The sequence below is a fragment of the Elephas maximus genome, chromosome 1 (assembly GCF_024166365.1).
Source record: "Elephas maximus indicus isolate mEleMax1 chromosome 1, mEleMax1 primary haplotype, whole genome shotgun sequence".
Classification (NCBI taxonomy): Eukaryota; Metazoa; Chordata; class Mammalia; order Proboscidea; family Elephantidae; genus Elephas; species Elephas maximus.
In genome coordinates, this window is record NC_064819.1 from 73403581 (window position 1) to 73472659 (window position 69079).

General features: G+C 41.8%; 7 protein-coding genes and 13 non-coding genes across 20 annotated transcripts in view; 8 read left to right on the forward strand and 12 right to left on the reverse strand.

The window, feature by feature from the left end:
• LOC126076938 (histone H4) overlaps positions 1–154 on the forward strand; it is a 422-nt gene extending 268 nt beyond the window's left edge. The window contains exon 1 of the mRNA XM_049885657.1: positions 1–154. This exon is cut by the window's left edge and continues 268 nt beyond it. Coding sequence (XP_049741614.1) covers positions 1–89 — 89 coding nt within the window. The 3' untranslated portion in view covers positions 90–154.
• A 5383-nt stretch (positions 155–5537) lies between these two features.
• Positions 5538–5901, reverse strand: LOC126076960 (histone H4). Its single transcript, XM_049885709.1, has one exon. It carries the CDS (start codon positions 5887–5889, stop codon positions 5578–5580), a length of 312 nt encoding a protein of 103 aa, XP_049741666.1. The 5' UTR covers positions 5890–5901; the 3' UTR covers positions 5538–5577.
• A 4797-nt stretch (positions 5902–10698) lies between these two features.
• LOC126060665 (uncharacterized) lies at positions 10699–20922 on the reverse strand. Its single transcript, XM_049856921.1, has 3 exons — positions 20500–20922; positions 12562–12784; positions 10699–11278 (listed from the first exon to the last, which is right to left on the reverse strand). The coding sequence occupies exons 1-3, from the start codon at positions 20904–20906 to the stop codon at positions 10763–10765; spliced, it is 1146 nt and encodes a 381-aa protein (XP_049712878.1). The 5' UTR covers positions 20907–20922; the 3' UTR covers positions 10699–10762.
• LOC126076901 (histone H2B type 1-C/E/F/G/I) lies at positions 12409–12877 on the forward strand. Its single transcript, XM_049885598.1, has one exon. It carries the CDS (start codon positions 12448–12450, stop codon positions 12826–12828), a length of 381 nt encoding a protein of 126 aa, XP_049741555.1. The 5' UTR covers positions 12409–12447; the 3' UTR covers positions 12829–12877.
• Positions 20923–21488: 566 nt separating the features above from the next.
• LOC126076834 (histone H2A type 1-D) lies at positions 21489–22515 on the reverse strand. Its single transcript, XM_049885459.1, has one exon. The coding sequence runs from the start codon at positions 22430–22432 to the stop codon at positions 22040–22042; it is 393 nt and encodes a 130-aa protein (XP_049741416.1). The 5' UTR covers positions 22433–22515; the 3' UTR covers positions 21489–22039.
• A 266-nt stretch (positions 22516–22781) lies between these two features.
• On the forward strand, positions 22782–23276 carry LOC126076914 (histone H2B type 1-C/E/F/G/I). The gene has a single exon (XM_049885622.1). The coding sequence runs from the start codon at positions 22838–22840 to the stop codon at positions 23216–23218; it is 381 nt and encodes a 126-aa protein (XP_049741579.1). The 5' UTR covers positions 22782–22837; the 3' UTR covers positions 23219–23276.
• A 3542-nt stretch (positions 23277–26818) lies between these two features.
• Positions 26819–30671, reverse strand: LOC126076930 (histone H4). The gene is made up of 2 exons (XM_049885644.1): positions 30082–30671; positions 26819–27540 (listed from the first exon to the last, which is right to left on the reverse strand). Exon 1 carries the CDS (start codon positions 30620–30622, stop codon positions 30311–30313), a length of 312 nt encoding a protein of 103 aa, XP_049741601.1. The 5' UTR covers positions 30623–30671; the 3' UTR covers positions 26819–27540; positions 30082–30310.
• Positions 30672–31684: 1013 nt separating this feature from the next.
• TRNAM-CAU (transfer RNA methionine (anticodon CAU)) lies at positions 31685–31756 on the forward strand. The gene has a single exon. It is a non-coding gene; the product is annotated as a tRNA-Met (tRNA).
• A 3939-nt stretch (positions 31757–35695) lies between these two features.
• Positions 35696–35768, forward strand: TRNAR-UCG (transfer RNA arginine (anticodon UCG)). Its single transcript has one exon. It is a non-coding gene; the product is annotated as a tRNA-Arg (tRNA).
• A 5106-nt stretch (positions 35769–40874) lies between these two features.
• Positions 40875–40956, reverse strand: TRNAS-GCU (transfer RNA serine (anticodon GCU)). Its single transcript has one exon. It is a non-coding gene; the product is annotated as a tRNA-Ser (tRNA).
• Positions 40957–47478: 6522 nt separating this feature from the next.
• Positions 47479–47550, reverse strand: TRNAQ-UUG (transfer RNA glutamine (anticodon UUG)). Its single transcript has one exon. It is a non-coding gene; the product is annotated as a tRNA-Gln (tRNA).
• A 504-nt stretch (positions 47551–48054) lies between these two features.
• TRNAQ-UUG (transfer RNA glutamine (anticodon UUG)) lies at positions 48055–48126 on the reverse strand. Its single transcript has one exon. It is a non-coding gene; the product is annotated as a tRNA-Gln (tRNA).
• Positions 48127–49243: 1117 nt separating this feature from the next.
• Positions 49244–49325, reverse strand: TRNAS-UGA (transfer RNA serine (anticodon UGA)). The gene has a single exon. It is a non-coding gene; the product is annotated as a tRNA-Ser (tRNA).
• A 464-nt stretch (positions 49326–49789) lies between these two features.
• TRNAM-CAU (transfer RNA methionine (anticodon CAU)) lies at positions 49790–49861 on the reverse strand. Its single transcript has one exon. It is a non-coding gene; the product is annotated as a tRNA-Met (tRNA).
• A 463-nt stretch (positions 49862–50324) lies between these two features.
• TRNAG-GCC (transfer RNA glycine (anticodon GCC)) lies at positions 50325–50395 on the reverse strand. Its single transcript has one exon. It is a non-coding gene; the product is annotated as a tRNA-Gly (tRNA).
• A 5309-nt stretch (positions 50396–55704) lies between these two features.
• On the reverse strand, positions 55705–55776 carry TRNAW-CCA (transfer RNA tryptophan (anticodon CCA)). The gene has a single exon. It is a non-coding gene; the product is annotated as a tRNA-Trp (tRNA).
• A 1568-nt stretch (positions 55777–57344) lies between these two features.
• Positions 57345–57417, forward strand: TRNAR-UCG (transfer RNA arginine (anticodon UCG)). Its single transcript has one exon. It is a non-coding gene; the product is annotated as a tRNA-Arg (tRNA).
• Positions 57418–61187: 3770 nt separating this feature from the next.
• Positions 61188–61269, forward strand: TRNAS-AGA (transfer RNA serine (anticodon AGA)). Its single transcript has one exon. It is a non-coding gene; the product is annotated as a tRNA-Ser (tRNA).
• A 355-nt stretch (positions 61270–61624) lies between these two features.
• TRNAR-ACG (transfer RNA arginine (anticodon ACG)) lies at positions 61625–61697 on the forward strand. Its single transcript has one exon. It is a non-coding gene; the product is annotated as a tRNA-Arg (tRNA).
• Positions 61698–64997: 3300 nt separating this feature from the next.
• Positions 64998–65069, reverse strand: TRNAW-CCA (transfer RNA tryptophan (anticodon CCA)). Its single transcript has one exon. It is a non-coding gene; the product is annotated as a tRNA-Trp (tRNA).
• Between the last annotated feature and the right edge of the window lie 4010 nt (positions 65070–69079).

Genomic DNA, 69079 nt, shown 5'->3' on the forward strand with positions numbered 1-69079 from the left:
AGCACGCCAAGCGCAAGACGGTCACGGCTATGGACGTGGTCTACGCGCTCAAACGCCAGGGGCGCACCCTCTATGGATTCGGGGGCTAATGTCCCAGCCCGGGTTTCACATCTCCAACGCTTACCCAAAGGCCCTTTTCAGGGCCACCCACGATTTCATACAAAGGGCTGTGCGTGGTAGTTAATTCAGAAGGTAATAATTTCTCGCATTTGTATGTTGCATCGTGTTTGTCTTAGTGTTGGCAACTGAAAAAAGCGAGTCCGTTTTTCTTTCGGATTAATCTGGTTTAACGTCAGTAGCTGTTTACTAAGATGGCGGCTATCAGCTAAATCAAAAGGACAAAGCAATCAAATCTTAGGTGACGTAAGCGGACGATAGATTAGTGCTAACGCCAATTGGAGGAAAACTCCTTTAGAAGATAGCTGTTTCCCGAGTTCCTTGTGCTACCGATTTCACTTTCCTAAGGAACGTTTAATTTACTCCCTGCCCACTCCACAATATACTCAGAGGCAGCTACCCGGTGTCCTGTGGATGGTAATACGGAGCTTTAAACCCAGCCTACCTCCTGCAGGAAAGCCATAGCTATAATTTACACTGCATTGTTGGTAGCTGTGAATGGATGGATAATAGCTAGTAAATTTAAAAAGGGTAGAAAAGGCATTTTAAGGTTCTGTCTAAATCCTCCAAGGGCATCTTCCTGACAGGGCTCTGCCTGCATTCTTTCCCACAGTGCCATCATTCCACCCCATTGTAATCAGAGACCTGAATGACGCAAATTTCATGATCCCGTCTACGCAAAAATAAAGTAAAATAAGATAAAACCAAGAATGACTTCACTGATTCTCCTACCACCTGCAGGATGAAATCCCAATTTCTTTGCTTCACCTAACACCTGCCGACCTCCACAATTCATCTCCAAGCCCCTTAACCCAAAAATCATTTTTACAGTTGAATATATTAAACAATTCATCATGCCTTTAACACTCTGTCAACAGTAATCCTTTACATAGGAATGCTGGTGGTGCAGTGGTTAAGTGCTCATCTGCTAACCGAAAGGTCAGCAGTTCAAATCCAGCAGCTCTGCAGGAAACGCGTCAGTCTGCTTCCTTCAGGATTTACAGCCTTGGGAACCCTATGGGGCAGTTCTCCATCCTACAAGGTCACTAGGATAGGAGTTGGAATCAACTGTACTGCAATGGGTTTCATCGTTTACATACTTTGTTCTTTCTTCCACAAGTAACCTTCAACTCCTTCACCTCCCTCAAGGGTTTCCCTCAAGAGAACTTTACTCAAATGTCCGAGGCAAAGTCAGTAAGTAGTTAGTATTTGCTGACCCTACACAAATCAACCCTCCACACATGCACATAGCCCATCTTCAGTTTCCTATATGACTTCAGAGGTAGGGCACACTTAAACAATTGTTTGTGATGTGTAATGCATGTTTTTATGTCAGAGTATAAACTTTCTGAGAGTTAGAACAAATACACATTTTAGTATCCTCAGGACGTACAAAAATTACATAGCCCATATTACTCACTCAATAACAATTTGTGTAATGTCAGAATGAATCAGTGAATTGAACAAGATATCTGGCCTGTTCATATACTTTTATGCAACTGACTCCCCTCTAACTGTGTCTCTGGCCCAGAAGAACTATGGCATGCAAAGAAAGAACCTTACTGTGGAACTTAGAGGGAAAATTGTTTGCAAGGCACTGGCCTATTGGTTTCCTTCATGTATTTTGAGAAATTTCCAGGTTATGAGCTCAGCCTTACCTAGACTTCAGAACTCCATTTCTTAGTCTCCTTTGAAGCTAGAATGCAGATAGGTGGCCTAGGCTTCACCAATCATTCACACCTCTAAGAGACTTCTCTTCAAAGCAGAAAACAGGAGAGCAGAGACTCTGCTTGGAGCTTCCACTTTTGCAATGATAGGGAATGTCAGAAGCTTCTCAACTTCAGTAATGGCAATGGTCTAACTTTCCCAGTCGGTCAAGTTCTGGCTCAACAGTTGCAATTGTGACACAGCAGCACCAGGCCAGTTCTGTAACAAGGTTTTGAATTTTTTTCCCTAAAAATGTCTAAATTTCTCCCACTTAACAATGTAGCATAGCAGTTAAGAGCAAAACTATTAGCTTTGGATAAACAAAAATTTTAAATTCATACTAACAGCCTTGTTGGACACACCTTCAATGTATAAACAAATGGATGGTTATAAACAGACTAAAATTTAATAGAAAGAACACAGCCTTCTCTCAGAAAACCTGACCTGTAGTCCTAAACAGCTAGGGGACCTTAGATGAGTCACTTAGTCTTAATATGTGGTTTCTGTAAAAGTCTATGAATTTTTTAGCTTTTTGAGTCTACCATTCTAGATATAATGTTCATTTTACTTTTAATACATTAGCTTTCTTATTTTCACAATATTACTTGGAATATGGGTTAAAAATGAATTTATTTCCCAAGAGCCTGAACAAAACAAAGAGACTCTGAGGCTGCAAAGTCTACTAACTCATTGTGGGTCTGATAGAGCCACCATGAGGGGCAGACAGCTAGTGAGGGTCTGCCTGGAATAAAATTTTAGCCTCTTTCCTTGCCATATCCTCTGTGTGTCAGTTTCTGAATTGCCTGGAATTTTACCCTACTTACAAGGTAATAAAATTAGCCTGTTACGCTTTCACAGATACTGGCAGAAGACAAGATTGCAAGGAGACAAGGGACTTTAGTAGTCAACCACAAAGCAGCAAGGAACATGTTTGCATTGGTTCCTCTTTCCCCCCATGTCCCACAGAGGTGACATGGAGGAGCCCAGGTAGGTGTTGCACACCTAGTAGGTTTGCATCACAGTTATGGAACAGCAAACTTGGGGGACTTACTGCTTAAACTGACTGTGGTAAGCAAACCTGCTCTTTGGAGGAAGATGTTACCTTATCCCTTAAGGCTGCTCACTGCAAATACAATTCTGATAAATGACCCAGGTAAAGAGCTGTCAGGGCCTTGCATTTTCAACATACACAGTAAGAACATGCCGGAACCCTGAGGGGCCCATAGCAGACTGCCTCTCCCAACACTGTTCAAAGGCCACACATAAGATGATGATTTTCCCCACAGGAGAACTGTGAATACGCCTTACCACTCTGCCTTGGGCAAAGAGGAAGTGGGCAGCCTGGCACCAAACACTTGGAATGCTCTTGAGTATTCAGTACAGGCACTGGAAAGGTAAAGAAGAAAACATAGGCCTAACTTCCAGTAATTGATAACTTGGTCGAGCCAAGTTCAACACAAACAATTGGAAAATAATACAAGAAAGAAGTAGTCAAGTAGGAACACAAACGGTGCAAAATTTCATTGTGAGAGCCATTTACCAGAGAGAGGACTATGAGAATTTGAGTCAGAAAGTCATATGAGAGCTGGGCCTAGAAGGAGTAGCAGATATTTAGCCGAGTTAAAACCAGGGAAGAGTGAGTATAAATAAAGGAGAAAGGTGTAAAAGGGATTAAACTCTTTATTGAACAGTATTCACAGTTCTACTCTGAAACACACGGGGTCTCTATAAATCAGAATTGACTCAGTGGCAGCTATTATTATTATTAAGTTCTGTGAGAGATACTAAGCATGCATCATAAATTAACAAGTAGCTTGTAAGACAAGTTAGACACAAAGAATGGGGGTGAACAGATTTGTGGTGAACATAGAGAGGAGGGGATGGAAAAAACTAGCTTAAAAAAAAACATTTTCCCAGTGACATCAATTCCTAGTCATGGAGACCCTATGTGAGTCAGAGTAGAACTATATCCCGTAGGGTTTTCAATGCCTTTTCTTCAGAAGTAGATCACCACACCTTTTTCCTAGGCACCTCTGGGTGGGTTCAAACTGCCAACCTTTTGGTTAATGGTCAAGCGCTTAACTGTTTGTGCCACCCAGAGAATACAGAAGAACCAAAAAACCAAAACCACACCAAGTGCCGTCGAGTCGATTCAGATTCATAGCTCCCTATAGGACAGAGTAGAGCTGCCCCATAGAGTTTCCAAGAAGCGCCTGGTGGATTCGAACTCCCAAACCTTTGGTTAGCAGCTGTAGCACTTAACCACTATGCCACCAGGGTTTCTGAAGAGCCAAATAGACCCCAAATATTCATGACCTGTATGAAGTAACTAGTATTCATAACTAAAAAACCAATTCTGATTCCAACTCATAGGGACCCTCTTGGACAGAGTTGAACTGCCCCATATGGTTTCCAAGGACTGGCTGGTGGATCGAACTGCTGACCTTTTGGTTAGCAGATCTTGCTCTTAACCACTGTACCACCAGAGCTCCTAGTATTCATAAAAAAAAAAAAAAAAAAAATCATAAGGCATCTAAAATTTATGATGTCTTAAAACAGCCACCCACTTCTCTGCGCATGACATGCAGATAAAACCCATTGGTGAGTTACAACTATTGACCAGGCATACAAGCCTTCGTATCACTTTAATAGACCAAGTGTATGTGCTTGACCAGATAGCCGAACTTTTATTTATTTTTTAAATGCAAGGACTTTTTGAAGAAAGCAAGCCAGGTGTTTCATAGAATGTCTCAAATTCTGGGTTCTGATTCCCCTCTGTCCCCACCCCCCCACCCCCCCAGTGGTGTTTGGTACGCCGTGCTCTCTATAAACAGTAGATTGAGTCATGATTAGATTCCAGTTATACCTGTTAGAAGTGAGGTTCTGTGTTCAAAATCATCACACAGGGAGACTGTCAATTCACTTTTAGGTCTGCTAAAGTACATCACTTAACTAACACGGGAGTAGGTCACTTCATTGTAGATATGCTTTTCCCTTTCCAAATACATAAATGTCTGGGGACACTTTGGCACCTTGTAAATATACTGGTCCCCAACAGCTTTTCTCCTAAAGATTTTAGCATTCATTAACCATCCTTACCTGAATCAATTGTTCCACTTTCCTGAGTTTTGCAGAATGATCTTCTAATTTTTGACCATCACTCGACTTTTTTAAAATGTTTAACACGTGTAAATAGTGGAGAAAAAAATAGTAATCAGAACGTAGTATGCCAAGGCTTATAGTTATTATTCTGTTACCTAATCGAATTGGTTAATGAAAAAGGCTGGGTATAATGCTATAGAGACCCCCACATCACTGTAAAATTCACCTTTGGGGGAATTTTTTTTTTTTTTTGAGCAATTACAGTACTTTACTCTTGATAAAGAAAAAATAGCTGCCTTATAGGAGCATCATATCTAAGATTCATATTGTCTGATGCCAGACTGTCAAGACTTCCTACTTTATCCACACCTGTGGCACTTGAGCCCACTAAATACATACCTGTCAAACATGAGATTAAGTGCTCCATGTGACACCTGTTACGAGGAATAGAGTAAAACACCCAACTATGTTAAGCGAAGCTTATACGGATTTTTCCTCATGCACCCAAGTAACTCCTCACATTGCAGTTATGGATGAGGCGTTGTATTCTCTCAGGGCACGTTAAGTGCAAGCTCCTTAAAAGAAAATGGAGGTGGCCCTGAAAAGGGCCCTTATAGCGTGGCTACAGAAATCTAGCAGGTAGGTGCAAGCTTAACCGCCGAAGCCGTAGAGGGTGCGCCCCTGGCGCTTGAGCGCGTAGACCACATCCATGGCTGTGACTGTCTTGCGCTTGGCGTGCTCGGTGTAGGTGACAGCGTCACGAATCACATTCTCCAGGAAGACCTTAAGCACCCCCCGAGTCTCCTCGTAGATGAGGCCGGAGATGCGCTTAACACCGCCTCGGCGAGCCAGGCGACGGATAGCGGGCTTGGTAATACCCTGGATGTTGTCCCGCAAGACCTTGCGATGGCGCTTGGCGCCGCCTTTCCCCAGGCCTTTACCGCCCTTGCCGCGACCAGACATAGCTATACAGAACCGAGTAAAAGGGTTGAGTAAGCCAATCACCCGCTGCAGCTCATATATGTCGATTGAGCGGACCTTTTTGAAAACTGAAAGGATGGAAAAGGCGGGAAGCTGTATTGAGTCCCCGCCCCTGTGCTTCTGCTAATCACAAACCCGTTGGCATCTAGCCGATTCCGACTCAAAAAAAAAAAAAAAAAATCTAGTCGATTCCGACTCAAACAAGGTATAAAATAAAAATAGAGAGATTTACTGGTATTTAGAAAACAGGAACCTTTAAACAGAAGTGTCAAACAACATATACACAAAGGACATTACCTCGTTTCTGTGTGTGTGTGTGTGTGTGTGTGTATTTAAAGATTCGCTCACTCATTCCATATATATTCTTGCATAGTTTGCTATACCGGATTCAAAAAAGAAGCCCAAATCCCAAGAACCAAAGAAATTAATAGTTATATTGCCAGGCAGCCCAGCGAAGTGGAAGAAGCTAGGCTTTGGGTTTGGAATCCGTGAGCAGCTACTATCAGCCTATGATATTGGGCATGTTTGTTAATTATGTGAATCGCAGTGGCTTTATCCCTAAACTCGATAAATATTTGTTGATAATTGAGTTATTGTAAGCAAAATAGCTGACCTCTAGTTGGCAATTAAATTTCTATTGTTGCTTACTCTATTCTTACCAACAAAATATAGGCAGAGCTAAAGCATATGAAATGATTTGGGGACTTTTCCAAAATAACACCAGTAACGACTGGACCACCAGGCGCTCCTTGGAAACTCTACGGGGCAGTTCAACTCTGTCCTATAGGGTCGCTATGAGTCGGAATCGACTCGACGGCCCTGGGTTTTTGGGTATCGACTGGACAGCAATGGGTTTTTTGGGGGCTTTTTTTTTTTTTTTCTGGTTAAGCGTTATACATTTAATCAATGATGGGTTGCAGGGAAAAGGGATCTAAATTGCCCTGAGCTCATTCTCTGTTCCTTTTCTCATATGGAGGTTGCTGGGGAGGGGGTTGTCTCCTCCTGTGAATGCTGCTTAGAACTCAAGCAAAGCTGTCATAAAATCTAATGCTATGCAAAGGAATCCTGAGCGAGTTCTAAAAATAAAGTAGCCATCACTCTGGATTTTTAAATTTAAAAAGATATTTGCTAAGCTGGTTGCATTAGGAAGACATAGATGACGTCCCTAGAAACCATTGAATGTTAATTTAGGAGATAAAATTGGAGCCATTTATTCCCTGTCCTTGAGTATAAAGAATGTGACCTAGCTGGAGCTGGACTACAAGGACACATCATCTGGGTCCTGAGATATTAAAACAATAGCTAGGACAATCTTGGAAAACATCTTTTAGTGAACTTTTCACATAAATAAATCATAAACAGAGCAAAAAAGACACATATTTTTCCACTCCTTTTTTATTTTTTTTAATTGAAAAAACAAAACCAAACACTTTGTGGTTGAGTAGTTTCCAACTCATAGGGACACTTAGGAGCCAGTAGAACTGCCCCATAGGGTTTCTTAGTAGAGGATAGTAGATTCGAACTGCCCAGCTCTTAACCATTGCACCACCGGGGCTCCTTCTACAAAAAAATTAGAGCAAAGAAAACCCTATGGAGCAGTTCTATTCCGTAACACATGACGTCACCATGAGTCGGAATTGACTCAATGACAAAGAGTTTGGTTTGGAGTTTTTCATATTTTCTTGGAATTCAAAGACAGCAGGTTGTTTTCAGTTTGGGGCTACTACAAATAAAGCTGCTGTTAACTTTCATGTTTAGGGTTTTTGTTTTCTTTCGTTTTCCCTGGCTTTGTTTTGCTATGTCTTTGTACCATCCCACCTTAAAATTATATATATATATATATATATACACACACACACACACAGAAATGCTATTTTGAGGGTCTAGAGTCCAATAACCTTTCAATGGTCATATGAAAACACCTTGTATTATTAGAGCTTGGAAGTTTGCTTCAAGGTTCAATAATCTCATTGCCCTGAGCTGTTCCGTTTTGCTAAAATCCGACTTCCGAATTCTATGGCTGAGGATTTACTCCAGCCTACAATATTTGTTGAATAAGCCGCTGGAGTCCAAGTTCTTTGGTCCTGCCTTTGGACTTGTGTTTTCAGTACATGCAGAGCTGTACACTTGGTTCCTGAAGCACTTCCAGTGTTTCCTAATCACCTTAGGCCAAGGTGAGGCTGGGACCTTCCACTGCTGTCTGCTAAACCCTGCTAAATCTACGGACTGCACTGCTTCAGGTGTGCTTTAGAGATCTACACTTTTTCAAAGAAAGTTGGGAGCTGTTTTCTCATTTGTCCTTGCAGCTGAGGATTTCTAGCAAATTAGGGGATTATTTAGCATCATCAGTGCAACAAGATTTGGGTTTTGCTTTAATGATCTTACCATGCTTCTTACTGTGTAGGATTTTATCTTAGAAAATTAATGGAGAAATACTCGGGTTTATCATGCATAAACTCATTCAGTTTATTGCAAGGTAGTCATGGCAAAGCATGCAAGTAAGACCTCACAACGTTAATTTAGAACTGTAGAATCAGAATTAACGAATACAATGATTAGAGTCTAAATCTTCAGATTTAAGCCTTTTACCTTTAACAACAGGTCTTGGGAGGAAGGCTTGACCATGCTCCAACTCAACTGAGGTCCCTTGTAGCTGGAGTCCGAGGTCGCTGGTGGCGGGCATGGTCTCAGTAGGCTCTAGGTCTTTTGAGAGAGTAGGAGAGGAGAGAAAATTTTCTTTGCCTCTGCTCTCTCTCCTTGAGTGAGCAGAGATTCAGGGTTTATATGTGAAATTCTCACCTTGGCCTCACACAATAAGGGTCTTTCTTCATGGTTAAAGATGAGCCAAGTGACGCATCTCTCCCTCAAGGTTAGAGATTAGGGAGTCTGTTTACACTTATGTCTCAATGCTCTACAAAGATTAACTATGTCTTCTTTATCACAGCATGGCAGGTCAAAGTTCGCTTACATTGTTTACATATTTCACATGCTTCTATGTCTAAGTTCAGAATTTTTCAAAATAACTTTCTCATGACTTAAAGGTTTCTAAGGGCTTATGATTAACATCAGAGAACCTCACAAAAGTTAGACATATTTTTATTTCTAAATTCATATTACGAGTGATACACATATGTATTTTGAAAGCATAATAGTAGCTTATAGCGTATGGGATTTGACAGCATTATAGAACCACACAGAACACTTCTCATGTAGGGTGCAGACATGGTCCGCACAAAGTGTGAGTTTTCAGTTATTTGCTGCAACTAACTCTTAATTCCTGGTATGCTGAACGTACTAGCTGCTGCTGCAGGCCCCACATTTGCCGTAGCACTCTGTCCAATTACACCACTGGAACCACAACTGCTAGTGCCACTGACACTGCTAATGGTACCCTAGAAGTTAACAAACTCTGGGACACCCGTGAAATCCATGACTGGATAACAGCTGCATTTTCTGGACCTTCACCTGAAGATGTATTTTTCAGTGAGGAAGCAAATGTATGACCATCAATCTCCTCTTCAGCAGCACTCAGCGTGGTTCTTGAGTATCAATGTGCATGCCAGAAAGCACTGAGTCCCTTCAAGAGCTTTTCCAGTTGCTCGAGAATACGTCCTTCCTCTCATCGTTTTTTGCATTACTGAATTCCTGGCAAGTTCCAGTCTCATTACATCTGGATTATTAAGCATATGATTAATTTCCGATTTTATGCCAACTGCTGCATTTGTGGTCTGGCTGTAATAAACTGCCTCATTAGATCAGGATTTGACAGCATGCCCTGAGCAGAGATTTTCCATGTTCAGGCCATTATTTCGGGGTTTGGCATAAATTGCCAATGCATCTGACCTCATAGTACAGAAGTTGGATATATTCAAACCCAAGCTGCTTAAACCAATCTACTCAAACCTGGAAGCCCCCCATGGAGACCTAAACCAATAGGGTTACTTGCCATTGAAAGAACCGATACTGGGGTTACTCTTGGGAGCTGATGATGTAGTAACATTATAGCCAATGATACTTGTTTGCTGAGTTGAGTGATCTGCTCTTTTTAATTTTTCCCACCAAACTCCACATTAAGTTGCTCCGTATGTGATTTAAAACGTTTAGATTTCTTCCTTGAACTGCTAGACGGACCTAATCTCACGCAGAATGTAACTAATACTTCTCAGGCATCTTCACTGTGACTCTGAGTATGAGATTTCGATAACAACCAGAACATAAATGAACGTGACACATTGTGAAAAATGTAACCACTATCACTGGAAATGAACAGAAATTGAATATGAAATTGAGTATGAACAGAAACTGGGTACCTCATTTGCTGTGTAAACTTTCACCAAAAACACACTATAGCCAACCAGCATTGGAGACAGGAAAGTAGGGTAGTATGTATGCTTCAGTGGCGACAGTGGCTGGGTAGGCTCCGGAGAAGGGTACGGTAGAGCGATGTCGGCAGCCGCCATAGGCGCCTCAAGCGGCCCATACCCATCCCAAGTTATTTTGAGTAAATGGTTATCTCTGATAACACCTTTTAACATTATAGAGAGCTCTGAACACTGCATTTAGATTCAAGCTGAGCTTAGAGCTGACAAAGCTATCAGGGCAAAAAGCAGGGCCAAAGAAAATCCGTAAAGGCTGGCTCGAGTAACTTGTTTTCCATAGCAACAAATTTCTAGAGAGGTAAATTCAAAGACTGCAACCTAGGCTTCCCATTTCGACTCTTCAAAATCGACTCCACGGTATTAATATTAACGACGTCATGGTCCTTATAACCTGTCACAGCATCTTTCACTGAAAAGATGGTTGGCTCTGAAAAGAGCCTTTGGGTTCAAAGTCTGCACTCACTTGGAAAGACGATTTACGCCCTCTCCCCGCGGATGCGGCGGGCCAGCTGGATGTCCTTGGGCATGATGGTGACGCGCTTGGCATGGATGGCGCACAGGTTAGTGTCCTCAAACAGTCCCACCAGGTAGGCCTCGCACGCCTCCTGCAGCGCCATGACGGCCGAGCTCTGGAAGCGCAGGTCGGTCTTGAAGTCCTGCGCGATCTCGCGCACCAGCCGCTGGAAAGGCAGCTTGCGGATCAGCAGCTCGGTGGACTTCTGGTAGCGCCTGATCTCGCGCAGCGCCACGGTGCCGGGCCGGTAGCGGTGGGGCTTCTTCACGCCGCCGGTGGCCGGGGCGCTCTTGCGGGCAGCCTTGGTGGCCAGCTGCTTGCGGGGCGCCTTGCCGCCGGTGGATTTGCGAGCTGTCTGCTTGGTACGAGCCATGGAGACTGCTGAGTAAACCTCAGGACAATAGAAGTAACAACTGCTCTTGCTCCTATTTATAAACAGAAGGCCTTCCTGATTGGCCCGAATATTCAAACTGCGCGCCTTGAATTAAATAACTTGACAGGCCTTGTGATTGGCTACTAGGTCTCACTTTAAAACATCTTGACCTATTGAACTGTGTTTGATTTTCTCCTTTACTAGATTTGTCTTACATACACTCTAATTGATTTTCTTTTAACCCACTTGCTATTTACTAAAGTTAGAAAAGATGCCTGGGAAGAGACGGAAATTAATTTTCTCCAGCTGCTGAGCCCGGGAATGTAAACCTCTTTGCCATTTCAAAACCCCGCGCTTGAACGTGATTGGTGCAGTTTCGTCCTTTATCCTTGGAAAAACCAAAACCAAACGGTTGTAGTGGAGTCGATTCCGACTCACAGAGATCCTGCAGGAAAGAACAGAACTGTCCCATAGAAATTTCCAAGGATGGAAATCTTTACGGAACTCTACTGCCACATTGTTCTCCCGCAGAGCGCCTGCTGGGTTCGAACCGCTGATCTTTGGTTAGCAGTCGAGCGCTTAACCACTGGCGCTTAACCACTCCGTAACAAGGGCTCCCTTATCCTTAAAAGCTAGCCTTAAAAAAATGTTTGAACAAGTACACGTCCGCCCTCTTTCGTACTTCCGAACATTAAAATGGCACCCCCGTTGTAATATGACGATCCTCTGATTCTTGAAAATGTTTGAATATGTAAGAATGGTGCTGACTCTGATCAGACCAAACTGAGTGCAAGTGACATAACTTTGAAAATATTTGAATATTTTGCTAATTTTTATATTCTCTGTTCTGTATAATTAATTCAAGGATAATTTTAAAAGCACCGGATACTGCACCTTGGCAGGAAATTACAAACGCTACTTTTTTTTTTTTTACTTAGTATCACTTTTGTCCTTGTATAGGTCCGGATGGGGTGAGAGGAGAAAATACTTTTTTCGTAACTAGATACTATTGGCAAGATAATAATTTAATTTTCTGTTTTCAAAAGGAAAATACACTTTTTAAATGCAGAAAAGAACCTACGTTAGGTTTCGCAGACACAGCCAATCAAAAAGTAGACTGGAATTCATCTTATTTGCATAAACCTTACTCACTAATTTCCTCCAATCAGAGATAGGATATGACTAAGCTCTTATTTGCATAGAAGCTCTATAAAAATAAGCCAGCTTAACTGTCAGGCTTCACTCTCCAGTGTCATAGTGAAGAGATCCTTACCATGCCTGAACCAGCTAAGTCCGCTCCTGCCCCGAAGAAGGGCTCCAAGAAGGCGGTGACCAAGGCGCAGAAGAAGGATGGCAAGAAGCGCAAGCGCAGCCGCAAGGAGAGCTACTCTGTCTACGTCTACAAGGTGCTGAAGCAGGTCCACCCGGACACAGGCATTTCGTCCAAGGCCATGGGCATCATGAACTCCTTTGTCAATGACATCTTCGAGCGTATCGCGGGGGAGGCATCGCGCTTGGCGCATTACAACAAGCGCTCCACCATCACATCCAGGGAGATCCAGACGGCCGTGCGTCTGTTGTTGCCCGGGGAGCTGGCCAAGCACGCGGTGTCTGAGGGCACCAAGGCCGTCACCAAGTACACCAGCTCCAAGTAAATGTTTACATGGGCACCTGAAACCCAAAGGCTCTTTTCAGAGCCACACAGATTCAAAAGAGAGCCATGACACCAGATCAGATGTTTTCTTTATACCCACTTCACCTGTTTAATCGCTCAATGAATCTTATAGTTGGAAGCAATTACTTATATGATGTAAACAACAAAGTGGGAAAGAAAGCAGTGGAGTAAGTACCATTTGTATTTAGGCTCCAAAAGCAGTTGAATGTTAACATAAAAGGTATGTCCTTTAATGGGTTACTATCCAGTAGGATTTAACAAATGAACACTATCCTGATAGGATAAAAAATTTTAACAATAGATCGGAAGAATTGGGGAGCTGATTAGAAAGGGAAAAACCAGATCTATATAGTTTTAGATTTTACCTTTTTTAGAAAGATTAAATAGGATTTGTAAGAGAAAGAGGGGATGAAGAAACTACAGACACCCTGTAAAACAATGTGGCTTGTTCTTAGGTAATGTGGTTGGCAGGCAGCCAGCAAAAAATCCAATCTTGGGTACTCTTCCCCTTAAAGAAGCTGAAAGCATCATCAAAAAATACAATTTAGGTTACAGATTTTCAAAAAAAAAAGTCATGTGTATATAACAGGCTGTCTGCAATGTTATAGCCTTTCTATCACTGCCCCCAGCTTAACCATGTCCCATGTGCATTTTCCCTCCTGGGCGTTTCTCTGTTGAATCATTCACCAAAATTCTTTACTGAATGGAAATTTGATTGGATGGTCTAGGACTCTTGAGTTTATTTATTTACTGAGAGCCTCTTAAAATCAGAAAGTGATCAGTACCAGGGAAAGAGGAATGAGCAAGACAGAAAACTATCCATGTCCTCAGGTCTCCCAGTCCGAGAAGGGTATTTAAACAATCATCTCACAAACTAACAGAAGTGGGAAGCCTGAGTTTGGGAGTACAGCATTGTCAAAATCTGAATTGACTGAATCTTGAAGAATTTCAAGTTTTCTGGAGGCAGTTCTGGAGCAGGAGAAACAGCAAGGAAGAAAGAGACATAAGATGGATTTTACGTTGAATTGCTGGTTTCCTTTGGGACAGTCATAGAAAATTTCTCTATGGGTTGGCCAAATGAATTTTAAGAACAGAGAAGAAAGGGGGAAAAAATTTTTTTCGCTGAGTCTATTTCCCAAAATTGGATATATACATATGTATGTATGTGTTAAGAGAAAGAGAGTGAGAGAATGAGTCACAAAAATGTGCAGAGTTCAACTCTGTGTTGGTAGACTGTAGTTTAGAACTGGGGCCACACATTTATACTCTTATGTGGCCATTTCTTATTTTTTATCAAGGATTTTGTGGAACTCCTAGTGCAGTGTTATACTAAAATGGCAATATCTTACTGAAAACTAGGAAGGAATACCATAATTTCAAACCTTGTCCATTATTCCTTTCAAGAATTTTTTTTTTTAAATAAGAGAAGGTTTCTTTAGTGTACATCTGTATGCATTAGTAAACTCCTGAAAGTGACAAACAACCTAAAATAATCATCAGTGATTATTTTAAAATACTAGTCTCTTTCTCTTTCATATAAAAGTATATATCTCAGGCCTGGAACAGAAGTTCCTCTATCCTTAGGGAGCTCAACTCCTTCTGTGTGTATTGTGTGTTTGCTGTACTATTTGAGAATATATTCTGAAATATATTCTGCTCTTGAATTCTGCTAACGAGAACCAAAACAACACCACCACCAAATGGGATAGATGAAACTGATAGGGAATGTTACATAGGAATTTCATAACTACAAAACAAGTGTTAAATAGTTAACCAAAGAGCATGTGATATGTAGGCAAAATTCAAAAGTTATGATAAGTTAGTAATAAGAGACATGTATGACATAGAAAAAACCACACAGAGACTCACAGACATAGAAATAGACAAAAGAATCAAGAAATGCCAAATATCTGTGAGGTACCAAATATTTAGACATCTTAAATGGGCCACCCATTGATGATGCTCATTCTGGTCCTATTTTCTCTGTGCCAGTGACAAGAACATAAAAGGCACAGCTGCTCAGAACTTCATAGGAGAGCTATGCCAGCGGCCCTGTGCTTGTGTTTGTATCTGTCTGAAACAGCAAGCATGTGCTGGATTTAAGTGCCTTCCATCTGCTGAGCCTCTTTACTCATCATGAGCTCTGGTTCTCATAACCACACTATCAGTGAGAAGATTAATCAGACAGAGAGAAACAGAAAGCCAGGACGTATGAACAATGCATAACCAGGGATTCAGGTAATGTGACTGCCCCATTTGCAAACTATTCTAAATGTGTTAACCTACAGCATCTCTTTTGCCTTGCTTCTCGCTATATGTTTTATAAATCAAATAAACCATGAAACTCTGGTATCTGAAATTGTCTGTGAACCTTTCTGTTCCATGACCTCAGGAATGGCCTGCCTGGTAGTGTATGGGGAAGCTACCATTGTCGTGAACATAACTTCCCACCTGACATCCTAGCTCTGTCATTCTTAATATGCCCCTTGCACCCTGTAGTCCAAGATGTCGGCTCTAGCAACAGCTATCATATCCACACTCCATTCTCAAGTAAGGAGAAAAAGGCAAGGGGGGGGTGTGGGGGGAACACCCCCACCATTTATGGAAGCTCTGGGATGGTATAGCCCCACTTTTGCTAATACCCTACTGACCAAAAACAGTCAATGACCATACCTGGCTGCAAAGGAAGTTTAGGGGTTTAATTACTGAATAAGAAAAGAAAACCAGTGGTCTCTACCAAAACTGATGCCTGAAAACAGTATAAATGAAATGAGAGTGAGAGAGTATGTGTAGCTCTTGGAGCCAAACTGGTGAGTTCTTACATCTTCAGAAGAACGCTGGAGCTTCTCAGCACAAAATAAATGGATTAGAAATACTGGCAAGAATCGTTCGCTTGGAAAGATGTAAAAGCAATACAACTCTAATAAGAATCAAAAAAAGTACAGGGGGCTTCAGGATAGTGATTTTAAAAGGTAAGCAAGTGTTCTGGAAAGGGAATTAGAGCAGGGTAGAGGGGTGCTATGTATCTAGATGGTTGAGCCACAAAATATATGACACCTAGGTTCCTGATTCTGCTTAGAAAAGCTGCCTGCTGATCCACAGACTCCAGTTGGGACCTCATACAAGCAGAAAATTAACTTGTATTGTGTTAAGCCACTGAGGTTCTGTGGTTTACCTGTTCCAGTAGTAAGCATTTTTTTTTTTTTAAAAAAAAAAAAAAAAAAGCATTACCTTAACTAAAATACCCTCCACCAAAGCAAGGTCCAGATCCCTAATTTCAGGTCAAGACACTCCAACTATAGAAGAAAGTTAAGATTTCATATCTCATAGAAAACCAAAACAAAAGGTAGTTGAGTTTCTCCAAAGTATAAACCAGACAACAGGAAGCCATACTTGTTTTTACCAACAATGGAACTCTGTCCCCAGCCCACTGATCTTTCAGAGCTGGATGTGAAGATAAGGACAGGACAGTTTTAGCTAATATGTTGTTTATTGGAATATTAGAAAAGCTCACGAAAAAAATAGAGACACTAGGAAATGGATGTTGCTCCCTGAAAATCTCCTAGAGTTATCTGGGCAAATCCTAAAGAATACTAGATTCCTGTTCTTCCCTCAAACACCACTTAGAAAAACGTGAATGTATTTGATAGTTCGCACATCATAATGAAAATCCCTGCATTTGGTCTGCAGTCTCACCCAGTTTGAAGGGTTCTGAAGAGATGTGATCTCTCAAATTCTATGCCAAGATTCAGCCAGGGCTCAAGATCAGCAGTTGGGGAACATGTATCATCTTTGCCATAAACAAAAAAAAAAAATTTAAGTTTTTAATCTAATTTTGTTTTGTTTTAACAATTATGGTTTTGGCGATCAAATTATGACCACTATGGAAGTTTTAAGATAGAGTTCACTTGGCAATCAGATGAGGAGTTTTATTTGTACTGGAGAACTCATCTATAGATATCCTATGTAATGAATTCACAAAAAAGAAATGTACATATTACAATCTAGAAAGCCTTTTTACAAATATCTTGTTTAGATTTTCTTTCTACTGAAAAGTACAACATAATAATGATAATTTACAAACTCAAATCTCATATTTCTCATTTTAAGTAAATCATCACATAATTAATACTCTTTCTTTAAATACTTGTATCCTTGAATCACGATGACCACTCTTCATGGGGTACATAAGCACTCATCTGTCCCTACTTCTTGGTTCCCCATCTTAACTGAGTGTCCTGAGGGACCTGGAGCATTGATTTTGGGAAAAATATCAAGAATGTTTAAAGTAGTACTGAGTTACCTCAAAATTCCAGCTTGAGATAATAGCAGAGGACCTTGGTTTTATGGAGTTGGTTATCAGAACAGTGGCCATGACCTTGGGTGTGTTCCTGACTCAGGGTCTGTGCGATCACTGTCTCTTCTTGGTGGAATAATCTTCCCACAGATACATGAAGACCTTGCTCCATTAGAAGCTTCAGGCCTCTCCTCAGCCTTATCTCAGTTGTGAGGCCTTCCCCAATCACTCTGTTTAAAATTGCAACTATCCACCAATCATCTCTCCCATCCCCTCACAGTCGTTATTTCCCTTAGGCTGTTTTCTGTGTTGATTTTATTTGTTTAACCTACTGGCATACTACATTTGCTTATTTTTTGTTAATTTTCTGTCTCCCGAAACTAGAATGTAAGTAAACTCCACAAAGAAGAGACTTTGCCTATTTTATTTACTGTACCTAGAACAATGCCGGGCACATACTACATACTCGAAAAGTATTGGATGGATGGATGGATGGATGGATGGATGGATGGATGGATGGATGGATGGATGGATGGATGGATGGATGGATGGATGGATGGATGGATGAAATGAATGGATAGCTGGCTGGTTGACTGGATGGATGAATTAGTAAAATAAAAATTCGCACGTCATTCACAATGCCCATTCATTCACTAGCCCCCAAGATAGGGTCCATGACTCAGTTCTCCAAATGAGCACCAGCATAAAGTAGTTCACCTCACTATACTTCAGAGTCTTCATCCTTGTAGGAGGGCTGTTAACGGTTCCCAAACCACAGAGTTATTGCAAGGATTAAACAAAATAATCCATGTAAAGCCCTTAGAGCAGTGCCTACATGGTAGATACTAAATTACAAATATTTGAACTAATGAAATCATGAATCCTTTAACCACCTAGACAGTTCCCAAAGTAAGTATTAACACCTCTTTTTGCCACATGGCACAAGATGGAAAGTGCTACAGGGAACTTACAACTGACAATCAAGAGGGTAGAATTCAGCCAGATTTATTACTGATTGAATCACCCAGTGCAAAAAAGCTGAGTAGTTCACCATTGTTCCCGATACAAGGAACCCTTACCTGGTCCCTGAAGACACTGGGTTTGCAATCCTGAGGCTAAATAATTTGCCTCTGGCCATGAAATGAATAAACTGAAATACAAAAATATGAACCAAGATTAACCCAAAATAAGCTATTACATAAGGTTTTCCCTTTTTTCCCTGTCTATGAAAAGCACCAGGTCAGCTTCTATTTTCAAAGTCTGAAAAGCACAAAACAAAACCAAACCCCTGGGCCCTAATTTTCTTATTGGCGCACAAGTGAAAGTATCTAAAAACAAGGCAGAACTGACTTAAATGAGAGGTGAACACAGAAACGCCTATGTTTAAGTCCTCTCAAGGCTTTCCATCTTGCGCAGAGCAAAAGCCGAATTCTGTAGAGTGGCCTACAAGCCCCTATGTGTTCTGACTTTCTTTTACTCCCTTGCTGTCATCTCCTCCTGTTGTTCCCTGCTCATTCCATATAGCTACCCTGGCAACTCAGCACTCTCGCCCTCATCTCCCCCTATACATCCCCACAAGATGTGGATCTCTTCATTTCTTTCAGGCCTTTGCTGAAATATTATCTTCTTAGTGTGGTCTTCATTGGTCACCTCTAAATTTCAACTCCCTATACCACTCCTTATTCTTGTTTTATTTTTCGCTTTCTCAGGATCTAATACACCTCATGTGTTATTTATCTGCTTTTTTGCCTGTGTATTCTAGAATCAAATGTAAATTCAAAGAAAGTGGTGAATTTTGTCTTTTTTGTTCTACAGTGTATTCCAAGTACATAGAATAGAGCCTGGCACATTGTAAACTCTCAGCAAATACATGTGGAGTATATAAATTTTAAAATTCATTGATAGTAAAGAAGCACTCTTGTTTGTTGGAGGAATAATGATGGTATCATAACTAGGTTTTAAAATGACAGATGTGTATTTAAATTTTGAGAGATGAAATCATGTGATTTGCTTTGAAGTGAAAGGGATATAGATAAAACATATTTGGCCAGTGTTGGTGATTTTAAAGCTGGTTTATCATACTATTATCTCTACTTTCGTATATTTTGAATGTCTCATAATAAAAAAAAGTTTTAAAAAATAAAAGAAATACCTGGGAAAAAAATTATACATTGCATTAAAAAGGGCAAAGGAGAAAGACCACGGCGTCGCCTGGTCACCCTTGTAGCAACCCTGAAAGCCTGATATTGTCAGCCACCGAAAGCAGCTCCATCTCTCAGGACAGACTCCCGTTAGCTCTGCCCTCTGAAATTGCTATAAAAGTCAGGAACCATTCGATTCATTGTACTGAGATAAATGGTTGTCAAGCAAGCCAGAAAGTCCTCTTGGAGATCAGTATAGTCTCTCTGAAGGCAAACTACAAGAAAAGCCTGATTTGATTAGAAAACTCCTTGTAAGTCTGGAATCAAACAAGCATTAGTCATAGGTTTATAATTTATGTAGCTATAGCTGCAGGCTGTGAGGAGTTTTAAAAATTGCTGTTGCCTGGGCCGACCCCTATGCTTTGATTAAAAAACCCACTGCCCTCAAAAGTCGAGTCTGACTCATAGCAACCCTGTAGGACAGAGAACTGCCCCATAGTTTCCAAGGAGCACCTGGTAGATTCAAACTGCTGGCCTCTTCATTAGGAGCTGTAGGACTTAACCATTACGACACCAGGCTTTCTTTTCCTTAAATTGGCCCTAATTTGCCCCCAGGCAAAGATATTTTTATAAAAGCTACCCAAGTGACTGTAACATGTGCAGTCAACATAGAGATCAAACTATCTTAGGGTCTCCCTGTGACGCATACTTGCTTTAGGCAATATTTCATTGTATTACAGAAGGAAACATACAATTTGCAAAAATACTGGTAAAAGTTTACAGGTGAGCTGCTTTTCTTGGTAAGGCCTCAAAAACACAAAGAAATCAAACAGGGCATTTCAAAGTGCAACCATCCCACTTCCCACAAATACGAACAAATTCCTTGAGAACTCTTAAGACCTAACTGGGAACTCTGGTGGCGTAGTGGTTTAAGAGCCAAGGCCGCTAACCAATAAACATCTGTACTTCGAGTCCTCCAGGTGCTCACCGGGAACCCTATGGGATGGTTTACCACGTCCTAGGCTGCTAGGAGTTGGAATTGACCTACCGGCAAGGACTTTGCTTTTCTTGTGGTATGGAGAATTATGTAAACTTACACATTAGTACTAGTTACCACTCCCCTATTGTCTAAACGGTTTACAGGTTCTTTTTAAGATAAAGTGGGTGGCTCTGAGAAGAGCCTTTGAGTTGTGGAGGTACAAATAAATTTCACGCCCTCTCCCCGCGAATACGGCGGGCCAGCTGGATGTCCTTGGGCATGATAGTGACGCGCTTGGCATGGATGGCGCACAGATTGGTGTCCTCAAACAGCCCCACCAGGTAGGCCTCGCACGCCTCCTGCAGCGCCATGACCGCCGAGCTCTGGAAGCGCAGGTCGGTCTTGAAGTCCTGCGCGATCTCGCGCACCAGCCGCTGGAAAGGCAGCTTGCGGATCAGCAGCTCGGTGGACTTCTGGTAGCGCCTGATCTCGCGCAGCGCCACAGTGCCAGGCCGGTAGCGGTGGGGCTTCTTCACGCCGCCGGTGGCCGGGGCGCTCTTGCGGGCAGCCTTGGTGGCCAGCTGCTTGCGGGGCGCCTTGCCGCCGGTGGACTTACGAGCTGTCTGCTTGGTCCGAGCCATACTGAAACGACTGGCAAAAGACAGTTGGCGGAAAAACACCTAGAAGGTGCCTTTATATATACTCAGAATCATTCTGATTGGCCTTGAGATTTTTCAAAAGTCCCGCGCAATAAAACCATTGGCTGAAAAAATGAGAGCGGTGATTGGTCCATAACTAGAGACTCTGATTGGAGGAATTACTCCACAGCAGCCCCTCTCCAGTCCGTTAGCCTACAATTCTAAACTCAATCTTGTAATATTCTAATTCGGCAATTCTCTAACTACAGTGTCCATAATGAATTATGTGGAGATCTTGAAAAGATGTTGATTACGACTAAGTAGGTCCGTAGGAGGTCCTGAGATTCCAAGAACCATGCCTTGAGAAAAGATTTACTTGTATTTTTTCTTCTCTCAGGCGGTTTTTCTGACTAAAACCTCGGGTCGTCTGCCTTGCCACTTCCTATCTCCACTCTGTGAAGCCTTTCATCTGTAAGGCAGAGTTCCTAGATGGAATATCTGAGAAATATGGATAAAGAGCCTGGTACGGGGCTACCAGGCACAAAAGTGAGCTACAACTGTTCGTTGCCTTACCTATGCTGGCTGAAATGGGGTTTTGTTTTAGTTCGGAATCTGAAAAGCCAGCGATTACTTTACCAACAATTAGGTTTTGGCTTTTTTTGGTTTTTTTTAATGACATACTAGTCAACCACGCCCACCACTCCCTTCCGCGGAGTGGACACATTTACCTCAAAAATAGCCTGTCCCTTACTTGATTTCCATCCTCTCTAGAGAAATATTACAAATCGAATCGATAGGTTAGGCCTGATTCAGAACAACTGAAGGTTTCATAAACGGTTTGCTAGTGGTCCCGAGACTTGGTTTCCTTCCAACTATGTCCCCTAAAGCCCTGATTTGCAACATTACAGCACTTTCTCGTCTTTATGACTTTTACCCTGAAATACATACTGCCGTCTTTAGCACAACTTAATAGTCAAAAATACAATTAGCAGTGAGCGAGCTAAGAACTGTATGGTCAGGGTTTTTAAGACCTTTTCCACTAGTCAGTTACAGACTTTTCATGTGAAAACGTGGGTGGCTCTGAAAAGAGCCTTTGGTTAAGACAGAAAGCAATAGCTGAACACACTTTAGGTACTTCATTTGCCCTTGGCCTTGTGGTGGCTCTCGGTCTTCTTGGGCAGCAGCACAGCCTGGATATTAGGCAGGACGCCACCCTGAGCGATGGTGACTTTGCCCAGCAGCTTGTTGAGCTCCTCGTCATTGCGGATGGCCAGCTGCAGGTGGCGCGGGATGATGCGCGTCTTCTTGTTGTCGCGGGCCGCGTTGCCCGCCAGCTCCAGGATCTCGGCCGTCAGGTACTCCAGCACCGCTGCCAGGTACACCGGCGCGCCGGCCCCGACCCGCTCGGAGTAGTTTCCTTTACGGAGCAGGCGGTGCACTCGGCCCACGGGGAACTGGAGACCAGCCCGAGAGGAGCGAGTCTTGGCCTTGGCGCGAGCCTTGCCTCCCTGCTTCCCGCGTCCGGACATGGCAACGAAAAGAGCAAAAGTGCTGAAAGACAGACTTAACTGAAACAGAAGTTGGTGGTCTACGCTCCCAGGAGCTAGGCTATTATAGTCTCCAGTAGTTTAGTAAAATAGCCCGTGCTATTGGCTGAAAAAAATTTTAACCAATCAAGAAGTAGATCTAAACAACCTTATTTACATAATACGTTTCTAGTTCAAAGGTCAAATTTTTCATCTTGAACTGGGAAAGAGCCAATGAGAGTTGGGAATAAAGAAATAGCCTATTACGGGGTAAGACACTGAAACAGCCAATCAGAACCTGTAATCTTACAATCCTTAATTTGCATATAAACCTCACAAATAATAAGCGCGTTAGTTCTTAAGCTTACTTTGCTTTTTGTCTTTTGGTCGTGTAAATTGGACCTTACAATGCCTGAGCCAGCTAAGTCTGCTCCGGCCCCCAAGAAGGGCTCCAAGAAGGCGGTGACCAAGGCGCAGAAGAAGGATGGCAAGAAGCGCAAGCGCAGCCGCAAAGAGAGCTACTCTGTCTACGTCTACAAGGTGCTGAAGCAGGTCCACCCAGACACTGGCATTTCTTCCAAGGCCATGGGCATCATGAACTCCTTCGTCAACGACATCTTCGAGCGCATCGCTGGTGAGGCGTCTCGCTTGGCGCATTACAACAAGCGCTCGACCATCACGTCCAGGGAGATCCAGACGGCTGTGCGCCTGCTGCTGCCCGGGGAGCTGGCCAAGCACGCTGTGTCCGAGGGCACCAAGGCCGTCACCAAGTACACTAGCTCCAAGTAAACTTGCCATCTGCATAATAAGAATGCTAAAACAAAGGCTCTTTTAAGAGCCACCCACGTTTTCATTTAAAAGTCTGTAACTCTGAAGAGTTTCGTAAATAGGACAACGCACGTAATGAGAATTACTAAAATGTCAAGACACAACGGTTCTCCCTCTTTAGTGTGTAAGGATCGCCAAGGAATAAATTTGTACGCTGTTGTACTCTGGTAGCCACCAAGGAAGTTAGGGTTCTGGTTTGATCTCAGAAAATCACTTTTCCCCACCCTTTTCAGATGTTTTGTTTTCCTAGCTTCAGCTTCTTTTTGTCATCCCATCGGTTTTGATAGGGAGTAACGAGTGTTTTATAGTATTTTACAAGGTGTTGAATGGTCCTAAATGGACTGATGATTAGATGAGAATAGTAGGGGAAATGAAACTGCTTCATTTTGTAATTTGCTGTCACCTTGAGAATGGCTACAGCTGCGTCATTTTTCTAGGTTGCATTCCTAAACCACAGCAGATCAAACCATTCTTTGCTACCTCCGTCGTTCAACATTCACTAATGTATCCACAAATCTCTTCACTGAATATACTGTTCCTGGATTATTTCACGTAGCTAAAACACTACCTTCAGGGAAGGTCAGGAACTCTCATCACCCACTGAGTTTTCTACTGGGCTGAACATACTGGGACCTAAGAGACTTATCAGGCAACAAGATAACATGAGCGGGCAGGGAGGAAGTGAAAGTCTCCACTGCTATATAATTTAACAACTGATTGGGGGGGAGGTGGGGGAGATGGGTAGAAATGGGGATCTGTCTCCATCTGTCAGCCTCTTCACTCTTAGGCTCCAAGGATTCTCAGAGTTCTCCCAAAACCTTCTACTCCTTGTTCTACATATCTATCTGCAAAAGCCTGCATAGCAGATAACTGTGAACATTAAATGAGTGATCCAAAATTGCAATAGCGCTCTGTAGATAAAATTCCCTAAGCACCACCTATAATTAAGGTATTTACTTCTTGTTCTCCAAAAGTTAATCGTAAATACTTTTTAAAAACTATGTATTCGTGAAAAAGAAATATATAAGCATAATTTAAGGGAGAAATCCCCTAGGACATGATACAGATCTGATGGCCTATTTGAATATTGAGTTAAGACATTAATGCCTCTGTGAGCATTTCCTCACCTCTAAAAGGGGAATAATAACTAGTAATTACTGCACGGCATTGCTGGGATGTTCAATAAAGGAATGCAGGCAAAGGTCTTAATGCCTACACGAAGTAAGTCCCCAAACCCATTGCAGTCCGGTCACTTCCAACTCATAGAGGCCCTATAAGACTGAGTAGAAATGCCCCACAGGGTTTACAAGGAGCAGATGGTGGGCTCAAACTACTGATCTTTTGGTTAGCAGCTGAGCTCTTAACCACTGAGCCACCAGGGCGCCAAAGGTGTTAGGTTTGACTAAAACCTCTGGCTGAAGCCGGAGGGAGGGAACCCTTGGTCCTGCCCACATTGGTACCCCAAGGTCCTGTAGCCTTGAACAAGGCAGTAGGCTTTAAAGTCCTAGAAACACATAAAAGGGTTGCTTAATAAATTTTTCCTCTCTTTTCTTCCCCATCTCTCCTGCTTCCTTTGCACAACCTCGCTTTAAAGCCTACTGGAAATTAACACCAATGAAGTTTCCTTGTCTTGGTAGTGCGAAAAAGATTTTTTTAATAGTTCAAGGCCCTCTTTATAACAATCTCTTCCCTCCGAACTGTTATCAGAACATCCTAGTACCTGTGGCTGTGAGACTTCCCTGCCTTTGTGTGCCAATTCAAGCCGCATATGCCATATCCTCCGGGGACTCTCCCACGCTTTCACTAGAACTGTTGCTGCTGCTGTAGCGTCATCTCCAACTCATGGAAACCCCATGTGGCCTCTAGGTGGACTTGAACCTCCAACCTCTCAGCGATCAAGCACTTTAACCCTTTGCACCACCGAGGGACTCAGAACTACGGGTATGCCTCATTTAATGGTCAGATGTGTTGGGTTGTAAGGAAGGGGGCCTGGAAACACATGTAGGACTTGCTTAGTAAATTTTGATTGTCTTTTCCTCTCCATCGCTCCTGCTCCCTTTGCATAACCTCGCTGCATTTATTTTCCTTTATTTACTAGGCTTCCCTCATATAACTCCAAACTAGAAACATTTTTTGCATAGGCTCCTCCTGCAACTTGGTAAGTACGCTCTTTAATTGGAACATAAGAAATTGGCTGCCTGATAAGGGGCAAGCTGGTCTGAATCCATTCCACCTGAGACACTAATCATTTTAAAGGAAACTCAATGGTGTAAATTCCTGTTGTAAAAGCCTGATATACTTTAGAACACCAGCCCTTCCCCCAAAATAGAGATAGCATCATCTTTAGGTTCTGATTCAAGTAGCTGCTACCTCCCGGTTTGTCTTTCCTATAGTAAATAATTTCTGAAAAGGACCAAAGAGCCACCCTCTCCTATCTACCCTCAGTATTACATATATATTATAGGTGTGGGTGGGAAATCCTGGTAGTGTAGTGGCTAAGTGCTACAGCTGCTAACCAAAAGGTTGGCAGTTTGAATCCACCAGGCGCTTCTTGGAAACTCTATGGGGCAGTTCTATTCCGTGCTATAGGGTCGTTATGAGTTGGAATTGACTCGATGGCAACAAGTTTGGTTTTTGGTTTGGTTAGGTGTAGGTGTGTATCTGTGTTCAGTGTGTCGGTGTGTCTGGGGTAGAGAAGCAGGCATGAAATTGTAAAGACCTAGAGAAAAATAATCACAGGATGAAAATACTTAAGAAGTATGGTATTTAGATATACTTCATCAACTGAGCACCCCACAGGCATCTCAAACTGAGCAGGAACAAAACTGGCCTCATTGTGCTCCTCTTAGCTCCACTTATTATTCATCCAAGTCCGAAATCTAGTCCACATCTCAGAAAATTGCCTTTCTCTTTCTACAAATATTTAATAATATACAAAGTCCTGTTGACTCTACCTTCTAATTTTTTTTTTAATATCGCCCATATCTCTAGTTATTTTAGCAAAAACCTGGAAATACCATAAATGTTTAAGAGTAGAAGTTTAGCTAGAAATAGTTTTCATCCATAATGAAATACTACGCAGCCATTAAAAATAATGTAGAAACAAACAACATAAAATATGCTCATGGGGTAGTATGGGGGAAAACAAATTGTCAAATAGTGTACTCACATTTATATTTAAACATTATGTATGTATATGTACACATAATATAGTCACAGAGGGAAAAAAAAGACTAGAAACATCAGTGTCAAAATTTTAACACTGATGTTACATTCTTTTGGGTGAAAGGATCAACTCTTTCAAAATTTTTTTCTATTTAGCTCTTTACAAAACTCCCAGTGGTGCAGTTAAGAAATAGATGGTTCTCCCTCAGATTCTTTCATCTTTAAGTCTCCTTATCCTATGCTAAGAAAAACGAAAGTAATTTACTCAGCAAATGATTATTGAGCCCCGACTATGTACCAGATATTATGCTAAATCCTTGAAGTACAAAAATGAATAGAATGATTTTTCCCCCATTTAACAATTTTATTAAGTAATCCACACAATGGAAATTGTACTTTATATTTTATATTCCAGCAAAGCGTATGACAGATTTTTTTTTTTTAAAAGGCAGCCAACGAAGCAAACATTAACCAAACAATAAACAGAGGAATTGCAGCAAAGTCATGTGGTGGAATCTAAGGCAGCTATAAAAACAAAAACTATAGCTACGTGGATGAATTTTAGCAACATAAACGTTCTCTGAATAAAGCCAAGTCTCAGAACACTTAGATGTAATATGACACCGTATCAATAGGCTTAAACTAGTTGTGCTGTGCCAACAAACAATCCCAAAATCCCAGTGGTTTATTACAATAAAGATTTGTTTCTGGCTCACTATGTTTACTGACTGTGGTTCAGCTGTGAGTCAGCTACAGCTCTATCTCACAAGTCTTCCTCATCCTGAGAACTATGCTGAAAGAACAATGACAGACCATACAATGGCTCTTAAGGTTTCTGCTCAGGAGTGGCACATGTCATTTTCTCTCATATTCACTGACCATAGCAAATAACAAGCTCAAGCCTAACGTCATTGGGACAGGAAGCATAACCCTGTCATATAGTTAGCTGGGTCTCTTGAGTCTAGAGTTCAGGAGAAACCTCAGGGCTGGTCACTTCATTTCCGTGTCATCAATGTGTACACAATATCTCCACAGCAACAAGGAAACATCAGTGGAATCAGGCACGGAATTGCCTTCTCAAGGTCCATCTTCCCAAGAGAGATCAGGAACCAGCCAAGCTAAGGAGGAGAAAAAGCAAAGTTAGACAGAGGGCTCTTAGAAACTAAGTTCCACAAATAGGCTTCAAAAGGCCTGAGAAATCCCTGGAATTACTTGTAAAATGTGGTGGGGGGGGTGCATTTTGGGAAGGGCATGTATATCTATCACTGGATCCCCAAAAATGATCTCTCATGGCTCTAAACTTTTACAGACTATTTGAGTACAGGTATCAATTTTATAGAGTATTCTTATTACTGACAGCACTTTTTCACATCTGTAAAATAAGGATAATATTTATTCTGCTAGTTCGGAGGCTAGAGAAGAAAGCCCTTGTAAAACTATAATATGAATCCATATTCATGAATACAGAGCAAACACTATTTCTCTGACATAAGGCTTAGACCTTGAACTGGTTCTCTTCATCAATTCTCTTACCTAAGAGATACCATCTGATCCTGTGGCTTTACTCTCATAGCAGTTACACTCTTACAACTCTCAATTATGTTTCCAGCCCAAACTTCTCCCCTAAACTCCAGACTCATATATCTGCCTATTTCATATCTTCCTCTTAGATATATAACAGACTTTTCCAACTCTACACGTAGAAAGCTAGGTTTGTGATTCTCCTCAAAATTTGCTCCTTCCATATTCTTCCCATCTTTAGCAAATGCATCTCCACCTTTCCAGTTGGTTAAAACCGTTGGAATCATCCTGTTTCTCTCATACCCTACATCAACTCCCTCAGAAAATCCTATCCCTGTCTTCAAAATATATATATACAGAATCCAACCATTTTTCACCGTCTACACCAGTAACAAAACCACTGTCACCTCGCAACTGGATTATTGCAGTAGCCTCCTAACTGGTCTCCCTGATCCCATCACAGTCTGTTCTCTACCAGGTATCCAGGTAGATCATTTAAAAATATAGATCAGATCATGTCAGTACAGGGATCTCACCTCACTTTTGTAAAAGCCAAAGTAGTTACACTGGCCTACAAGGCCCTACCCATCCTCTTTCCACTAGTCTCGCAGACCTCAACTCCTTTTCTTCAAGCATCTGGCCCTCTTCCCTTCACTCTGTCCAGACACTTGCTACTTCAGGGCTTTTGTACTTAGAATTCCTTCTATTGGAAGTACTCCTTCATTTTCCCAATCTTTTTTCCCCAACCATCACTTTATCAGTAATGCCGTCTATGACCGTACCATTTAAAATATCACTTCTCTCCACACTTTATGCCTTTTCCGTTTTAGTGGTCTTCATAGCACTCAGCACCATCTGACACACTGTGTTTTATTGTTTGCCCCTCCCCCAATGAAATATAAACCCTGAGTTCATTAGTATTGTTTTCTCACTGTTATTCACTGCTCTATTCCCAGAGCTTGGAACAGTGCCTGGCACATGCTATGTGTGTGTGGGGGGGGAGGGGGGGTTGTGGCTAAATTAACATATTCAGAAAGCTTCTCGAACTGGTGGCTTAACTACAATACCTCATTTTTTTCGTATTTAAGCACAAGAGTCTGTAACTTTAAAAAAGACGAGATTCAGAATGACTCCACTCAGTCTCCTGATTTCAAAGTATCAACCTACAGGTTACCTGCTGGTCATGAGGAGGAAAAAATCTGATTTTCTAATGAACTATCTAAATCAGTGATCAATCTTATCTCAAATTGTAAAAACCAGACATGTGTTCCTGATGTGGTGGAATACCATGTAGTAACATCACTTATAAACTGTTCTGACAAAAACATGAACCTAACTTCAGTCACATCTGTGGAAATCACTTTTAGTTTACAAGACAAACAAGGCAGAAATGTCAAATGATATGACCCTATCAGCAAACAATCAATCCAGAAGAGGCGCACATTCTATATAACAGGCCTGGTCACCCAACAAATAAACATGTCAAAAAAGGGGTGCTAACCTAGCTCCTCGTTTGAACAAATCAGCTCTAAGACATCTGGGACATAATTGAATTTTCTTAATGTGGACCGAGCGCTAGATATTCAGGAAATTGGGTTTAGTTAGGTGTGATTATGTGGGGTTTTTGTTTTGTATTCACACTTAACAACTTGGGATTAAATGTACCGATGTCTACAGACGTTAAAAAAAATGCCATTTCTTTTAACATAGGTGTTTATATTATTCATTGAATAGTTCCTACTTTCCCGCTTTAATAAATAAAGTCAAGCCTCCTCTATGCCGAACAATAACTTGCTAGCTCTCCTCCCGTGTGCCTTTCAGTATTTCCATCACTGTTTGCACACAAGCGGCCAGACAGCGGGGAAGAGCGGCAGTACTCCGGGCAGCTACCCCAGGACCCGGCAAAAAACCAGCTCACGACCTCGCCTTTGTCGCAGCGCTTCCCTGCCAGGCGCCCTGACTCGGGCTTTCTTTGTTCCCCGCCCTCCCCGCCATTTTGAGCACTGGAATCCTGGCGGAGGCGGGGGCTCGCCTGCTCACCTCTGCGAGCTAGTTTCCACCTGCTCTACAAGACTATCCATAAACAACCACCCGAGCTTCCTCACTACCACTTAACATAAGGGAAGCTTTATACTTACAGTATCCCGGCTGCTAGAAAGCAAAAAGGCATTCTTCGGTGAAACCTCCACGCTCAACTTTGGAAAACATCAACTGATTAACTGGTACTGTCCTCATGTTAAAACGGTAAGGGTAACAAAAACAGTCTTACAGGAAAGAAAAAGAGATGCTAGCTCTTTTATGGAAGCTGTGGGCGGCCCTGAAAAGGGCCTTTGGTTGAGAAGTTTAAAGTGGATAAAGGATGGTAATTTAGCCGCCGAAGCCGTACAGAGTGCGCCCCTGTCGCTTGAGCGCGTAGACCACATCCATGGCCGTGACCGTCTTGCGCTTAGCGTGCTCGGTGTAAGTGACGGCGTCCCGGATCACGTTCTCCAGGAAGACTTTGAGCACCCCCCGAGTCTCCTCATAAATGAGGCCGGAGATGCGCTTGACACCGCCACGCCGAGCCAGACGACGGATAGCAGGCTTGGTGATACCCTGGATATTGTCACGCAACACCTTACGGTGGCGCTTAGCACCGCCTTTCCCGAGACCCTTTCCGCCCTTACCACGTCCAGACATTGTCAAGCCACCGCAGTACGAACCAGCTGCAAAGAAATAGCCGCAGAAGGAAAGAACCCGTTTATATGAGCCGGTCTCGGACCTAATTGAAAACCGAGCCCGCTCGCGCGGGGACGTACGTTGGCCTTGTTGGCCCCGCCTTTCGCAGCCTGACGCAACCTGGCTGACGTCATCGAGGACGAATTGGGCCCCGCCCGATGGTGGGGGCGTATCGCACAGGTCCTGCAGCACCAGATTGGGATTTTCGGACCACTTTTAACAACTGCAGGAGACAGAAGAAAGTGACATTTTTCAATGATTATCATTTGCTGCCTGGAATGGTTACACAGGAGACCTGGCCGACACGACCCAAACTGCAGCAGCCTCCTTTGGGATGCGAAGTGTGCTCCTTTGCCCTCAGGCTTTGCCCTTTCCGCTTTTCCTCTGCAGCAAAGCCTCTGTGGCCGAAACGGCCCTGCGGACGAAACGCCCCTACTGAGGAGTTTTGGAACTGCAGGACATCGCCCTTCTGCATCACCAAGCCAAAGAAAATCTGACCAAAAGGGTATTTATGAAGACGAATACAGTTTATGTGTGGGGTTGTGATTCGTGGTAGAAATCTCGCCCGCCCCCGCGAGGTCCCGGATGCCATTCCTGGCTTTTATCTTCTCTGTTCACTCAAACCTGTAATTATTTAAATATCCAGTGTCCCCACACCTGTGCACCCAATAACTTACCAGGTTGTTAATGTTTGCTTTTCTACCTCTCGAAAGAAAAACCTGGCGACCTACTAAGGAAGAATCCCAAAAATCCACTGCCGTAGAGCCGATGGCGATTGAGAGCGTTAGAAGAATCAACCATTGAAAACCCGATAGAGCGCAGTACTATTTCGGTATCGACTCGATGGCAACTGGTGTCTTTTGTTTTTCTCTGCTCCTTGCTTTGTTTTCTCTTTGATTCTGGTAGCAAAATTATTGCAAAGAAAATTGGCAACTAGTGGTAGCAAGGGTGTTGAAGTAAATATGCGACAGAGCTTGTGCAGACAGAGTTAAGAGTATTTTTAGGCAACAAAGCAGCACAAGGAGCAGAGTGGCGCAGCGGAAGCGTGCTGGGCCCATAACCCAGAGGTCGATGGATCGAAACCATCCTCTGCTAGCTTCTCTTTTTTCCTCTCCCGTTAAAATCCTGTAATTTAGTTTTATAAGATTAAAAAGAAAAGCCAAATATAAAACTAAAATTGTAGAATTAATATTATTTCCTGAGAAAAACGTGAACCCATTTATAATCTTTACAGGTAAACCGAACATCTTTCATGGACACTCAATTATCGTTGTTAATATGTCCTCTCATAATAAACCGAATATCTTTGGTTGCCAAAGTGACTGTGACGCTATTCCGAGCTAGTCATCATGACAGTGCCGTGTTGCCCTTTGAAGCTGAGAAAATGCTGAAACAAGTAGAGTGCCAGAAGTGGAGACAAGGGTGGGGGCCGAATATTGAGTTCTATTTCCTTCTGTACGTAATTCAGGAAGCACAACTTGTTAGGTAGTTGTAGCCAAGTGGTAAGGCAATAGACTAGAAATCCATCGGACAAACCCTGTGCAGAATCTTCGCAACTACGAGAGTCTTAATCTTGGAAGTAAATGAATTTGAGAAAGAGTACAGGGTTTTGGTGGCCATGATTCAATTCTGATCTGAGAAAACCACTTCTGCGCTGTTAAAGGTAAATGTGTCTCTACCCTCAACTCACCTTTACAATCTCTAACAGGAATATACTCTACGCTCATTTTTTAAAGCCTGGATGCTGTTGAATGTTTTATATTTCTTGCTCTCAGAAAGGATGCCTTATTCAAATATTTATTGATTGACTTTTACGTGCCAGATACTGTGCAAGCCACTAAGGAGAAGAAAAAGACATTAAGTAGACTACAGTGTAGACATGCTTTTAAACAAGTAGGTATGTATAGTGCAATAGAATATTTATTTAAAAGGATTATACGCTAAGTGCAGTGGGAACTAGGAAAAATGATGGTTATCTCCAGTAGCCCCACAACCACTCACTAGTTTGGTGATTCTCTGGAAGGATTCACATGACTCAAATATACACATGGTTAAGATTTATTACAACAGAGGTTACAGTTCAGGAACATGAGAAAAAAAAAAAATATATATATATATATATATACACAGGCATAGACTAGGACATGCCTTTCTCTCCAGCTGCCACCTGCAGGGTTTTATACCAGATGCCCTTGCCCAGCAAACTGTCCTTAAGTCTTGAAATTCAAAGTTCTTGAAGGGAGCTGGTCTCATACCTGCCACATGATCAACCGTGGGTTGGACCCCAAACCAGATGCCAGGTACACATTACAAATCTTCATATTTCCTTTAAATATGCTGACAACCTACTTCATCTTGACCTACAGCTTCAGGTGTATAGAATAACAGCATTACCCAGTAACTAGTTCCACTATTTTAGTTCTTGGGGTTTGATCAATGGTCATCACCACAGCTACAGAGGCAAGCAAGAACTCAGTGAAACAGAACTGTTGGGTTAACTTTGCTCTGGCAACGGCTTAAGTATTAATGGGGGTTCCAGGAGAGGTGACTGGTTTTGAGCTGAAACTTGATTGAGTAAGCATTTGCTACATGGCTAAGAGCATTCTGGGTAGGAGAAACAAATACAAGGAGGCATAATACTTAGTGGCTTCTAGGGGACTTCAGATAATTCAGTGTGCTAGAAGACGGGGTTAAGGGAGGTTGTGGGGAGAGGGATTTGGAGAGAAAAGAAAAGTTGCTGGAGAGATAGCAGAGCAGGTAGGGAAAGGGCAGTTCATAAGGAGGTGAGTACACAATGCAAACAGGGTTAGATTTTATTTTCCTATGGGCAATGGGAAATCACTGGCCAATTTTGAGCAAAGGAATGACATGATCAGATTATCTCATTAGAAAAAAATTCTGGAGTTTTCAAGTCTGTGGTCTTGCCCTTTAATAGGTTTATTTTTCAGGAAGTCAGTTCTAAGATGGGGAAAAAGGTTTGGGGTGAAAAAATATGTATATTTTCATCATATAATCTGACCACTCCATACTTGGCTATTTAATGCACAATTTAAATTTAGCATGTCCAGACAGAACTCCTGATTATAACTGCCCCCCAGATCCACCCCCAAATACTACTCTTGCCGCCTTTCCATTCTGTAAATGGAAATTTTATTGGTATGGCAAAAAATCTTAGAAATGTATATTACTTTTCTGTCTCTAATACCCCCAATTCAATCAGCAAATCCATTAAAACATATTCAAAATCCAACCACTTTTCACCACTTCCACCAACACAACCCTGCTTTTGTTGTTAGGTGCCATCGAGTTGATTCTGACTCATAGCAACAAAACAGCACAACAAAACAATACCCTGTCTGGTCTTGTGCTATCCTTGCAACCATTGCTATGTTTGAGCCCATTGTTGCAGCCAGTGCATCAATCCATCTTATTGAAGATCTTCCTCTTTTTCACTGACCCTCTACTTTACCAAGCATGATGTCCTTCTCCAGGGACTGGTCCCTCCTGATAACATGTCCAAAGTATGTGAAACCCTGGTTTAGCTACCGTTGTGTAACTTGAAAACCATAGTAGGCATAGTGGCTGAGAGCTACGGCTGCTAACCAAAAGATCGGCAGTTAAAATCTGCCAGGCGCTCCTTGGAAACTCTATAGGACAGTTCTTCTCTGACCTATAGGGTAACCAGGAGTTGGAATTGACTCGATGGCAACAGAGTTTTTATGTGTCACCTGACTATTGCAATAGCCTCTCCAACAGTCTTTCTGACTCCAGGAAGAGAGAGAGAGAGAACAAGTCTATATTCACATATTTACAGGCTAGAAGAATCTTCTTGTTAGGTAATTCTCACATTAAAGATGAAAAAAATGTATGTGAAAAATTAAGCACATTTTTAATTAGCTACTGCTGTTTGCCAGATGTTATTCTATGGACAAGGAAAGAAAGGCTATGTAAAAGGCCCCATTTCTGTGCTCTCAAAGCTGCTAATTTACTTGTCAAGAAAGCCCAAGACATATCACAAATGAGGCAGGAGAGCCATTGCTCTCAGAGTCTGGGATTTAAGAAAATTAAGGAAGTGCCCGGAGTGTAGACTGCTGTCATTATCTTCAAGTGAGGTACTTAAGGTCACAGAGATTCACTGACAAGCTTGAAAGAAACCACCCAAAATATAACTAAATCCATATCCTGTTAATGGAGCACTCTACCAAACACTATAAACTGTAAATACTCTGTCCATAGAATATTATTGCAACGTTTTTTGTGCTGAAAGATTCATAAGTATAAAAAGCGTTAATGGCTTTTTTTGTTGTTGTTTTGTAATCCTATTTGAGGGTTCTTTCATTTCTGAATATATGGGACCCGCAAAAAAATAAGGGTCTTGGACCCTGAGAAACCACAAGAAAAGCATCCTCTTTTCTTTCGAACAAATAGGGACATGCTGTGAAAAAATGCTCTGATGTCACGTTATAACAATCAGAGAGTGTGGGAAAGGGATACTTGCTATGCCCAGGGGCTTGCAGACAGCCACGCAGGACCTCAGAAGATGGTCCTGCAAGCACTGCCTTTTGGCGAGACTGCTTTCCAGATGCGGTTTCCGTGGCAACCGTCTGGGCCGCCATCCCAAGTACCCGGAGTCTGAAAATGGTGAATGTGGGCGACCATCAATAGGTGAGAAATCCTAAGTAAGCTTATTTTAAAATATCCCTCAATATAGAAAATTTTGCAATATTTTGGCATCTTTTCAGTCCCATAAACTCCTCTTTTTGTCTACCTCGGTGTCGTAGAGCCATGATTTTCTCTCCATGGGGCAGCCATAGGCTCCAAGGCAGAAATAATTGTCAATCCCAGCCCTTCGTAAAGCCCCTGGCCTCATATAGGCCACATAATCTAGAGCTTCCATTTTCCCGGAGACGAAAAGCGCCGGCGGCGCAGGTTCCATTTCTTTTTTTTTCATTAGGTGACTGTGTAATAGGGTCAGGACCCCGGCAGAAAGCTTCCTCTACTTTCTAAGTATTGTAGCACGAAGCTGTCTGCGTGGACCACGTGGCCTAACGGATAAGGCGTCTGACTTCGGATCAGAAGATTGAGGGTTCGAATCCCTTCGTGGTTAGTTTGCATTTTATGTGCTGCAAGATAAATTGCTGTATCTCATGAGGAAGGAAGAAACCAACAAAAACAACGACGTAAAACCACTGTTAGATTATCTGAGTTATTCAAACCCCTGTCTTTCTTCACTCCTTTTAGAGGAAGGAAGAGACCATAACAAAAGATCTTGAGAGAACCGGTGTGAAGAGAAAGCGATTTCAGAGGTGAAGAGATGGTAACAGTCGGAACTGAAATAAAGACATCCAGTAATTTGGGAGCTCTCAAGTTCTCCCCACATTTGCATTTTGAACGCCTGGGTTTTATTTAGTTTTGTATGTTCGGTTTATCAGACGAAGTCTCCCCCAACTGCTGAGTCTCGATTTAAGAAAAAATCAGACCAAGGCCAGGCGCCTGGGCCTACCACAGGTGGTTGCTGTGCTTTTCCCCTGTTGCTTCTTCCCATTAGCTTCGCCCTAGGCTACGATCTCCTTCACTTTTCTAGTCTGAGTCCACGAGTTTTAGGAGCTCTGGCTGTTGTCGGAGTCTGCTGTTACTAGTTTTCACTATCCCTCTCTGGATAAGGAGATGGCAGCTTGTTGCCATCAAAAGGATGAGAAGAGCTCGTATTCAATCCTAAATTAGAGAGTAGCAATATTAAGGTCATTGAAAGAGCCCAACTGTTTGCAGAATATAACTGCACAAAATGCATAGGAACAGTTCATGGGCCTAAGTAATCGAATTTAATAATAATTCAGGATTTACAAAAAGTAATTTTCAGTTGTGAACTTCATGGCGTAAGCCTGTCAAGTTTAACACCAAATCAGAATGTTGCTAGATCAAATCACTTGGGTGCCATAAATGCTTTTGCAAAGTCATGGCAATGGATATTTAAAACACAGCATAGGTTAGCTCTACCTTTTCCCAGCCTCCTTCTTAGGCCTCCCCTGATTCTGGTTTCCTCTAGTCATCTGGAAATTCCAAAAAGTATAGAATAATTGGGTTTTGATCATTAGTACCTAGACGTCGAGATTTCTTGTACTAAAAAAAAAAAAAAACTTCAATTTCCTAAACCCTGGTAGCCTAGTGGTTAAGTGCTATGGCTGCTAACCAAAATGTCGGCAGCTAAAATCCCCCAGGCACTCTTTGGAAACTCTATGGGGCAGTTCTATTCTGTCCTATGGGATCGCTATGGGTAGAAATCGACTCCACAGCAACTGGCTGGGTTTTTTTTGGAATGTCCTGAGAGCCACTCCCTGTTTTCTTCCCTTCCTCACCCCCAAAAACTTGCACTAAAATCCTTGTCCTTAAGAGGCTTGGTGGCGAGGATTGGTGAAGACAGCAAAACACAAAATGAATAAGTAGATTATATATTAGATGTAAATCACCGTGTATTGTATTGGTGTTCTCCTGTTGAACATAAAATATTTCACAGTACACCAACAACAGACAAGGCCACTCTGACTACGATGAAGCAAGATAAAAACAAGAACAGACCATAATCATGTCTGAGCACATGTCTGAACATTGTGCACATCACAAAAGTGACCAAATAGTCCCTTCTTCCTGGCTAATATGAGCGATTGCTGCTTCTTTACCAATTCAGCTCTACTCCTACTTCATTCCTCTTTTCTTCTAGATAAAAATTATTACAATATCCAGTCATGGAATTGCTGAGCCACCTCTAGGTTCCCTAGGGTCTTTTGTCTCTCTCGTTGCAATAAGTCAACAAGTCCAACTTTATTGAGCTACTGGTGTGCCCCTACTGATCTTTGGTTGAAGATTATCAACAATTTTCACAGAGATAGAAGCAGCTAAGTTTTATGGAGCATCTTCCCTCTGCCCATTACTAACCAGGTTAAAGGGAGATAGATTAAAATGTTGAAGACATCTATGCATGTCATTAAGTGTAAAAAATTTTTGCTGTATTTGACATTGATATATTTGTGTTTAGATATGGCATGCTTTGGGCCAAATAAAAGTTTTCGATTTTTATGTAGCAGCTTCATCAATCTTCTGCTTTACGATTTTTTTAATACAATGTAATTCCTAATGGTGTCATGGTCTTCTGTTATTCAGGAGTAAGATAGTTAGTGTAACCAGTCCCTTACCGATTTACAGTGTTACTGACATTTGTTGTTCTAAAAAGTGCCGTGATGTACATTTCTATAACTAGCAGGTATATATTTGCTGATGTCCTGTTTTCCTAGATAAATTCATAGCAGTGGAATTTCTGGATTGCAGACTATATATACAGGCTATACATACTTTTAAGGCTCTTCGTGTAAATTGCCAGTGGTGCTCCAGAAAGGATTTCTGATTTACATTGCCTCCAGGAGTGTGGTTCACTAATTCTTAGCAAACAAACACCAACTTTATTAGGCTAATTTCATTATTAGAAATAACTTATGTGTTCTGTGTATTGTATATTGTCTGCCTCCTGTATCTCCACCACCAATAATAAAAGTGATATATTTCTGTTTTGTTTTAATGGTGTATCTTAAGCACCTGAAGCAGTACCTGGTACCTAATAGGTCTTCAATAAACAGTTGTTGAAAAAGGGTGATGGGGGCTATGGAAACGACAAAGCAAGCCAAGGGGACAGATAGCAATGGTCAGGTAAGTCCCCATGAAGTGATACTTGAACAAAGGAGGTCAGGATTTGAGCCAAGTAAATATCCCAGAAGAGCTCCAGGCAGAGAGGCTAGCAAGTGTAAAGGCTTAGAGGTAGAATTGTACCTGAAGTATTCAAGGAATAGCAAGGAAGCCAAGGTGGCTGGGGAGGACGGGTTTGAGCAAGAGAACATGGTAGGAGATTTGCTCAGATAGGTCCCAATGGACCAGATCATGCAGGGTCTTTGAGATCATGAAATAACTCAGGCTTTCATACTGAATAAGAGGGAAGAGGATAGAGGATTTGGATCGGAGGAGTAACATCATGCTGGCTGCTGGGTTGAGAATAGTTCATAGTGGGGCAAAGTGGGAAGGAGGGAGATGAGTTAGGAGGCTAGTTCATGGTGGCCTGGACTACCGTGCCAGCTGTGCAAGTGGTAAGAAGCAATTTGATTCTGGATATTTCGTAAAGAAATAAGCAAGAGGCATTGCTCTTTCTACTTCATGCATTCCTCTTTCCTTCCCTCTTTAGTAGTTAAAGGGAAAAACAGACCTCTTGCATTTGAAAGAGGTGAGGGGCAGTGGCAAAATTGCCCCTGATTTCTCTTCCTACTTTGTAACACTGCAAGGGACTTGGGCACATTTAAAAATCATTGTTTGGTGTGTATTAAAAGCAGTGACAAAGGCCCTGGGTATATTCTGCTTGGAGGAAATTTCAATCTCCCTCTGCCACCAGCACCTTCCCTCCCCCTCTCCTCCACCCCCACCCCTACACACAATATGCCTTTGAGTGTTTCTTTGGTAAGTATCTACTGAATGTTCACAGTGTGCAAAGTGGAAGAGAGAAGGATATAAAAGTGTAGTATCCCTCGGACTTTATTCTCAAAGGAAGGTAAAAGGGGTAAGGAGAACCTAGGGCCAAGACTGCTCAGAGGTCTATAGCATCAAACATCTCCCTCCAGCTTTTTTTTGGAGAAAAGACGAACTATACAAAGCATGTTACCCAATTCCTGAAAAATGTACTTTCGCTTCCAATCCAGATCAGCACCTCCCCAGTGTTTATTTCTAAAATTAAATGATTTATAGTTTCTAAACTATCTTTGAGCCACGTATACCACATAAATGATATCTTAGATAAAATCCAAAATTCTCCCCTTTTAGCTATCAAGCCACATGTGGCTTTGGGAGATCTGCACACTTATAAGAAGTTTATTTCAAAAAGCGTCACAATCGCAACCACAGGATTCAAACCTGTGGGAGAGACTCCATTACCTAAACCACTAAGTCTAAAACAACTTGGTTATCCTCACCTTAATAAAGAAAGGCTGATTATATAAATTTTTTAAACAATTAGTTTGTGTGTTCTATACCTCAGTTTCCTCATCTGTAAAATACAGATGAACGCTAAGGCGGGGGGGGGGGCGGATTTTTTCAGCGGGCTAATCTTCCCGCCAATTTTGACACTCCACGCTGTGTAGATGGCCCCTTGCTACGCTTACTATTAAGTAGAAACAGAAAAGTGAGGTTCTGTGGCGTCATGTGTGAAAATTAGCATGTAAGTGGCAGAAGACAATCAAAGAAAGAAGGGGGAAACAAATACAAAGTGGAGCGTTTGGGGGAAAAAAATCTTCAGATAAAACACAGAGAGTGATCCCTCCCGCTTGCCGATTCATGGGAGAAAGGGTACATTTGATCTGGGTCTGGCAAAAGGATTTTCCCAAAAGGGAGAAGAGACCCATCCGAGGGAGGGAAAGGTTAAGAGCAAAAGTAGAAGGTGAAGGCAGTTTCTCCTACTGGAAGGTGGGGACCAATGGTCAGGTAAACCTACAGTTTGGCGGAAGGTGGCGCGTGTGAGATAGGCTATTAAGAAGGAGAGCCTTGAGCGGGGTCTAGAAACTTCGTAGGTATTTAGAAAGGCGGGGAAGATTTGACAAAACTTGCCAAGACAGGGTAACTCAGACTGAGTAGTGGGTGCGGCCAGCGAGTGAAGAGTACTGTCAGCAGACCCATTCGATCAACGGTGGCGCCTGCAACACCGACAACTGGGCCCCACCCTCAAAGATTCTGGTTTAACTGGTCTGGGGAAGATCCCCTGTTGCGTGTGATTTGCAGCCACTGTTGTTTGCAAACTCAGGCGGGAGAGAGGCCGGGGGCTGCTTGGGCAGGGGGTTAACAAGAGTAACTGTGAAGGCGGAAGTAAGAGGCCCTGGAATTAGGCATTGCACGGAATGTTTTCGATTGCAAAGGCGGAGAGCCTGGAGCAGCCGTGGGCAGACCTGCCTGAGCACGATACTTAACTCCCTTATAAGCGCGATGCAATGCTTCGGGCAGATATCGTGACCTCCGAATCCTTTATAAAATAGGAATAATACCTACCGATCTCTTCTGGGTTGTTAGTCACTAATAAAGTCGCTTGTCACAGCACCTTAAACCATCTCTTCCTCTTGCGCCCCAACTAACAACCACTCGTTAGCAGAAGGCTAAAATCTCACCCTCACAGCAAGGTGAGGAAACCATGGAACGACGAGGATGGGATTCGAACCCACGCGTGCAGAGCACAATGGATTAGCAGTCCATCGCCTTAACCACTCGGCCACCTCGTCTGCCCGCTGATACAGCTTTTCTCAGATGATTACCATGGTTCTTTACTCTGCAGGGTTCCATTTTGTAATTCCTGTTTTTATGTGTTCATTAATGAAACCAATGTCTTTATTCTCTATAAACGACCCTCTTGCTTTGCGAAAGGGAGAAAAAAATAAAGGGGACTATAGGTGGAAGTAGGGAGGTGGTCTTATGAATAAAGACGACAAAGTACATTTTCGAAGGGAAAAAGGAAGAAACTTGGGGAAATGGAGTTAAAGACTAATTTTGTTTTAAAGATCAAATTGTATTTCGTCACTTCTATTAGGCCATGAATATTAAGACCATCTCAAAACTGGTTATATAATACTTATTGTTGCACCCCTGAACACTCGGTATGATTCTTATGCAGAAGGATCCCTGCCTGTCATATGGAACATATAATTGTAACCTCTTTAGGAATCCCGAGTGGGTATTGGGAGAAGAGGTGTGAAGATGGGTTAAGGTCAAATTGTGATTGGTTCTGAATGCCAGGCCACAGATTTGGGACTTTATCTTAAGAAATGTGGGGACATCTGAGCGTTTGTGGCGTTTTTATCTTTGTAAGTAGCCATATAATCAAAATGATAATTTCGTGTTATCATTTATTATTATTTATTTCAATGCCCTCCAGCCAAAGACCACTAGGATCACACCTGTAATTGAATAAACTGGGTATATTGCTGCTGCAACTAGGAAGAACCAACACCATGGGGAACCTTGAAACAACTCAATAAACTGGTGTTAAAAAGACCTTATTGCAGCATTTGTGCCTGTGTTGATTTGGGGGAGGGTGCAAGAATGCTGGGCTTTGTTCTGAATTGAATGCTGTCAGGAATCTATGATTGGGTATCTTAATAAATTTTATCTACAAGCAGGGAAAAATCGACCAAAGCTAAAACTATAAAATTAGTAGGGGATGTTTGGTATTTTCATCATTTGCAACAGTGACTGTTTTATTGTCTGTGCTTAGACAAAATTATGCAGTATTTTTTTGTTGTTTGTTTCTATTTCACTGCATCATAATCACAGGGTGATCTCATTTGATAATGGTGTTCTGTGACATTATGCTCTACAAAAGGACCCCAGGACCTCGTGGTACGCACCAGGCCAGTTCCTGACAACACCCAGCCCCAATGAATAGAATCAGGCCAGTTTCTGGATGCCAGAGGCTGCTTTTCACTTTCTCACCTATACCCAATATCGTTACAAGGAAATGATTGTGTGTGTGGGTGGGTGGGTGTCCACATTATGACATAATGCAACATAAAATGGGTATAAAAATGAAGATGAAGGAAAAATAAAGATGATGTTTGAAATAGGGGCAGAATTCAAATTCCATGTTCTAAGGAAGGGTGGAGAGATGATTAAATATCAAATGTATTATGTGTCAAGTCAGTATCAAAACATACCAATCTAAAACAGGTAAAATCTATGAAGTTGCATTTTTTTGAAGCTTAAGTGAGTGACAAATTCTAAAATATTTCTGGGAACTAAAAAATTACCTTGGCTTGGTAGTGTGATTTTATATATATGCATTATATGTTTTATATGTGTGTGTATATATATATATATATATATAATCACTGACGCTGTTTCTCTAGAGAGTGCTATGACAGGCACATATGAGATGCTCAATAATATTTGTGAAAAGATTGAATAAGTTAAAGAACCAGCAGACAGACCTTCAGGCCCTGATTTGTTTATCATGCTTTACAATTTCCAATCACAAGCTGTAGTAATTATTTTTTCCAGAAATATTACAGAATTTGTTACTCACTTAAGCTTTAAAAAAATACAAACTTGTAGACTTTATGTATGTATACGTACAGAGAGAAAGAGAGTGAGATTTAGTTCAAGGGATTGGCTCTCACAATTGCGGGGGCTGACAAGTATAAAATTCATAGGTCAGGCAGCAGGCTGTAAACTCCTGCAGGCTTTGGCCCCAAAATCAATAGGTCAGGTGATGGAAAAAGTAAAGTAAGAGTCTTGCCGAAATATCTATATATATAGCCTGGAAGCAGAACATATCCAAGGGAAACTCCTTTTTGCTTTTAAAGCCTTCGACTCATTGATTGAGGCCCACCCACATTATATGGAAGGTAATCTACTTAAAGCCAACTGATTTAATCATATGTAACTTCTACATAACAGCAACTAGACCAGTGTTTGGCCAAACAACTGGGCACCATACCTTAGCCAAGTTGACACATTAAATTAACCATGTGCCAGAAACTGGTCTAGGTGCAGTGGTATAGAGTACACACAAAATTCCCTATAGAGATAGGCAAGAAACAATTTAAAAAGCAAAATATATATTATGTCGGAAGGTGATAAATGCCTTAAAATGGTGGGCCAAAACCAAACCAAACCCATTGCCAACCAGTGGACTCTGATTCATAGCAACCCTATAGGGCAGGGTAAAACTGCCCATAGGGTTTGTAGAACTGCCCCATACGGTTTCCAAGGAGCAGCTGGTGAACTTGAACTGTCAAGCTTTTGATTAGCAGTCTTCATGGATTGAATTTTGTCACCCAAAAATATGTGCATCAATTTGGCTAGGCCATGATTCCTAGTATTGTGTGATTGTCCACCATTTTGTCATCTGATGTGATTTTCCTATGTGTTGTAAATTCTCTCTCTGATGTTGATGAGATGGGATTATCAGCAGTTATGTTAATGAGGCAGGACTCAGTCTACAAGGTTGAACTGTGTCTTGAGCCAATGTCTTTTGAGATACAAAAGAGAGAAACAAGCAGAGAGACATGGGGAACCTCATACTACCAAGAAACAAGAGCCAGGAGAATAGCGCATCCTTTAGACCCAGGGTCTCTCTCTGTGCTGAGAAGCTGCTTGACTAGGGGAAGATTGATGACAAGGCCCTTCCTCCAGAGCCAACAGAGAATGAAAGCCTTCCTCTGGAAATGGCACCCTGAATTTGGATTTCTATCCTCCTAGACTGTGAGATAATAAATTTATTTTTGTTAAAGCCACCCACTTGTGGTATTTCTGTTATAGCAACACTAGATAACTAAGATAACAGCCAAGTTCTTAACCACTATGCCACCAAGTCTCCTTGAATAAGACCGTCAGGGAAAAATCAACTCAATAGTTCTCACTCCATGCTGCACATTTGAATCCATGGGGAAGTTCTGAGAAATATCTGTGTCAAGGCCTTATTGCTAACGATTAGAACAGCAACACTCAAGCTATTCAATGCTAGTTTATTTTTAAAGAAAGAAATATAAAAGAAAACTATTTTTAAAAAGTTGTGACTTAGGAGTAATTTTGCCAAGTAGGAGGTACCAGGAGTAGCTCTCAATACAGCACTTCCTGATTACACAGACGAAATTGCCTGCAAAGTATCAATCATACCGCTAGGACAGAAACAGAGAGGGTTCAGTCTGCCTTGGAGGCCCTAAGGTCTTTAAAACCCTGTGTGTCGGGCTGACTTTTTGTATAATTCCCTCTTTGTGAGTGTAGGTTGGGTCTAGTGTTTTGCTTCTAACCGTACAGCAAAGGTGATGAGATACCACTTCCATGATTAGGTTAGAAAAGTTTGTGACTTCCATTTTACCATAAAATTTTCCCTATTGCCGTCTTAGTTTTTATGCATTGATGAAGCAAGCTGCCTCTTTGGTGAGGTTCACATGAAGAGGAACTGAGGATGGCCTCCAGCCAACAGCCAACAAGAACAGAGGCCCTCAGCCCAACAACCTTTGAGGTACTAAACCCTGCCAACAACCATGTGAGTTTGGAAGTGGGCCTTCCCCAACTGAGCTTTAAGGTGACTACAGCTGACACCTTGAATACATACTATGAATGCAGGCTATGAAAGACCCTGAAGTAGAGGGCCCATCTAAACTCTACCTGGATTCTTGGCCCACAGAAAATGTGAGATAATAAATGTGTGTTGTTTTAAGCTGCCAAATTATACACTCAGAAAGGCCTGATGGCTCAGAGATTACTGGACCCCAGGGCTGAGAGGGAATGTAATTGAGAAGGTAAAAAATACAAGATACCATAAAATTGCCAGATCTGAGTTCAGATACTAATCATTATCCTATGGAACCCTTGCTTAAGTGTCTCTCTATTGAAAAATCTGTGTTGAAATTTAAGTCAGATTGATACATTATCTTTGAAAAAAAGCTCATGACCGATAGATTAAGTCTAAGAAGCACTGATACTTGCTAGCTATTAATGAAGGCTACGGTAGGATGAATAGTGGCCCTGAAATGTGCCCACCTCTTAATCCCTGGAACCTGTAAATATATTATATGGTAAAAGGGACTTTGCAGATGTGATTAAACTGAAAATTTTGAGATGAGGAAATTATCCTGGATTATCTGAGTGGGCCAAATGTAATCATAAAAGCCCTCATAAAAGGGAGGTAAAAGGGTCAGAGTCAATAAAGATGTCATGATGGAAGCAAGAGGTTATACCGATTCAAGGAAGGGGTCACTAGAAGCTGAAAAACGCAAGTAAACAAATTTTCCCTTGAAGCCTCCAGAAGGAACAAAGCTGTGCTAATGCCTTATTTTAGAATGCCAAAACCAACCAAACTCATTGTGGTCAAGTCCATTCTGACTCATAGTGACCCTATAGGGCACAGTAGAATTGCCCCCCAGGGTTTCCAAGGAGCAGCTGGTGGATTTGAACTGCTGACCTTTTGCTTAGCAGCCTATTAATGGCTCCATCTCAAGAACTGTAAGAAAATATATTTGTGTTGTTTTAAGCCACTAAATTTGCAGTAATTTGTTACAGCAGCAATAGGAAACTAATACAGAGGCATCAAGACACTACCATGACTGGGGCTCAATAGGTGGGAGGAAGTTCACAGGGCTTTTTCTGGAGAAGTTTTCAGAGGCCAGAGTAGCTCATGGGGCTCTTCCTTTGCTGTCATTGAGAGCACTGGAAAATGTGTTTTTGAGCTGCTGTGAGAGAGTCAACAGAAGGAATTTAGGGTCTCAGTGATGACTGGGACTGCTGCATTCAGAGTCTAAGATATGAACCTGTATACCATGGGACCTTTAGATAACAAACCTTCTACAGGAAGATTTGTATACTATTGTATCAGGCTAGTTCATCTTAAAACGTCCTAGGCATAGATCCAATGTAAGAGAGCCTGCTGTATAAGAGATGATAGAAGTTCTCAGATAAAAGTAATGACCAGGTTTTCACTGTATGGTTTGCCATTTTGAGGCCTGTGTTCAGTTAGCTTACAGAATGTTTTAAGTGGGCTCCAGAGAAGAAAGTCATAGATGGGGCCTCTGACACATGAACCCTTAATCACCTGAGCATGCAATTAACTTATGAGATCCAAATGAACAGGCACCAGGCAAAGTAAAAGAGGACATCGAGAGGAAGGGTTTTAGGGGGACATATTTTTTATGGGTGGCAGGGAGAGGGCAATGTTCAGCATTCAGAGAAGAGAGCAAGGAGCTGGACATTGTTTGGGGGGAGAGGAAGTACAGTGGAGAGGAAGTGCCTATGTCTGAGTGTTCTCTTGGTTTGAGAAAAGCAAAAGCAAAGTCACCAAAAACGAGATCATTCCACCAAGAGTTGAAGTCCAGACGCTAGCCATGTAGTTGGGTCTCTACTGAAAGACTGATGTGTACTCTTAACAGACCAGTTCATTTTAAAATGAAGTGGACACAAATTAGTTTAAGAAGTTGGATCAGAGCCCCTACTGGATACAGACAGTGGAAGCTCTAAGATGTACACGACAACCGTACAGTACAAACTTTTTTACGGTTGTGTTAGTGGTTAGAAGCTGATGAAACACCTCAGTAGTTTCCAGGGAAGGAAAGACCTGAGACTGAGGACTGTGGAACATGAATCTTTAACCACTGGGCCGGGATTCTAATTTACCAGGATCTGAGGAATTCGACAAAAAGGCAAAAGCAAAAGGGGACTGGGGCTGGAATTCCAGAGGTGGATGGTTAGAGACAGTTTTCTGCAGGCTAGAGGCTCCATGTTGATTTGGTGGAAGTAGTTGGCAGCGCTTGCCAATTGCACAGCCAGATCAACTAATGATTTAGGCGAACTGCAGAGGAAATCACCAAGAAGTTGCTGAGGTCCCACAGAGATTCTGACTGAAATAGCTGGATTCAGAGTCCAGGGTGCTATCCATTATACCATAGGGTATCCTTTCATGAGGAGACGGCTACTGCAATTCTTATGTTTTTTTTCAAGCCAGTACATTTTGAATGGGGTCCAGAGAAGAATAGGACCACGGGCGGGGCCTCTGACACGCGACCTCCTAGGCACCATGGACACGGAAATAACGTAAAAGGATCTGACTGATTTTACGAACCAAGGCAAGAGAGGTGTCAAGAGAAAAAGACAAAAGGACAAGAGCCAGAGAGTAAGGAGTAGCACGACGCTCCTTGGGAGAATCAAGTGCGGCGGTAGTGTATATCCATAGACGCTACGATGTGTCCGCGATTAAAGAGAAGAATGTATCTGCTATTAAAGAATGGAGACAGGTTGACCAAAATCGAACCAGGTCCCACCGAGATTTGAACTCGGATCGCTGGATTCAAAGTCCAGAGTGCTAACCATTACACCATGGGGCCTTGATACGTACCTTACTAATGCAATATCTCTGAATATTCATTGTAGAGCGTTTCATTCTGTTCAGAAATATTGATGAGGCCTCTATTTGGAACAAAGACTCCAAGATGAATACCACCGTCAACTACCGACGACTGGGGCTCACATGCTTTACGGACTGTTTAGAACTGAGTTCGTGGTTAGAAGCGGACAGAACTCAGGGAGTTAGTCTCCAAAAAAAGGAAAGACTGAGGTGTCGGATACGAAGCATGAACCCTTAAGCATCCACGGACGATAGCTAATTTACCTGAACTTGAAAGACCCAGTACAAAAAAGGCAAAAACTAGCGTCAAACGAGAGCGCGGATGTGGAATTCCAGAGGAAAGCGTAGGGGACGGTTTTATTCGGGCAATGTATCGTTGCTGATTGGGAAGGGGTGGTCAGTTTCGCAGGGGGCCGGGTGTCTACCTCCTACAGGTGCGAGGATGATTTGATAGAAGCTGAGGAAAGAGTACCAAAACGAAAGCAGGTCCCACCGAGATTTGAACTCGGATCGCTGGATTCAAAGTCCAGAGTGCTAACCATTACACCATGGGGCCGACAAAGGTCGACTTCCCAGGCAAGATTTTGTCAGTGCGTTTACAGTGTGCCGGAGGAGTTTGATTGGAATGCATTTTTGATGCATGGAGAATACGCAATGTCTTGAAATGGAGGACTCAGCAAAACTGCTCAATCAGGAAGAAAACAGCAACAGACCTCAGACCTTTGCTAGAGTTGCTCTAATCTGATGGTGGAGCGTTTGAGGACGGGCGGGCGTTCCTTGCAAAATCGGAACTGTGCATTTACTGAATTCTTCATCTGGATTTATAGATCAAAATTACAAATCTCTCAGGACATGTATGCAATTGGAAGACAGAATAAGAAAAACAAAGTGAAATATTTATGAAATGTCGGGAATTTACTGATATTTTAGGGGATTATCTTTTTTAAAAACGTTTGCTTTTTAACATATTTTGTTTTTTCTTATCAGCATTTATAATGGTGGATTAAAAATAAAAATATTATATTTACTTTACTCTTATTTATGTTGCATATACGTGTGTGTGAGAAATAGTGAGTTTTAGCGAGCAAAACTGTTTTGTTTTGTTTTAATAAGATTTAGCCTACACCTGAAAACAGCTTTGAAAATTCTCTATCTGGTATTTCCTCTCTGTAATTCTGCCCCCCCCCCCCAGAAAAAAAAAAATGGGATGATAAGAAGGCTCCAGAGGGGAGGAAAGACTGGAAATTTCTGTTAAAAAAAAAAATTATTCCAAAACAAACTGCTCATGAGTAAAATAGTGATGAGCTCGAAGCACCCAAATTTTTGAAAGAACCTCAGGCTTTTGAAGTTAGAGACAAGAGAGATTTTGGAAGTCAGACTTAAGCTGCATTTCGGTTAAGAATAATATAGAGAGGACAACTCAAAAAGAATCAAAGTCAAAACAGCCTTGACTTCTTTTGGTTTTTTCAGCATTTTTTGCAGAGGTCTCAGAAACCCCTGGTTTTACCAGATAGTCTCCCAAAGACTTTTTCAAAAACTTTCTCTACCTACTTACTGTAACACAAAAGGACTAAAATTACTTGCCTTCAATTTTATGTAGAAAGATAACAACAACTGAGGAAAACAATTAATTTCGTGGCTTTTTGCGTCCAGTAAGTGACAAAAAGCCCTGTCGTAGTCGGCAGGATTCGAACCTGCGCGGGGAAACCCCAATGGATTTCAAGTCCATCGCCTTAACCACTCGGCCACGACTACACGACTGGCTTTGACTTCTGGATACTTTCCCATGAGGATTAATACCTTTTCTGTTGCAACATTGTTTAGATTTGTTCGTTCAGATAACGCAATAATCATTCTGGAATGCCTGTCACCATGGAAAAATGATCAAGATTTTGAAGATAGACATGTTAGTTAGAAGAGTTATTATAAATTCAACACTTGCCTGACGTGCGAGAAACTAAAAACTTTCCGAGAGTCACATTCTAACCCCTAAGTCCCCAAATACCGAGATTGTGAGAATCACAGAACAAATTTCTGGGCCTCTTGCAAGACCTAATGAATACGATTTATCGGTGATGGAGACCGAAAATAGGTATTCTAATAAATGGTCTTAAGGATTCTTACACAGCCAGGGCTGGTATGCAGAACTTTGATGCAGAATCAGTGACAAATTTGTTCGTTTTTTTCTAAAATCTGGATGGAATTAAAATGTGGCTTTTTAGCAGAGGATGGTTTCGATCCATCGACCTCTGGGTTATGGGCCCAGCACGCTTCCGCTGCGCCACTCTGCTAACACGCTGAGAGTGGCTATAAAATGGAAATTCAAGGCCATAAATTTTGATATGTCTCCAAAAACAATTTACAGTTTTTCAGTGGTTCCAAAATCTGCCCTCGAGAATGGGAAGGACACATTGCTATCAGCAGGCAGTTATACTTCATCTTTAGATACCAGTGGCTTAGAATGCCCCTCTCCAACACACTCAGATCAATTGAGGCAGAAAAGGAAATATGGGAAACTCAAATCTCCCCGAGTTTACTCGAGCTCGGGAGGGATTAAATGTTTCCGATTATCAGGAAAACAAACCCATGCTAGGTGGCATAATTTATGAAGAAAAAATTGCAAAGGTGTTACCCTTGGTCTCTTTTTTGCAATATCTGGGGTACCGGAACCACGGTAATGTTTAAATAATTTTTGTTTGTGGTCTTCAGTTAAAACATTTTTCCTCTCCCAGTGGGAAATGTAAAAGCTGTGCTTGCATTGGCCGGGAATCGAACCCGGGCCTCCCGCGTGGCAGGCGAGAATTCTACCACTGAACCACCAATGCTTGACGGAAGCAACCGTCTGTGTTTAGCCTCATATAGGTGCATTTAAGTTATCCCTAAATTAAGAATTTTTTTCCCTCAGAATTTAAGGCTAATTTTTTTTTTAAAGAAAATATTATATCTAAATGATGTTCTAAGAAAACCTGTGAACTGGAAGGAGGCTGAACCTCTGCTGAGATGTAAACTTGGTGAAAAATGACTATAAATACCCAACATATAAAAATACCTTTCTTCATCCCACCCTCAATTTAAATCTCTAGTGGAAACAAATTCTGAAAACCTCTCATTTAGAATGCAAGCCAATTTGATTAATATACTAGATCAAAGCGCTCAAGTCAACTCTGAAACACCAAGTTACAACATTTTGGAAAACAAAAAACAAAAACTCCTACTGACTTTCTGTTTGTAAAGGAGGCTATTGTCATTGGAAGTGGGAATGATAAAGTAAGGGTTCTGAAAGTATTCTTCTGAGCCCTCCTCCATGTGTACATCCCCATTACTCACCCCCTAGAGAGGGTGACTACCAGCTGCTGAGACTGCTGTGGCACTTTGGAACCAAAAGCCAAAAAAGAGGCCTCAAGCTAAATGGAGATATGGCCCCTATTTTTGAGGATTTTTCATTTGGTTTGGAGAAAAAGCCAACACATAGACAACCACCGTGGAGCAACAAAAAGTAAATTGAGAGAACAAAGCTTAGTTAATTCAGTAAGGGAGAACACAACCTCCAGAGTCTTAATTGTGTCTTAGAGGTTGTTGTAGGATAAAAACATCTTAAAGTTTAGTAAAGCAAAAAGAAAGTTTTGTTTGACATATATTCAAAAAGGCAAAAGTGGAAAGCGTACAAGCATGCTGTCAGAGCTAATGTCTGCCCAAATCCAAGGCAATATTACAGAACAGACAAAAGTGGGAAAACCGACAGGCATGCTGCTAGAGCCATGCCTGTCAAAGTCCAAAGAATATTATAGAATAGACAAGAACAGGAAAACAGACAAGCATGCTGCCACAGCCATGTCTGCCCAAGTTCAAAGAATATTAGAGTCATGAGTATATATTAACATTAAAAAATGGGTAAAACCACTGAAAGCTCCATCTTTTCACAGATTGGCTAGAAACTGTGATCCTACATTTTGAGTTCTCTTTCTTAACAATCATTGGTATTGGCTTCAGTAAAGACAGTCAAGAGGGCCTTCATTGGTACAACAAATTTTCTTTTGAGTAAATGCTAACAGAAAAAGATAAGAGTGGAAAGTCTTTTGTGTTTTGTTAGATTAGTTTACTTGAAATGTTCCCTAACAGATATTTTCCAAGATTATCCTAGCCGTTGTCTTTATACCTCACAGCTCAGTTGATGTGTCCTTGTGAGCCCAGCTCTACCTGGGTCACAGTCCCTATGCTCAAGGACAGGGAACGATGACTCCAATATTATTTCCTATATCAAGGTTGTGAGGGCAAATTTGAGCTATTTATTGAGATTTCGAAATCGAGTTTATGGTGGCTCTTTCAGAGTTGGGACATGTTAAGATAGGGTTAGGATCATGATATAATAGCTTAGGATTGGTAGATACAACCAGGAGAGGATTTTGAGGTTGTAAACTTTATCTATTGCTGTGTAACAAATTGCCCTAAAACTTAGTGGGTTACAACAAGCATTTATTATCTCATCGCTTCTGTGGATCAAGAACTCAGGAATGGCTTAGCTGGGTGGGTTCTCATGAGGTTACAAACAAGATGTTGACAGCGGCTGCAGTAAGGCTTACCTGGGGCTGGAGAATGCTCTTCCAAACTCATTCACTTGGCTGTTGGATGGAAGCCTTAGTTTTTTACAGCATGGGCTTCTCCATAGGTGAGTGTCTTCTTGACATGGCAGCTGGATTCCACCAGGTCAAGTGATCTGAGAAAGCAAAGAGGAGGCTGCAGCATCTTGTATGACTTAGTGTGGCACCGTCACTTCCACATTATTCTATTCGCTAGAAGCATGTCACTAATTTCAACTCATGCTGAAGGGGAAGCAAGTTGGAGGGCAGGGTATTTAAGAATGTGTGGCCATATTTTACCATCACAGGTGCTGAAAGATTATTGCTGTGCAAAGTGTCATTTGATACCTTCTAATGAGAAGCTGATGGGCCTTTCAAAAAATTCCTGCAATAAGCAATAAAAAGCTCCTGGAATACACAAAAAGTTATTTGCAATTTTTATCTTCCTAAGCAAGAGCCTCAAGGAATAGTAATGTGATGAAAATGCTGGAGTACGGAAGTCATATTAATGTAGACAGTAAACTGTGGGCACAGTTTGGATTCTCACATTCAATACAAGGCTCCCATAAAGTATATGATACATTTTCTTCAGATAAACTTAAAATGCAATATTTTAAAAAGTAAACCCTGAAAAAAGTATTAATTGAAAATAATTTAGTTGTCTTAAAATGAAGTCTAAAATACTCATTGTTTTAATATGCTTCCTCTTGGAAATTAAAGCCTACTTCCTACTATTCTGGATTTTTTAAAGAAGCTTTGGATTGACATTTTACAGCAATGATATATTAACTTGGCTTCTACATTGAAACAGAGGCAGAACATAACACTCCCTTACCAAATGCTGCAGTCAGTAAAAATGTTAGCCATTCTGACTAGAAAATGCCCTGGGAACAGCAGTGGGAAATGAGACCAATTGCTCAGCTAAAAGATAAACCTAGTGAAGACAGATGAGCATGCACATATGAAACCTAAAATTGGGAAATCCATGTGTAAGTGAGATAGAAAAAAAATGTCTTTTTTGGAAGTCAATCAATCTTTCAAACGTAATTACTGCCTCATTTTTATGTCCTGTTCTAGGGTTTGGACCTCAGTTTTATTGGTAAACTTACTGAAATTATCACTTGAGGGTAAATAGGTTCTAGGGACTGATTCACGCTAATAGGACTCACAGGAGCTTGATGTTATAAACCAAAATACAACTTATTAACCTGCAGGGGAGTTTATAACTTTTCAAAACTGGTACTTACAGCCACAGTTCAGGTCACCTTGATCTTGGTCATGAGGGTGACTCAGTAATGAAAGGAAAGTAGGTCTTGAGGGATATTTCATCCAGGTTATGATAAAGCCTGATGAACTGCCCAAAGTTATTTTTTAAAGGAGATTCCCACACATTCTGTATCATGTTGCAAGAGCCCAACAATTACAGCTAAACTATCCACTGCATCTTTCCCGATACAGAGAAATCCTAAGATATAAGAAACAATGTAACATGCTTTATGCCATTGTGCCTTCTTAACTGTTATTTCTTTTAATTCTATTCCAAATTAACCGACATTTATGAATCTCCTACTATGTATTTAGCACTAGGTATGGCTCTGAATAAAGCAGATATGGTTTCTGTCCTCAAGGGGTTTAGAGTTTGATGGACGAGAAAGGGTGGTAAAACATACAATTTCACTTAATTAAATTAGTACAGAGGCAGAAGCACTTCAAGATACTACAGAATCACAAAAACAAAGCACTTTTAAAGTTCATTGGGTACGTCAAAATAATCATACCACCTTTTCATGTACAAAACCTGTATTAGAAGCTCATAGTTTTGTTGTTGTTGTTTGGTCATACATGTAAAAACAAACAAATAAGCAAAATTGTATCTACCTAGACTGTACATCTCTTCTCTGCCTCTCAACCCTTTTTTCCCTCATAGATAACTCCTCTTTATGTGTCAAAATTCTGTTCCATTGTCCCTGCTCCCTGAATTCCTAAGTCCCACAGTCTGCACTCTTGACACTAACACTGCATCAGAGTCAGTCACTCTTAAATAGCTACTAAATCTGGCTCAGATATGTACTTGTCCCTGTATAGTTCATAGTTTACCATAATTATGAGTTAATACTTCTGTCTCTTCCACTGGGCTGCTATTTCTTACACAGCAGAAACCCTAGGTATGATTCATCCTTCTATAGAGCTGGTAGAGTATATGCTCAGTAATTTTTTTTTTACATAATTTTTATATTTCCCTCTTTTTAAATAAAACCTTTTCATCAGGAAACATTTGAAAAATACAAATCAGCAAAAAAGAAGCAAATTAAATTAGAGCCTAATCCCGCACCCAGAGATAGCCACTATTAGTTTTCTGATGTTGTCATTACCTAGTTAGCTTTATGAGTCTTATGGCTGTATAACCTGGCAATATACTACCAGCAAATAGTTGCTGAATGTATCTTCTGTCCACTTTAAATATCTTAAACATCTTTCTGTATCATTAGCTATTTTTCTTTGATATCATTTTAATGGCTGCACAGTATTTTACTCTGTAATAAATAATACATTTATTTAACCAATACTCCACTGTTAGTGTTTTGTTTTGATTGACCATTAAAAGATGAATGTCTGAATCATGCAGCAAAGGACACAGAACATTCCTCACAGAGGAAATGGCAGGGGCAAAGGCCCTGTGGTGGGAAGGAGCATAATGCATTGAGGAACTGAAAGAAGGTCCCAGTGGTAAGAGGATTAATAAACAGTTAACAGTTTTGTTTTAAGCAGGAGAACATTAGGATGAGATATGCATATTTTAAAAAAATGTAATAAGGAAACTGATTTAACTGAGCAAGAGGAGATTTGGAGAGATAAGTTAGTAGGTTCATGTCAATATCCCTAGCAAGAAGTAATTGGTGGAAGGAAAGAGGTCATTGTGGTAAAGAAGAGAAGCAGGCAGATGGCAGGTAACATATTAGGAGGTAAAACTCCACATAACTCACTGCTCAGACTGGGAAATGAGGAAGAGAAAGTATAGTCCAAGACGGCTCTACGTCCTTGGCTCATTGGGGCTGGGGATGAAACTAGGCCAGATGAGAAGAACGCACGAAGTGTTGGTGGCCTATAAATGAAGGAAAAGTCAGGAAGCAAGAGGGCGGAAGAGGAGCCTCAGGAAAGCCATCGTTTAGGGCTTAGGTGGAGGGGAGGGTTCTGGGTAGCTAAAAAAAAGGGATAAAAACACAAAGAAGGGAACCAGGAGACTACGTGATCCCTGGTGCCAAAAGGGAGAGTTAAGTATCTTTTTTATAAGTAAGGTGGCAAGAGATGCACGGCCCGTGTGGGGATTCTGTCCCCCTGTCTTAGAATGCCAACAGCGAGCCAAAGGCCAAAGAGGAGGTACAGTTCCATCCCACTGAAACTCTAAAAAGGTAAATCGTCTGTTTCCCTCTCCTCCGTTCAGTCTCTGGCAGCTCTAACAGATCCCAAACCGGAGATCATCTTCAGTCAACTACACCTATAAGGAAAGTAGGCTGCCAAACGGATTTTTGTTTCTCCCTCCAAAAAGGTGCTCATCCTGACCCCGACGTGATTTGAACACGCAACCTTCTGATCTGGAGTCAGACGCGCTGCCGTTGCGCCACGAGGTCACGGGCGCTGCTCTCGGCCTTTCGAAAGCAGGATCTTGAATCATTCCTCTTCCTCCAGATCCAAAATATTTCTTTATTATTAATTTTGATCATTTTTCTCGCCACCGTTCACAGTTTTGCTAATGCTTCCTTGAACAAAAGTAAAGGATTGGCCAGATTAAATATGAATCCCCAAACCCAAATGCTCCATATGAGAAAAACCCAGAGAAAAATTCGATCTTTCCACTGGTCGAAATTTCTCTATTTTAATAAAAATATTGGGTTTACAGGAATCAAAACGGCTACAAAGTTTGCACTATTATTTTTTCTATAAATTCACTGGACGCTTCCCTCTTCCATGTAAAACTCGTAGCCTTGCGCGGCCAGGCCTCGCGGTCCTCTACCTTCCTCCTCCCTGTCCGCGCACCGGCCTCACCTTCAACCTGATGAAAAGCTGCTTCTCCTCAAAGCCTCAAAATTCCTCAGTCAGAATCCACGGACCCTGGGGTCTTTACAGTGTACACGTGCCATTCCTTTTACAACAGGAACCCCAGACGAACCGCTAGCATTCACTGCGCGCTTGGGTGGTGAAAACCTGGAAGCCAGGGCTTTCGGAAGAGTAACTTGTTAGAAATGTAAACTCTCGGCCACACTCCAGGCATACTGAATCCGACACTCTGGGTTTGAGACGCAGCAATCTGTGTTTTAACGAACCCTCCAGATGATCGTGACACACGGAGAAGTTTGAGAATCTCTGCTCCAGCTTAGAGACCCTATACTTTACACTCTCAAGAAAATAACCTTCCAGCCTTCTTCCAGGATGGAGGAAGGGCAGTTTCCAGGTGAAGCTGGCGCTGACAATTCCCGAGACAATGAGGCAACTCTATGGGGGGTGCAGATGGGGGTTCTGCGGTGTAAATCTGGTTGCCTCTTTGCCTTTCCCACTGTTGGTTTAGGATTCAGCTTTCTCAGGTCTGACAAATCAGCTATCACTCCTCAATAGTCTTTCCAGATTACGAAACTTGGTTGCTCTTGTCTCGAACGTTTGTCCTATGTGAATTTGTATTTTAGAATTATTTTCGTGTGATTTCCGGAGTGCACAAAAGTAAATTATTGTGTTTAATCCACAATCAGTCTCCACCTGGAAGGCAAGGAAGTGGAAGTTCCCGGGTTTTTAAAGGAACTGAGTTCTGTCTTGACCTAGTTAACCCCTCTCCTCCTTCAGCTCTTAGCTCAAGCATTTGCTCCCTGGCACGACTTTTCTCCCTAGTTCCCATACAAAGATAAAGCATTCTATCTATTAATAGTGCCATACTCCAATTATCGTAGCATTATATTCCTCCCCTCGGTAGTTGTCTAGTTCCAACTTTACAGTATTTTTCTTATGATTAGATTAAATTTATTTCCCCAATTAGACTGAAGGATTTTTGAGGCGTTGGAATTTCCCTGGAATACTATAATAAGTTCACAATATTACCTAATATATATACACACCTTATACATTTTATGTATATACTTATAGTTAGAGCTCAAGTGAAGAGCAGCAGATTATTTTTCCTTTTAAAAAGTTTCAGCACGCGGTAAGAACAGACCACGTGGCCTAATGGATAAGGCGTCTGACTTCGGATCAGAAGATTGAGGGTTCGAATCCCTTCGTGGTTACTCTTAAATTCTTGAGCTTTTATGGTACGCACTTCAGAGCTTTCCGTTCGTAATGCCAGTTGTATTCCATTTTAATACTTTCATTTGTCTTTTCTCGGTAAGAGCTGAAAATAAGAAACTGAATAGTTTATCCTCCGCGTATTTCCCCTCCACATCCTTTGTCTTTGTTTTTGTTCTTCTTCCAAGTGTCTCTTTATATCTCTGCCTCTCCTCATTACCACTACACAGCCCTTTCTTTCGGTTGACGCTACTCAAAATTTGGTCGGTGAACCAGCAGCAGCCCCTGGGAGCGCCGCCCTCGATTTACTGAATTAGAATCTCTGGAACTAGAGCCCAGGAATCCGGGTTTTAACATGCTATCCAAGTGATTTCTATATAAGCACTCAAGTTTGAGCGCCACTGGAGTCCTTACAATCTGCATAATGTCACATTCTTCCCGTCCACTTGGAGAAAGTGCAAACTCTTAGTGCCAATTAACCTGAGTTCCCAGGTTGCTGAGCACCGACTGGGAGGCGCTTGGAGGGGGAGTGGGGGGAGATAAAAGCAGGAAAGAGGGCTACAAGCTTGACAGGAGCGACTCCTCACAAATGTAGAAAGAATGCTAGAATTAGAACAATCGCTGTCTGCAACCCCCAGAGAAATTATAAACTTAGGCAAAAAACATTAGAAGTCTTAAAGCCATTAGGCAAAGAGTTATTGGGAAATAACAGATCTGTATGATGCTGAAGTTATCACCCCACCAATTACTTGCCAACTGGAAAGGGAAAAAATAAAGAACCCCGGGAACACCACTTTATTTTCACCATCATTTCGATATCTTGACACGTGCCTCTTAATGTGAAGCAAATACTGTATAAAGACAGTGTCAGGCCAAAAATGTTTAACCCGAATCTAATCAATCAATCAAAAAGATCTAAGCCATCCTTTAGACTTAACTTCCAGTGTACAGGAAATAGAGGAATAAATTAAACGATGGAGTGAGAAAACAATGAGACAAATCCAGAATGTAGGACATTCCACAAGACAACTGGCTTGGACTTTTTTAAAAGTCTATGTCAAAACAAAGCAAAAACAACAAAAAATGATGGGATGCTGGTCTAGATTTAAAAAGGTTAATGAAATAACCAAATGCAATGAAAGACCTTTGATTCCACCTTGGTTAGAAAACAACGGCTGTGAAAGACATATTGTTGTTGTTAGTTGCCGTCGATTATTTATTAAATCCTTGTTAAAATAAGTAGCCAAAGATGAAGAAGTAGAAGATTTTTATCAGCTGCTGCAGTCTGAAATTGATCAAACATGCAATCAAGATGCACTGATACTTACTGGTGATTGGAATGCAAAAGTTCGAAACAAAGAAGAAGGATCAGTAGTTGGAAAGTACGGCCTTGGTGATAGAAACAATGCCAGAGATCTAATGATAGAATTTTCAAGGCCAACGAATTCTTCATTGCAAATACCTTCTTTCACCAACATAAACGGTGACTATGCACATGGACCTAGCCAGATGGAACACACAGAAACCAAATTGGCTACATCTGTGGAAAGAGACAATGGAAAAGCTCAATATTATCAGTCAGAAAAAGGCCAGGGTTCTGTGGGACAGACCATCAATAGCTCATATGCAAGTTCAAGCTGAAACTGAAGAAAATCAGAGCAAGTCCACGAGAGCCAAAATATGACCTTGAGTACATCCAGCCTGAATTTGGAGACCATCTGAAGGATAGATTTGACGCATTGAACACTGGTGACCGAAGACCAGACGAGTGGTGGAATGGCATCAAGGACATCATCCATGAAGAAAGCAAGAGGTCACTGAAAAGACAGGAAAGAAAGAAAAGACCAAGATGGATGTCAGAGGAGACTCTGAAACTTGCTCTCAATCGTCAAGCAGCTAAAGCAAAAGGGAGAATTGACGAAGTCAAAGAACTGAACAGAAGATTTCGAAGGGCGTCTCGAGAAGACAAAGTTAAGTATTATAATGACATGTGCAAAGAGCTGGAGATAGAAAACCAAAGGGGAAGAACATACTTGACATTTCTCAAGCTGAAGTGAAGGATTCTATGGCGAAAATTTAAACGACTCAGGAAGTATCAAAAGAAGGTGGATGGAATACACAGAGTCATTATACCAAAAAGAATTAGTCGATGTTCAACCATTTCAAGAGGTGGCATATGATCAGGAACCGATGGTACTGAAGGAAGAAGTCCAAGCTGCTCTGAAGGCACTGGTGAAAAACAAAGTTCCAGGAATTGATAGAATATCAATTGAGATGTTTCAACAAACAGATGCAGCGCTGGAGGTGCTCACTTGTCTATGCCAAGAAATATGGAAGACAGCTTCCTGGCCGACTGACTGGAAGAGATCCATATTTACACCTATTTCCAAGAAAGGTGATCCAGCCGAATGTGGAAATTATAGAACAATAGCATTAATATCACACACAAGCAAAATTTTGCTGAAGATCATTCAAAAACGGCTGCAGCAGTACATCGACAGGGAACTGCCAGACATTCAGGCTGGATTCAGAAGAGGACGTGGAACCAGGGATATCATTGCTGATGTCAGATGGATCCTGGCTGAAAGCAGAGAATACCAGAAGGATGTTTACCTGTGTTTTATTGACTATTCAAAGGCATTTCACTGTGTTATCAAATTATGGATAACATTGCAAGGACTGGGAATTCCAGAACACTTAATTGTGCTCATGAGGAACCTTTACATAGATCAAGAGGCAGTTTTTCGGAGAGAACAAGGGGATACTGATTGGTTTAAAGTCAGGAAAGGTGTGCAGCAGGGTTGTATTCTTTGACTATACCCACTCATTCTGTATGCGGAGCAAATAATCCGAGAAGCTGGACTATATGAAGAAGAACGGGGCATCAGGATTGGAGGAAGGCTCATTAACAACCTGCGTTATGCAGATGACACAACCTTGCTTGCTGAAAAGTGAAAAGGACTTGAAACACTTACTAATGAAGATCAAAGACCACAGCCTTCAGTACGGATTGCACCTCAACATAAAGAAAACAAAAATCCTCACGGCTGGACCAATAAGCAACATCATGATAAACGGAGAAAAGATTGAAGTTGTCAAGGATTTCATTTTCCTTGGATCCACAATCAACACCCATGGAAACAGCAATCAAGAAATCAGAAGACGCATCGCATTGGGTAAATCTGCTGCAAAGGAACTCTTTAAAGTGTTGAGAGCAAAGATGTCACCCTGAAGACTAAGGTGCACCTGACCCAAGCCATGGTATTTTCAATCGCATCATATGCATGTGAAAGCTGGACAATGAATAAGGAAGACCGAAGAAGAATTGACGCCTTTGAATGGTGGTGTTGGCGAAGAATATTGAATATACCGTGGACTGCCAAAGGAACGAACAAATCTGTCTTAGAAGAAGTACAACCAGAATGCTCCTTAGAAGCGAGGATGGCCAGACTGCGTCCTATGTACTTTGGACATGTTGTCAGGAGGGATCAGTCCCTGGAGAAGGACATCATGCTTGGCAGAGTACAGGGTCAGCGGAAAAGAGGAAGACACTCAACGAAGTGTATCGACACAGTGACTGCAATAATGAGCTCAAGCATAACAACGATTGTGAGGATGGCTCAGGACCCGGCAGTGTTTCGCTCTGTTGTGCATAGGGTTGCTATGAGTCGGAACCGACTCGACGGCACCTAACAACAGCAGCAAAGTAAGTAGCTTGGAATAGATGATATAGGATAACATAGAGTACATTGTAAACATTATGCATGCATCAGTAGTCGTGGCCGAGTGGTTAAGGCGATGGACTAGAAATCCATTGGGGTCTCCCCGCGCAGGTTCGAATCCTGCCGACTACGAGTGCGTCCTTTTGTGTCTTCATCTCAGTCTCTGCCCGTTAATTACCATATTCTATTGCAAGTTACTTTTTAAAAATACTAAACTTTCTCTCGGATATTTTGCAAGTTACATAAAAAATGCATTTCTCATTGCCCTGGAAGGAATTATTTCGGGTGACTAAGTCAGGGGAATCACTTAAGTCAGGGGAATCACTAGAACCGTGTTTTGTTTCACTTCTGAGGTTTCTTAGGTTCAAAATCCTGATGACTGAAGAAAGCCAAGCTAGAAGAAAGGCTTCACATACATTTAGAACGATACAGTAATCCCACCACTTCCTTTTTGTATAGTCTTAATTACAGTAGCTGCGGTGTGGGTGGGCCAGTGGCGCAATGGATAACGCGTCTGACTACGGATCAGAAGATTCCAGGTTCGACTCCTGGCTGGCTCGTTGAGCACCTGCTTTTTTGAGATTCCACACCTTAAGAAAAGTTAGTATGGAACTAAAAGGTTCTGACAAATGACCCCACCAGAAATCTTGTTCTCTTGCTAACAGTTACTATGCTCCTTTTAAATACAAAGTACAGCGAGGAATGAAGTTGGAGACTTCGTGGTCTGACATCTTGTAATGATCCCATGAGCGTTCTCGTTTCTCTTTCATTCACTCCAAATACAAAAGTGCTCTTGCTGTCTCTTTAACTGTTCTGTAGGTGTTTTTGCTTTGTTTGTTTGACTGAATTTTGAAGAAATAATACCCATCAACTTTCGGGAAAAGGTGGCACACTCTATGTTGATACTAGCCATCAAAGGTATTTCCCATTTGACTGGAATGAGGGTCCCTTAGAAATAACCCTCTTCAAGGGTGTATTTTCATTTATAGTGCTCTAACTCCTAAAGATTAGCTTTGACTCAGGAAGTTCCACACTGGATAAGATTTCTTAATGGAAGTCTTCTAATTTAAAGAATGCAAGAGAAAGAGGAAAGAAGGAAAAACTCCAGTGTAGTCTGGAGTGAGGGGAACCTTCTGTGCCAACCAAATTGCTCCTTTTTTTTCTTCCTTTAAACATATTTGGGTTGGAAAGCAGTTGCTCTGCGATTGCAACATTTCATTAATCAACAAAACAAAACAAAGTTTCTCACAGCTCAGATTGGGAACCTCAGGAACATGAACCTCACAGAGAGCCATTTGGTTTTTAAAAAACAATCGTTTTCTTTTCAGGGCTGGAATCAGAACAGAAGTCCTCCATGGCATGTTAACAATCCATGGTTTTAGTGCCTCAGAAATCTGGCCCCAGAAACCTCTTTGATATTACCTTCTGCTACTCTAGTGCTCATTCACTCAGTTCCGGGCTCACTGTCCTTTTGCTATTCTCGGAACAAGCCTGCAGGCTCCTGCCATAGGACATTTGCTGTTACCCTTTCTCTGCCTGCAAACATCATCCCTCATACAGCAATGTGGCTCACTTCCTCGTCTCTTTGAGATCTTTGCTCAAATTCATCTTCTCAGCGAGACCATTTCTTGACCTCCCTATTTAAACTTGCAACACCCCCCCAAACACACACACTCTTTATTCTCCTTCCCTGCCGTATCTTTCTTTATAGTTTGTTTATTGTATGTTTTCTGCACTAGAATGTAAACTTCATGAGAGCAGGATGTTTGTTTTTTTCTTTTTTTCCCCTATTTTATTGACTGCTGTAGTCCTAGCACTACATAGTGACTGGCAATCAGATATTTTTTGTTTGCATAAGTGAATAAATAACTAGAGAAACACGGCAAAGAAAATTTGAGAACTAATAAAGGAATAAATGAATGCAGTAGAGCTTTTACTCTGCACAACTTTGAACAAGTTGTTTAAACTCTAAAAACATCAGCATTCTCATTCGTAAACTGGGAGTAATAACAGTACTTTGTAGAACTTGAAATGATTTAGAACTTGGAAAGCCCTTGGAACAGCGCACGGCACCTAACTGCTCAAACAATCAATAAAAGCCATTATTGTTGCTTTTATTGTTCTCGTTATTTTTTAGAGTTCATTTTTGGATAGTGGTGTATGGCACACAGAGAAGCAGAAGCCTGAGAGAACTGCACTTCAAAAAGGTTCTTCTAAGGCCCCATGGCAATTCTATCAGGTTCTTCATATTACAAATTAGTGTCCTTTTTCTCTTATTTATAGCCAAATGCTGGGGACTCAGTCCCACTCATGGCGACACTTATCAGTAGTAGATCGCCAGACCTTTCTTTCAAGGGGCCTTTGAGTGGACTCGAACCTTTCGATTAGCTGACAAGAGCGAGGATTTGTGGGGGAGAAAAAGGAAAGAAACTAGCAGGGGATGCTTTCGATCCATCGACCTCTGGGTTATGGGCCCAGCACGCTTCCGCTGCGCCACTCTGTTTTGGAATGGTATAGTGCTCTATATATTATTCATCGTTTCTCTGGTTTGTCAATTTTTCAAAACGTTGAACTAGGTGTTTTCGTTTTCTTCTAGAGTGCTAATCTGTTTTTTGTACTATGATGGCCATTTGCCTAGTCCAACTACTAAGGGAAAGGTTAAAGGGAAGTATTTATTTTTGATACACTTCACCCATGCACAAATGCATGATTAGATGTATCAGGTGAGCGTATCACTACACCTGTAACTTAAAACGTCTGCTGATATTCCAAATGTCATGTTTTAAAGTCATTATAAGTTACACGAAACAATAGAAACTCTTCTGAAGAAATAAACCATGTTTTCCTTTTGCTCGGTGCTGTAATGTGGTAGTTCACAATCTGTTGCAGGTTCTCTCATACACAGTTTTTACAGAGAGTAGTAGGGGGTCCACGCAACCTCTAACCTAGAAGTCTACCTTTCTCTGACCTAATGATTCATCCCCTACAGTCTCAATTCAGCAAAATAACTGTGATCACGTTTTCTGCCTCTGGAAATGAGCCGCTGCCTTCCATGGTTTGCAGGGTGGGGGAGTCGCGGAGAGCGGAAGATGTGCTGCGTAACCCCTCCGCTGGAAAAGCAGACCCAGGTGTGAAGCAGGTGAGCTTAGGTCACCCACTCGAAGATCTACTAAGCTTCTGAAGGTTGGAGTGAGAGATGTGGATGGACAGGCAGGATCGTGAGCACAGAGTGAGCGTAGAGAGAAAGCAAAGAGTTGGCGAAGAGGGAAGTTCATGTTTGCAATAAGAGTAAAATTATTGTCTCTCTGGGATCAGAAATAAGCCCTCAAATACAATGATATATTCCTGCGTGTACCTGCCTATTTTTAAAAGGCATTTTGAAGAAGGCTCAAAATTGGCATTAAACAACAACAAAAACAAACCTTTTGCTGTCGAGTCGACTCCGACTCATAGCGATCCCAAAGGACGCAGTATAACTGCCCCATAGCGTTTCCATGGAAGGCCTGGTGTATTCAAACTGCTCACCTTTTGGTGAGCAGACATAGCTCTCAACCATTATGCCACCAGGCTTTCCAAAACTGGCATCACTTCCCTAAGATGATATATCAAGATTGGGTTAGTTTAGCCAGAAGTTAATTTTCAAAACTTCTTAAAGTTTGAGATCGGCCCTTCGAGGTCTGAGGAAACGGTTTCCTTCAAAATTTGCCCCAGAGTGACTTGGGAGGGACCTGAGCATCAAGCCCGCGGGTGATGCAGGGAAGCTATACTTTTTTCTTTTCTTTTCTTTTCACTTCACGCATCGCCTCCGGGCCCAACCCACTACTCCTCCCGCAAACTTCTCCCTAGTGAACTAAAAAGCTTGACCCCGACGTGATTTGAACACGCAACCTTCTGATCTGGAGTCAGACGCGCTACCGTTGCGCCACGAGGTCTCCTGTGGGCCTTGCATTTTTTTTTTATGACTGTCAATTGATGTTTGGAATTGATTTTCGGTATTCATTGAAGCGCACGTGGTTGAATGCAAAGTAATACCCAGCTGCCTCCTTTGGGATCAAAACGCTGTCCAATCACTCCCTGATTTTCTTTGCCTCCAAATTGCTTCTGTTTTCACCTTTTTCTAGTCATATTTCTTTTTTTTTCCTAGTTTTCTCCACATATACGCAAAATAGATGTTTGGGGGACGGTTTTTTTTTTTTTTTTTTTTTTGGCGAGGGGGCACCTTTTTGGGAAGTCAAACTTTCTGTTTAGGGTCGGTCGTTTCAGGGTGAGGTGGGGCAGGAGAGGGAGCTAGAGTAAACATAATGAATGGCCCTCTTCTCCTCCCCTTCCCAGTTAGGGACTCTGCCCAGGGCGGATTTTGAACTCTTTTCCAATGTTGTTGACATTTGACCCTAACAAGTGTGACAATGACATAAATTCAAGGGGGGGGGTTGGCCCAAATTATTGTGCCACTGGCCTTCTCTGAGAAAACGTTTCCCTGCACCCTCTGTTCTCCTTAGTTGATTTGAAATATGATTATTTTCTACAGTGAGAATCCTTCGGACTCAGATTACTGGATCTGATACTGCCTAGAAAAAGAGTAATCGGTCTTTCTGCGAGAGCGAGTGGGTGACTCTAACTCTGACTCTGATTTGGCTGGTTAAAGTGCCTGTCTAGTAAAGAGGAGATAAGGGTTTTGAATCTCACCGGGGTCTGAGGTTTTTTTTTTTTTTTTTCCTGGGATCTAAAATCTACACGTGAACTGTCTCCCCAAATAGAGACGAGGATGTTTTGAATTCCCTTTGTTGTTTGTTGTTGTTAGTGCCGTCCAGTCAGTTCCGACTCATAGCGACCCTATGTACAACGGGATTAAACACTGCCCGGTCCAGCGCCTTGCCCACACCTGTTGTTATGCTTGAGACCATTGTTGCAGTCACTGTGTCAATGAATCTCCTCGAGGGTCTTGCTCTTTTTCGTTGACACTGTACTTTACTAAGCATGATGACCTTCTCCAGGGACTGATCTCTCCTGACAACATGTCCAAAGTATGTAAGAGGTAGTCTCGCCATCTTGCTTCTAAGGAGCGTTCTGGTTGTACTTCTCCCAAGACAGACTTGTTCATTCTTTTGGCAGTCCATGGTATATTCAATATTCTTCGCCAACACCACAATTCAAAGGTGTCAATTCTTTGAAAAAGATATCCATATAAGTTATCTGCTGTAACACAGATGCCTCTTTCTTTCTCTGAAAATTAAGGTTTCCCTTTCTTAATCTGAAAAATCCACAGTCTATGGTTTCAGCTGGGAATTGTAAAGGACTACAAATACTGGCCACCATCCTTCAGTGAGTTTGTTGTACTCTGGTGGATTACTGTTGCTATGATGCTGGAAACTATGTCACTGGTATTTCAAATACCAGCAGGGTCACCCATGGTGGATGGGTTTCAGCAGAGCTTCCAGACAAAGACTAGGAAGGCCTGGTGATCTACTTCCAAAAATTAGCCAATGAAAACCTTACAGATCACAACAGAACATTGTCTGATTCTCTTGCTTTGGACATGAGAAGGGATCAATCACTACAGGGGGACATCATGTTTGGTAAGTAGAGGAATGGTGAGGGTGAGGGAGACTCTTGATACAATGGATTGGCACAGTAATCATAGCAATGGACTCAAACATGTCTGTGATCACGTGGATGAGGCAGGACTGGGCAACATTTTGTTCTGTTGTACCTAACGTCACCATGAGTAGGAGTTGACTTATAGACAGCTATCTATCTATATGCCAAAAACAGTTCTCTGAATTTTCATATGTTGTATGTAATCACATTTAATCCTCACAAAAAGTCTCTGAGGTTGGTGTTCACAAAGTGAAAAATTCCCCCAGCAGCTGCAAGCTAAAAGCTAGGACAACTGAACATAGACAATTTTTACGCTATAAGCAATAATCAGATAAGGCCACTCTGTTACCTATGGTGGATCAAGATGAAGACTAAATCACTCCACAACTACCTGAAACAGGAAAAATATAAGGGCACAAAAATAAGTGAACACTCCCCTCTTTCAGCTAACATAGTGATTGTGCTTCCTTACCAATGATATCCCCAACCCTACTTTAATTCTCCCGTCTCCTGGGTAAAACACCACTGGTATAGCCAGTCATTGAATTGTCCCAGTTTTTGATAGTACCCTATCTAGAACTGATATCTGATTCCCTCATACCCTCCTTAAAAATGCCCAGCACAAGCCCAAATTTCGTAATAAGCCCCTCCCAACTTCTCCTTACCTAATTACCCCACTATTGCTCGAGCGTGCACTCTCCCTTGCTGCAGCAAACTAAATAAACCTAACTTTGACCACAAGTGAATTCCTAGCGGTCAGTGGACCTTAACAATGCCATTAGCTTCACTTTACAGAAAATTAAACGGAAGAGTCCTTAGGGAGCCTGTAATCGGGTAAGATTTCATACAAGAGGTCGCCTTACATGCCTGCAAGGAGCACACGGTCTGGGCTGAATCTAAAAGATTTTAGAGAGAGCAAAATGAAATACCTGCCAGCACGGGAACTCAAAATAACGGCAAGAAGCTGTTATACCCCTAAGGATAAAGGGGCAGTGGGAAAGGTGGTGTTATCGTAGCTCAGAGTGGGAACTAGAGCTTGTGGCAGACCAGCAGAAAGTTAAGACCACAGAGTGAACATCCCAAATCCCGAGTGAATGAAACTGCTTAAGGAAATGCCACAGGAAGAAGGAAACGGAAGAGAAATATCCCGGCTTCTGCCTTCGCCTGGCCTCGGTATTCTGTCTGCTCTCCAATTGGTTAAACCTACACCGAAGCAAGGGAGCCTGGGAAATGTAGTTCCTTGTGATATAGCACAGCGTAAGGGATAACAAAATGGCAACTTGTTTGACACAATATTGCTCCCAGCTACGACCAAAGTTTTAGGTCTACAAAAAAAATTTTTTTTTTCTTTTTGAATGACTGTATAAATGAGTTCTCACTGGAGTTGTTCTTTGGACCAATCCCTTCTGATACGTAATTACAATCATAAGGCCTCCAGCGGTTCCCTGGTGGGGCAGTGATTAAGAGTTCAGGCTGCTATCTCAAAGGTCGGCAGTTTGAGACCATCAGCGGCTTCTGGGAAACCCTGTGGGGCAGTTCTACAATGTTCTATATATATAGGGTCACTGTGAGTTGGAATTGACTCAATGGCAATGTTTTTTTTTTTTTTTAAGTAGGTAACACAGATTGATATTTTCTATGCCTTTATAGAAGTGCAAAATTTTTATACCATAAAAATCATAGGGAACAACAAATTACAAATATTAATTAAATAAAGGTTCCCTTTCTAACATGTAAGCATTCAGTATATAAAGCACATACCATATCCCAGGTATAGAAACACTGGTAATTCACTTATGAAAGAGGGGATTTCAATAGATTTGGTAGTAGGATTTTTGTTGGTTTGTTTTAAATATAAAGCACTTTAACAAAGATTAATTAAGGTCAACTCCATGATTAATTAAAGGTCAACTCCTTCACCAGGTTTCCCTTGTTGTTGTTGTTGTTAGGTGCGGTCAAGTTGGCTCAGACTCATAGCGACCCTATGCACAACAGAACAAAACACTGCCCGGTCCTGCGCCATCCTTACAATGGTTGTTATGCTTGAGTTCATTGTTGCAGCCACTGTGTCAATCCACCTCGTTGAGGGTCTTCCTCTTTTCCGCTGACCCTGTACTCTGCCAAGCATGATGTCCTTCTCCAGGGACTGATCCCTCCTGACAACATGTCCAAAGTATGTAAGACGCAGTTTCACCATCCTCGCCTCTAAGGAGCATTCTGGCCGCACTTCTTCCAGGACAGATTTGTTCGTTCTTTTAGCAGTCCATGGTATATTCAATATTCTTCGCCAACACCACCATTCAAAAGCGTCAACTCTTCTTTGGTCTTGCTTATTCATTGTCCA

Coding starts and splice junctions, on each gene's coding strand:
- LOC126076914 (XM_049885622.1), top strand. CDS start 22,838: ATGCCTGAGCCAGCTAAGTCTGCTCCGGCCCCCAAGAAGGGCTCCAAG.
- LOC126076834 (XM_049885459.1), bottom strand. CDS start 22,432: ATGTCCGGACGCGGGAAGCAGGGAGGCAAGGCTCGCGCCAAGGCCAAG.
- LOC126060665 (XM_049856921.1), bottom strand. CDS start 20,906: ATGGCTCGGACCAAGCAGACAGCTCGTAAGTCCACCGGCGGCAAGGCG. Junction 12,785..20,499: donor CGTATTCGCGGGGAGAGGGC/GTGAAATTTATT, acceptor TGGTGCCCTCAG/ACACCGCGTGCTTGGCCAGC. Junction 11,279..12,561: donor ACCTTGTAGACGTAGACAGA/GTAGCTCTCCTT, acceptor ATTTAATTCAAG/GCGCGCAGTTTGAATATTCG.
- LOC126076930 (XM_049885644.1), bottom strand. CDS start 30,622: ATGTCTGGACGTGGTAAGGGCGGAAAGGGTCTCGGGAAAGGCGGTGCT.
- LOC126076901 (XM_049885598.1), top strand. CDS start 12,448: ATGCCTGAACCAGCTAAGTCCGCTCCTGCCCCGAAGAAGGGCTCCAAG.
- LOC126076960 (XM_049885709.1), bottom strand. CDS start 5,889: ATGTCTGGTCGCGGCAAGGGCGGTAAAGGCCTGGGGAAAGGCGGCGCC.